Source organism: Lepidochelys olivacea (assembly GCF_965140295.1).
Source record: "Lepidochelys olivacea isolate rLepOli2 genome assembly, chromosome: 23".
Taxonomy (NCBI): domain Eukaryota; kingdom Metazoa; phylum Chordata; order Testudines; family Cheloniidae; genus Lepidochelys; species Lepidochelys olivacea.
Genome location: NC_140433.1, coordinates 6,378,390 through 6,448,206, shown reverse-complemented (window position 1 = coordinate 6,448,206; position 69,817 = coordinate 6,378,390). Strand labels below are relative to the sequence as shown.

Below are 69,817 nucleotides of genomic sequence, written 5' to 3'. Positions count from 1 at the left end.
CTGCACCCCCCCCCCTCTAGACTGGCTTAACCTGTTTTTTTTTCCTACTGTTCAAAGAATGGAGCTGAAGAGGCTTCATTAGGAGCCTCTTTTGTTATTTCAGTTGCTCAGTCAGAGCTGCAACGAGTTGTGGAAGGACTGTTTTTACTATGTCTGCTAAGAACTAAAATCACTGAGAACTAAAAGCATTTGAAATGGGGCAGTATTTCTGCCCAGCCTACTAAAGAGCTGAAAATCACGGAGACTGACGTGCCGAGGTTGCCGAGGTCACAGCAGAGAGGCAGAAGGTGATTGACCGTCAGCTGGTGAATGAGTGACCAGCAGGGCGGCGGCAGAGAGGCGTGATGAGCAGCTGGCAGTGGTGGGCCGTGACGAAGGAGCGCAACGAGAGAAGGGGGCTGGTGAGCGACCAATGGAGTGAGTAAGATGCCTCTTTATCCCCCACCCAGGGTGAGAGGTCAACTCTGCAGATGCACCTCTGAACTCTGGGTCTGCAGTGACCAAGGACAGCAAACGGAGGGGGGGTGCAGAGAAGGGTTGGGTATGTGAAAGGGACTTTTGGGTTGCCGGACTTAAGGACCTGAGGGGAAAAGGGCACTGCGCAACCTACTTGGGCGTGAGTCTTTTACTCATGGTTTATGTTTATGAACCTTGATTGCAGCGTTTTCCCAAATTAACTCCGAGTTACTTCCCTCCTTTTATTACTCTGTGCTTGCGAGTGGGGAAGTATTGCCTCTCAGAGGTGTGTAATTTTCCCAGGTTACTGGGTGGTGGCTCGAGCCGGTTCTGTGTTGGATCGATGGAAAGGAACCCCTAGATCTTGAACCTGGCCCCGGTTGATGCTGGCTTCACCTGGCAGAAGGTTACAGTCCAAAGGAGAGTGGGAAAATCCAGACGTATATCAACTACCAAACCCGAAATAGGCACATTGCAGTTAACCTGTACACCATGGCATGAGTACAAGAGGCCTTGGACTGTTTATTAGGGAGCCAGTGGTTCTCAGTGTTGGATCTTTGAAGTGGATACTACTAGATCCTTCAAGGTGCAGAGGATAAGGGGAAGACAGACTGTCCATTAGGTTTCTCTGAGTTTGAATGCATGTCCCAAGGGATTTCTGGACTGCCTGCCACGTTTCAACATATTATGGAGGAAGTTGTGGGAGACAAGAACTTACTGCAAGTCTTAGTTTGTTCGGATAACCTGATATGTTTGAAAGACCCTTGGAGAAAAGACTTCTAAAAGTGGCCTTCAGACTGGAAATAAGGTGTACATTTTTAACAATGAGAGTAATTAACCACTGGAACAATTTACCAAGAGTTGGGGGTATATTCTCCATCACTGACAATTTTTCAGACAAGGTTGGATGTTTTTCTAAGGCCATGTCTACACTGCCACATATGTCAGCAAAACTTATGTCGCTCAGGGTGTCATAATAATAGAATCATGGAATATCAGGGTTGGGAGGGACCTCAGGAGGTCATCTAGTCCAACCCCCTGCTCAAAGCAGGACCAACCCCAATTAAATTTGTCAAGCCAGGCCTTAAAAACCTCCACCACCTCCCTAGGTAACCCATTCCATTGCTTCACCAGCCTCCTAGTGAAATAATGTTTCCTAATATCCAACCTAAACCTCCCACACTGCAACTTGAGACCATTGCTCCTTGTTCTGTCACCTGTCACCACTGAGAACAGCCGAGCTCCATCCTCTTTGGAACCCCCCTTCAGGTAGTCGAAGGCTGCTATCAAATCCCCGCCTCATTCTTCTCTTCTGCAGACTAAATAAGCCCAGTTCCCTCAGCCTCTCCTCGTAAGTCATGTGCCCCAGCCCCCTAATCATTTTTATTGCCCTCCACTGGACTCTCCAATTTGTCCACATCCCTTCTGTAGTGGGGGGCCCAAAACTGGATGCAATACTCCAGGTGTGGCCTCACCAGTGCCGAATAGAGGGAAATAATCACTTCCCTCGATCTGCTGGCAATGCTCCTACTAATACAGCCCAATATGCCATTGGCCTTCTTGGCAACAAAGGCACACTGCTGCCTCATATCCAGCTTCTCGTCCACTGTAATCCCCAGGTCCTTTTCTGCAGAACTGCTGCTTAGCCAGTCAGTCCCCAGCCTGTACGGTGCATGGGATTCTTCCTTCCTAAGTGCAGGATTCTGCACTTGTCCTTGTTGAACCTCATCAGATTTCTTTTGGCCCAGTCCTCCAATTTGTCTAGGTCACTCTGGACTGTATCCCTACCCTCCAGCGTATCTACCTCTCCCCCCAGCTTAGTGTTATTTGTGAACTTGCTGAGGGTGCAATTAATCCCATCATCCAGATCATTGATAAAGATGTTGAACAAAACCGGCCTCAGGACCGACCCCTGGGGCACTCTGCTTGATACCAGCAGCCAACTAGACATTGAGCTGTTGATCACTACCTGTTGAGCCTGATAATCTAGCTTTCTATCCATCTTATAGTTCATTCATCCAATCCATACTTTTTTTAACTTGCTGGCAAGAAAACTGTGGGAGACCGTATCAAAAGCTTTACTAAAGTCAAGATATATCACATCCACTGCTTTCCCTTCATTCACAGAGCCAGTTATCTCATCATAGAAGGCAATCAAGTTGGTCAGGCATGACTTGCCCTTGGTGAATCCATTTTGACTGTTCCTGATCACCTTCCTCTCCTCCAAGTGTGTCAAAATGGATTCCTTAAGGACCTGCTCCATGATTTTGCAAGGGACTGAAGTGAGGCTGTAGTCTGTAGTTCCCCGGGTTCTCTTTCTTCCTTTTTTTAAAGATGGGCACTATATTTGTCTTTTTCCAATCGTCCGGGACCTCCCCTGATTGCCACGAATTTTCAAAGATAATGGCCAATGGCTCTGCACCAACTCCCTCAGCACCCTTAGATCTGCATTAGATCTGGCCCCATGGACTTGTGCACGTCCAGCTTTTCTAGTCCTTAACCTGTTCTTTCATCACTGAGGGCTGCTCACCTCCTCCCATACTGTGTTGCCCAGTGCAGCAGCCTGGGAGCTGACCTTGACTGTGACGACCGAGACAAAAAACAGCATTGAGTACTTCAGCTTTTTCCACTGACCTTCTTGTTGCGAACATACCTGTAGAAACCCTTCTTGTTACCCTTCACATCCCTTGCTAGCTGCAACTCCAATTGTGCTTTGGCCTTCCTGATTACACCCTTGCATGTTCTAGCAATATCTTTATACTCCTCCCTAGTCATCTGTCCAAATTTTCACTTCTTGTAAGCTCCTGTTTTGTGTTTAAGCTCACCGAAGATTTCACTGTTAAGCCAAGCTGGTCTCCTGCCATATTTGCTATTCTTTCTGCACTGCGGAATGGTTTGTTCCTGCACCCTCAATAAGGCTTCTTTAAAATACAGCCGGCTCTCCTGGACTCCTTTCCCCATCATATCAGCTTCCCAGGGGATCCAGCCAATCAGTTCCCTAAGGGAGTCTAAGTCTGCTTTTCTGAAGTCCAGGGTCCGTATTTTGTTACTCTTCTTTCTTACTTTTGTGAGGATCCTGAACTCAACCATCTCATGATCACTGCTGCCTAGGTTGCTACCCACTTTACTTCCCCTACCAATTCTTCCCTGATTGTAAGCAGTAGGCCAAGAGGAGCATGGCCCCTAGTTGGTTCCCCCAGCACTTGTACCAGGAAGTTATCCCCAACACTCTCCAAAAACTTTCTGGATTGTCTGTACAGTGCTGTATTGCTCTCCCAGTAGATGTCAGGGTGATTGAAGTCCCCCATTAGAACCAGGGCCTGTGATCTGGAAACTTCAGTTAGTTGTCTGAAGAAAGCCTCGTCTATCTCATCCTTGGATGTTGGAATTATCCCAGAAACCAAGCGCCCCAAACCCAGGGAACTCCGTTACAATTTTAAATGGAAAAGAAATACAAAGATGGACATACACAGTTAAGGCCTTCAAACCCTCTTAATTCTGCCCTGGAATGGCACCAGGAGGGAAAAAACAGAACATGTCTTTAAACCTCAGTGTCTAATCTGATATGGGACGAGGCAGCAGACATGGCTGGATGGTTATTGCAAACAGTGGGGGGTTCCTGCTACAAAGGGGATTTTTCCAATCTGACATCTACAGTGCCCCCGTGAGGAGCAGTGAATGGGGCGTAGGTGGGGTGAGAGGAGGGGGAAAGAGTTCTATTTACAGGTCCATGAGAATCACTGGTCATCAATCCTTGGGAAATTAATGCAGCGCTTAATCACCCCCAACCGCCTTTGAAAGCAAACATCTTTATTTAATAGAATGAATTTATAACTAGAGCTGGGCAACATTTCTGAGAGATCATTTTCACCAAAAAATGCAGTCTGGGGTTAACGAAAGTGTTTGTAAATTCGGGTTGAATTTGGTGACTAGTTTCAGCTGAAAGAGAAATTAAAATAAAGAGTCAGAACATGGAGCTAATTTTGAAACAATGTTTTGAAACGATGTTTCGTTCAGCCATTTAGCTGGATTTATTTTTTTTCAATGCCCCTTTTAAAAAAGGTATAAAAACCACAACCTGGAAAAAAACAAACAAACATTTCTGTTTCCGGTTGACTTGAGGCATTTTCCCTGGATTTTTCACTTGGCTCATTGCCTAGTCGATGTGTCGCTCAGCTCCCTTTCTAACAGATGCTGAGATTCGGCAGAGAGTTCAACCCCCCGGACTCTTGGAAGTTATCCAGAAAAGAGGAGGGACTGCGTGTGAAGAAGGAAGCCAGAGCATCTGCCACGGCAGGGGCATGCCCAGGGGCCGAGCGAGAGAATCCCTCTCTGGAGCTGTAGAGGGAAAACGTACAGGACTAGCGCAGAGGATGTGCAAAGAACAGCCCAGGCTAGCAAGGGACGGTGGAGCCCTGTTCTTGCCCTAAGAGAGTCTGACTGCGGGGGAAGGATTCAGATTTAATAAATAAAACTAAGTTTGGTTTAAACCTTCTTAGTCTTCACCTGCATTGCAGAGCAGAAAAGCAGCTGGCAGGAAACACGGCCTGACCATCCCGAGGAAAGGGCTGGATAACGTCTCGGGGCAGGACGTCCCCGTGGGCGACGGGAGCAGGTGCTGCCTCGTGGGCTGAGCGATGGGGATGAGTGGGGACCAAACTGCAGTCGAGAGCCTCCTCAAACCAGCATCCCCGTCCGAGCTCTGGGGAGCTGGTCCGGTCCCCTGGAGAGCCCCCAGATCAGACTCTCCCCGGTGTCGCTCCGCTGGGATGTGCTTGGTCCAGGTGCCCTGTGATCTCCCTTTGATGGGTGTCAGTGGCTGTCAGGCCAGGGGGCTCCCCTGGTCTGAACCCGGTGCTGTGCTGGGGCACATGACGGGAGGTGGAGCCATTGCAGAGGTTCTGCAGGTGAGCTGCTTTCGGCCCATTGCCCCACCTGCTGCCGGGGCTGTGGGCTGCCCCTGGAAAAGAGCCCGGAGGCGTCTGCGGGGCACCTGCAGTGCCACGCAGCCAAACCAGCCCGCGCCCTCCCCGGCGGCAGGGCCTTCCCGGCATGGGGTCCAGGCAGCGGCGCTGGGCTCCCAGTAGTACACGGTGTTCAGCCAACGGGCTGAGTCCTCACCGCCCACCACGTAGACCCTTCCCCGCCAGCAGACGGCCCCAGCAGACTCGATGGCTCGGGGGAGCGCCGGGATGGCCACCTCCTGCCTCACTTTGCCATCCTCACCCAGGAGGAAGCACGCCCGGGAGGGCTGGAAGTTTCCCAGGCAGGAAGCCCCCTCTCGCTCCTCCCCGGGGGCTTCGTCTCTGCAGCCCCCCACGACACAGATCCCGCCAGCCATGGCGGCAGCGCCCGCGTGGCACAGCCCCACACCCAGCGGCACCTGAGCCCAGCTGTCCGAGCGGACGTGGTAGACGAGCAGCCCCCGGTGGGTGGCCAGGGCCCCCGCCACGTGCTTCTTCCCACCTATCAGGTAGAGCTTGTTGCGGAGTGCGGCTGAGGCGAAGTAGCTGAGAGGAAAGGGCAGGCGGGAGGCGGGAGCCCATTGCTTCTGCTCCGGGTCAAAGGTCTCTGCCGAATCCAGCTTGCCTGCTGCCTCGGCGCAGCCCCCCACGGCGTAGAGCCGCCGGCTGCAGACCAGGAAGCCGTGGGGGTCCAGGGGCCAGGGCATGGAGGGGAGCTGTGCCCACTGCCCAGAGCAGGCGTCGTATTCGTGCAGGCTGGTTGAAAAGCAGCCGTCCGGGCCGCAGCCCCCGGCCACGTAGAGCTTGTGGCCCAGGGCGGCGAAACCGGGGAACTGCACCGGAACCGAGCCCAACGGCGCCCCCCACCTCTCCGTACGGGGGTCAAAACAGTCCAGGGGAGAATCCAAGTCCTCGCCCGCGGCACGGTCCCTCCGCACCCGCCGCCCCACGCACACGATCACCTCCTTGTACATGCCCCGCCGGAGGCCCCCACTCTCCCGCAGCCTCCCTTCCCCAGTCAGTTCCTTCAGCCCCAGCCCAGCAGCCCCAGAGAGCTCTGCGACGTCCGCCTGCACCTCGGCCAGCTCCTTGGGGGTCAGCAGGGCCAGGCGGACGTGCCCCAGCAGCTCCGGGAGCAGCGGCAGGCGCTCGGCGGGCTCAGCCCTCACCCAGCGCCCTACAGCCCTGTAGACGGCCAGTTCGGAAGCCACCGCGAGGCCGTCTGAGGCGATGATGCCGATCAAGGTGCCGGGGTCCAGGCGAAGGAAGGCGTCGTGCTCGCAGAGGGACCGGAAGTGCAGGCTGACGTAGCGCCCGGCTGCGCGAAGCAGAGCCGGGTGCTGGTGGGCGTGAGCCAGCGCGTACAGCCGGAGGCAGGTCTCCAGGGAAATGGTCTCCGCGAGGAACCTGGCCGGGAGAGCCAAGGGGACATAGGCGCTGACTCCATGGGCGGCCAGGGGCTGGACCACCCAGGGGAAAACCTAGTGGGTGCTCAGCACTCACCGGCCACCTGCCGAGCAGATGTTTGGCAGAGGGCAGGAGGAGGGGGCAGAGCAGGGGCAGGAAGAAGCAGGGCGAGAGAGGGCCCTTGGGGAAGGGGAGGAGTGGGGACGGGGCTTCGGGATGGAGCGGGGGTGGAGCACCACCCTGCTAGAAGAAAGTCGGTGTCTGGGCAAGGGGCCACCTGTCATGGGGAACCCCGGGCAGAGCCCAGCTCTCGCTTGAGTTAGTATTTTCCTTAACCTGGCCAGGCCGCTCAGCAGAGCTGCAATGCAGCGAGGGCCCTTCCGTCGGCCCGGGCTCTCAGAAGCCCGCCCCGGGGTCCATCTCTCCCTACGCCAGAAACAGAATGCTCCGGGTGCAAAGTCAAGCACTCCCAAGTTAGGAAATGCCAGAATTCGGGTGGCCTGTGAAACCTCAATTCCACCTCCTTGCGCCTGAACGTCAGGAGAGTCACTAATCGCTCCCCGGCGCAGGTGCAAACTGAAATTTGCAGTCTTAGAAGGTGCCCAAATGTGGGCAGATTTTCCCAAGGCTCAGCCCTGAGCCCAGGCGAGCTCCCTGTAAAACTGCAAGTCCCCGCTCCAGGCAGGCATTAGAGCTTCCCTGTGGAATGGTTTGAGAGCTTTAAACATATCTCATCCCAAGGCAGATGGCTGGCCTGGGACATCTCAGCCCAAAGGGTTAAAGCCCGGTAAAGTTATAAACAGCTGAAAACTAGGGGCTTATAATGGAAAGGGTTGGGGGACCAAAGCTCCAGGGGGTGCTCTCATCTCTGCCTGTAGAACCAGGGCACTCTGGGGCTGTTTGGACAAGACCCTGTGCTGCGAGTCTGTGCTAAACACAGGGGCACTCGTTCATTTTGACATTCCCTTTTTATCCACAGACCACAAGAGCGGCCAGACTGGGTCAGACCAATGGTCCATCTAGCTCAGTGTCCTGTCTCTGACAGTGGCCAGTGCCAGGTGCCCCAGAGGAAATGAACAGACCACGGCAATTATCGAGTGATCCATCCCCTGTCGTCCAGTCCCAGATTCTGTCAGTCAGAGGTTTAGGGACACCCAGAGCATGGGGTTGTGCCCTTGGCCATCTTGGCTAATAGCCATCAATGGCCCTATCTGTCTTGAACTTATCTCATGCTTTTTTGAGCCCAGTTATGCTTTTGGCCCTCACAACATCCCCTGGCAGTGAGTTCCACAGGATGACTGAGCGTTGGTTGCAGAATTACTTCCTTGTGTTTGTTTTAAACCTGCTGCATCTGCCCCGGCACTGCAGGATACCTCCCCCGCCCTGACTGCCTGAGCCCACTCCTAGCTGTAAGAGCAGGATGAGTCTCCATGGGGGAAGATTGTGGAATGTCCCCCACCCCTTTCCCCAGAGGCCAGCAAAGCGCTGCTGATGAGAAGGCTCCGCCAGGGGAGCTAGAAGTTGGTGGCTGGGGTTTCCCAGGTGACTGGGTCCCAGTCTGGAACCCGCGAAGGGCCTGATTCTCAGAGGGTGTGTTCCGAGCCAGGCCCCTTCGAGGTGTGTCAAGTGGGGCCCCAGAATCTTTGGGGAGTCTTGGCCCACGGTCCCGTTGGTCCCGTTTCCAGCTCCCCAAGGCCCCCAGCTGTGTGGCTGCAGAGACCCTTTGTGCTAATGTGGCAAGTTCATGGAACTGATTGCGGCCTGGCTCTGGTGTGTTTCATAGTAGCCAAGGAATACATCCAGCCCCTCGCCATAGATTCCCCCGACCCCACCCTCTGTCACCGTAGGTCCTGTGTCACCTGCCAACCGTCTCCAGGAGTGGGGGGATCTGGAGCCTGCTGGCTGTGACGAACAGCTCCTGGGCTCGCTCGGCCGTCAGCACCAGCTCCTCCGTGTACAGATAGTGCAGGATGCTCTGGAGGACGGAGGGCGACACATCCTGCAGCTGAACCTCCCCACCCCGGGACTCCGTGGAAGCCATCCGGTCCCGTAAGTAAGGGCTGACTGAGCCCAACACCAGCCTGCAGGGAGAGAGGCAAGGGCTACTCCACCAGTTCCTGGCATGGCACCATCCAGAGCCTCCGTGTGCTGGTCACCGCACATGCCGGCATGCATGGTGTCCCCCGGAGAGCCTGCAATCCCACTGGGGCAGCCGGGGTGTGGCTGCGGGACAGGGATAAAGGGCCAGCTAGTGCGTAGTGGGACGGGTTCAAATCATCTCACAAAAATACACCAATGTCCCCTTATCTCCCCAGTCGCAGCGCCTTGATCAGTGCCGTGATCCCGATGCACTCCTGGCCCAGGCAGCACCGGGAGGGCCCTATGGAGTCATTCTGGGAGTGGCATCCCATACAGCGGTCGGGACCAGTCTCAGCTAAAGTCACTGTTGGATGGGAGACGGTCAAAGGAAAGCCCGGGGGCTGTGGAGAGCGGGGCGGCTCTCCCCTCGCCGTCACTGCCCAGCGCTGTACTGCAAGGAACCAGGTTCTCTGGGGAGACGTCCAAAGCCCTGACTGGTTGTGGGCTCCACAGGCTCCAGCCAGCAGGAACCAGCTTCGCTCTCTGACCCCAGTGCAGTTTGTGGCACGGGCAGATGGGGGGAAACGCTCCATGTTTTCCCTTGTAAATGGGGCAGATCTCACCAGCAGAGAGCCAGAATTCCTGGGGCCCCACAGGGCCAGCACGGCAAGTACTTTTCAGAAGCAAAATTTTGCTTTAAAAGCTAAAGCCCCTTGTCTGCCTTGCACAGACATCACAGATCCCAGGGGTCAGAAGGAACATTTTGCCAAAGACAGAGTCAATCTGCTGTGGCAGCGCTGAGTGCTTGGCACCCATCAGCTGCTGCCCTCCACCCCAGAGATGGCTGCATTTCAGCTCCAGGTGAAACAATCCCTGCAGAACCCTTGGGCCCTCCCGTGCTGCTCTGGGCTCTCTGCACCAGGCCAGGCAGTGTCACCTTCCCAGGCAAAGAGTCCCTGCAGCCCCACAGCTGACATGGGGTGTCTGGTCCTTCTAGCAAGGGGGAGCACAGAGCAGAAACCTATCTGTGAGAGGGGAAGCGCTGTCCTGCAGCCACCAAGGCAACGTCGCAGAGCTGCTGGGCCTGGTACAGCTCCTGGAAACCTGCAGGGATGGGGAGACAGAGCCCAGGCTCCTGTTAGACCTGGGGGGCAGGAAGCAGGGAGACAGTGCCATCAATGGGGTGGGCTTTGTCTCAGGGAGAGGGATGGATGGTGCTGTCACCACCCCAGAGGAGCCAGGGGTGGTTGTTTCCGTCCAAAGGGCTATGTGTATGATGAGTTTGGGAGGCCAGGCCAGGAGAGGGTCACGTGGCTCATGCTGGTCCTCTCCACAGAGCCCTCCAGACTCCCGGGCCACCAGCCCAGCTCCGGCACCAGTTCCAGAGGAGAAACAACCCCTGGAAATGCCTTTTCCCTCCCAGCAGCTCCAGCCTCTCCCCTCCTACGAAGGAGCCCACGGGGTGCTCCTGCAATGCTCCAGAGCAGGGACCCATCCCCATTCCCATCGCCCTGGACAGCAGCCGACCTACCCTGCCGCATGCAGCTCCCCAGGGACACAGGTGTCGCTCTGGGGTCAGCCTCGGGCCCAGCCATCGGGAATCCAGGATCCCAGCCACGGAACCAGGCTTCAGAGTTTCCAGGAACGAGATCAGCCTCAGGGGGACCCTCCGAATTGGGGCCAATCCTACAGGAGAGTCCAGTCACCCTGCCTGGCCCCAGGACAGACAGCTCCTTTGACTCCCCCCTGAGGGCAGGGGAACATGGCAGCAGGTGCCCTCAATCTCTCCCCTCCTTCCTCGGTCCCATCAACATGCTCCCCGCGCCCGCCCAGGGGCTCAGCCCCCGCCTCTCCCCAGGGATCCTGCAGCGTAACGGGCAGCTCCTTTGATTCAGGACCGGACGTCAACTGCAGAGCAACCGGCCTGGGCCTGGGCCTTGCTCAGGTCAATCCCCGGCTACACAGCACTGTCGCCCAGTAGCCGTCCAGACCCCGCTCCCTCACTCAGGTGGCCGAGCAGAGTCAGGCGCTCTGGGTTTGGCCCTGGGGCACTGGCGTCTGTGCCCACATCGCCCCTGGGGGCCAATCGAGTGATTGATTCTGGAGGTTGGGGTGAATTTGCCGGGCACCCGCCGCCTGTTCCCTTTGCACCCACGCTTGCGCCATCCCTGCTCGCTGGCACGAGGGCGTTGGGACCCCGGGCTGAATTCGCTTTCCGACGCTCCTCCCCCATCCTGCGGCAGGGACATTCCCAAAGCTGGTGACCCTGCACCCTGTCTGGGCCCCTGCGTCAGGAATGGGGGTGACGGGTGCTAGGCCTGACACACCCCCTGACCCCAGCCCTCACCCAGCCCCTGCAGTCGCCTGTCTCTGCTGGGCCTCTGCACCGCCTCCCTCTAGTGCAGGAGGGGACGTAACTGCCCGTCGCAGGCAGGTTCCAACTGCCCCCAATGGAGCCCCCAGCCTCACGCTGCCTGGGTAGCTCTTAAAGCAACAGGGCCCCCCCCCCGACCCCCCACTGAGCTCACCAGGCACTGCCCGACCATCACAAGAGATGTCCCTGCACCATACAGCCTGGACAGACACGGCAGAGAGAAGCGGGGAGCATGGTCACCCCCTTTCCTCAGAGCCCTCAGTGAAAGGGATTGGGGGCCCTGAGGAGGGGATTGCTGCAGGGTGGGGTGGCCCCAGGGCTCAGGCCCCCACAACTCTATGCATCTGCTGCTCCCCCCAGGGGAGCTTTTAATTCATGTTATCCCCCAGACATGGGTCCGTGGCCACATGCCAGCCACTGGGTTGAAGCGGTCGTGGGGGGGCGGCCCAGCAGATGCCCTGCCCCCGAGGAGGAGGAGAGCAAGGAGGGTGTGGCAGAGGGGGAGAAAGAGGGGAGATGTCTCCCTTACTCTGCCCAGTGCAGGGGCGTGAGGGGAGCTGACCCCCCACCCATACCAGGCCCAGCTGGGGGATGGGGAGGAAGGGAGCTGACCCCCACCCATAGCAGGCCTAAATGATATCAAGTTAGTTTGACAGGCTCTATTTACCATAAACCCCTGCTGATTGGCATTGATTATATCACCCTCCTTTAGTTCTTGATTAACCAAGTCCTGCATCAGCTGCTCCATTATCTTGCTCGGGATCAATGCCAGGCTGTGTCAGGGTTCCCTCCCCATTCTGAACTCTGGGGTACAGATGTGGGGACCCGCATGAAAGACCCCCTAAGCTTAATTCTATCAGCTTAGGTTAAAAACTTCCCCAAGGCACAAATTCTTCCTTGTCCTTGGATGGTATCGCTGTCACCACCAAGTGAGTTAGACAAAAATTCAGGAAATCTTGGAATTCCTGTTTCCTCAAAATATCCTCCCAAGCTCCTTCACCCCCTTTCCTGGGGAGGCTTGAGAATAATATACCAACCAAATAGGTAAACAAGGTGAGCACCGACCAGACCCTTGGGTTTTTAGGATACTAAAAACTAATCAGATTCTTAAAAACAGAACTTTATTATAAAGAAAAAGTAAAAGAAGCACCTCTGTAAAATCAGGATGGAAAATAATTTTACAGGGTAATCAGATTTAAAACACAGAGGACTCCCCTCTAGGCAAAACTTTAAAGTTACAAAAAACAGGAATAAATCTCCCTCTTAGCATAGGAAAAATTCACACGCTGAAACAAAAGATAATCTAAGGCCTTTCCATGTTATTACTTACAATTTGTAATCTTAGATGCTTATTTCAGGTAGGATTTTAGGAGATGTGTTTTTCCTGCCCTGCTCTCTTTTTGTCCCTGAGAGAGCAACAAAAGACCACACAAACAAAGTCTCCCCCCACAGATTTGAAAGGATCTTCTTCCCTTATTGGTCCTTTTGGTCAGATGCCAGACAGGTTATTTGAACTTCTTAACCCCTTACAAGTAAAGGAGGGATTTTATGCTACCCGTAGCTATATGTTTATGACAGGCTGACAGGCCTATAACTACGCAGGTCACCCCATCTGCCCTTTCTAAATATTGGCACAAGATCCACTTTCTTCCAATCTCCTGGAACTTCCCAGTGCTCCAAGACTCACTGCAAATCCACATTACTGGTCCAGGGAGCTCCTCAGCCAGTTCTTTTAAACCTCTTGAATGTAAGTTATCTGGACCTTTTGATTTAAAAATGCCTAGTTCGAGTAGCTGCTGTTTAACACCCTCCAGAGATACGAGTGGAATGATGAGACTGTATCATCTGTTCCCCCCCAATACAGAACAGAAACATTGATTGAACATGGGGTCTGCCTTTCCGCATTATTATTGATATTTCTACCAGGTTCCCTCAGTATTCCCCACCTCTCTCCCCGGTCTCACCATCTCACTCACCACTCCCTGCTCCCCTCCCCCTGAGTGGCTCAGTCTAGGGGTTGCAGCCACCTGGGCTAAAAACTCACTTCGTTTTACTAAACAAGAGCCAAGAATCCCAAGCCTGCGTGCGCTGCAGGTACCACATAATTACAAAGCTGTTTGCTTCGTCAATATCTTGGTACAAAACTTCAAAGTGCAGTTCTGATTTTAGAAGTTTATTGGCAGGAGACACCTGTTGCACCATCTGTGTGGGAATTAAATATTATAAATAAAACCCTGCCTTCTAGGTTGGCTTTTTATAGGTCCACAGCATCACCAGAACCTTGAACAGCGCTGCATGATAATTATAGAACAAATATGGTTTCAACTCCATCCTTAATAGCATGTTTTAATGAGAAGGTTAAGAGGTGACTTAAGCACGTGGGGAGAAAAATTCTGACAGTCGAAGACTCTTTAATCTGCAAGACAAAGATATAATGAGATCCAATGGCTGGAAGCAAAAGCAAAACAATTCAGATTAGGAATAAAGGCCTTTTTTAAAGAGAGGGTAATTACAGAACAACTTCCCAAGGGGTGTAATTCTCCATCACTTGTAACGTTAAAGTCAGGGTTGGGCTCCATTTCAATCCGAAGTTAAAGACTTGGTGCAGGAATAAAGGTGAAATCCTACAGACTGCCCTGCAGTAGGTCAGATTAGATGGCCATATACTCCCTTCCGGTGTTCGAATCTACGAAAAATACTATGAAAATCAGCTGTTGCGAGACTCACAGGACCACAGGGGGTGGCAGTGTGACACCCCCAGCGGTCATGGGCAGGGCTGGGACTAGCCCCTTGCCCCAGAGGCAGATTGCTCCAAGAGAGTTGTGAAGCCAGGCACCAGCACTGGGTAGGGGGGTAGCAGCCAGGGGTTACTACTGTTCTTTGGCTGCAAAGGACTGAGGGGCCATGGGAGACCTCTGGGTCGGCCAGGCCCTGTCCGACTGGTCTCAGCCCCAGCCCCCCAGCTTTGAGTTCTGCGTTTTGAGGCAGTGACGGTTCATGAGGAGGCCTGGATGCGCTACCTTAACACCAGAGCTGCTGCTGCCGTGGCTCTGCGGGGACAGGCCTCTCCTGGACAAGGGCCAGTATCACCCAGTCGGGTTTGTAACAGTGGTTATTTGCACACGTCCCATTAACGCCAATGTCACAACTGCCCGCCCCCCGGCCAAGGGCTCAGCCTGGGAGCCGAGTCAGGCCTGTGGCATCGGTGGAGGCCTCTGCTGGGGCTATAATCAGGATTTACCTGGGATTGCTCCAACAAAAGTTGTGTCCAGCCAGCCAGCTCCTGTCCTCTGGAGTCAACCCAGCAGGGAAGGCCTGATCCCCCCACAGCCGGGGAGGGGCCTTATATAGCAGCGTTAGGAGGTGGAGTTGGGAGGAAAGGGAAGGAGTCACCTGAGGGGGCAGAGCTACAACAGGCTCATGATGGGACCTGGCTAGGGGGAAGCTTGGAGCCCAGAGGCAGCAGTGGGGGGAAGCCCAGCGTCAGGCCCTGCGGACTCATCACGTCACTCGCACTCGAGCCCCGTGCGCGAAGGTCTCTCCGCAGCCCCCGAGAGCGAGGAGCCTCTTTGCTTGTCACTGGAAGCAGAGATGCTGGAGCGTCTGAGCATGGGAGGCAGGGCACCGCGCAGGGCAGAGCCGGCCCCAGGCTACGTGCCCCATCCCTGCCGGAGGGCCGCTGTCACAGTGGTTACCTCACCAGCCCAGCCCGAACTGTGCCAGGAACGTCCCTGCCCCCTCAGGGACACACACGGACCCTCTGCTCACGCAACTGCAGCCTCTGAGCTCCCCCACCCAGACCCGCCCCCCCTTTCCTTCCAGCTCCACCTCTTCACTCTCCTTTATAAGCGCAGAGTGGGCCCCTTCCTCCCCTATTAGGGGAGTCTGTCTGTCCGTCCTGGTTGGGAAGGGCAAAGCCTGTATCCAAAGGAGACCGTCTCGCCGGTAGGAGTTGGCCTAGCGTGCCCCAGAGATTTCCCCTGGCCCTGCCGCAATGGCCTCTCTGTGGGATGGTCTGTGTCAATTATGTGATAGGTGTATTTGCATAGAGACATAAACCGCAGCTTCTGGTCAATACAATCTGGCCCCAAGCTGGGTGGTGGGGGGCAGGGTAGAACTGGTCTCTCCCCTTGCTGCTGCCTGCTCTGACCATCATGGCCAGGGAACCAGTGAGGTGGGAGCCGGGACCAGCGGCCCCCCTAGCTAACAGAATGCTGGGAAGGAACCAGGCGGAAAGGGGCAGCTAAGACAGTAAATATCATAATGCCGGGGTGGCAGGTTTGTATAATTTCTGGGGGTGCCCAGAACGGATCCAAGTCCTTCCTCCGCCATATCTGCCTAAGGCTCTGGGAAGGAGTTTGGGTGTGGGCTCTAGGAGGGAATTTGGGTGCTGGGTGCGGGCTCTAGACAGGGACAGGGGGTTGGGGTGCAGGAGGGGATTTGGGATGCTGGGTGCGGGAGGGAGTTTGGGTACTGGGTGCGGGCTCTGGGAGGGGGTTTGGGTGCTGGGTGCGGGCTCTGGGCTGGGACAGAGGGTTGGGGAGTGCAGGGGGGTGTGCGGAGCATGGGGCTGGGCCATGGATGAGGAGTTTGGGGTGCAGTAGGCAGGCTGCTCTGGGGCTGGGGTGGGGGGCCAGAGAGGAGGACTCCCCCCAGCCCTCTCCCTGCCAGCAGCAGAGAGCTCCGAGGGGGAAGGGGGCATTTCCCAGGTTACTGGGTGCGGGCTCGAGCCAGTTCTGTGTTGAATCAATGGAAAGGAACCCCTAGATACTGAACCTGGCCCTGGCTGCTGCTGGTTCCACCCTGCAGAAGGGTTACACGCGTGAGGAGAGATTAGAAAGACTGGGGCTGTTCAGTTTGGAAAAGAGACGACTAAGAGGGGATATGACGGAGGTCTATAAAATCATGCCTGGGGTGAAGAATGTGACTAGGGAAGTGTCATGTCCTCCTTCACATACCACGAGAACCGGGAAATTATTAGGCAGCGGGTTTAAAACAAAGAGAAGGAAGTACGTCTCCACCCAAAGCACAGTCAACCTGTGAAACTTGATGCCAGAGGATGGTCAAAAGTATAACTGGGTTCAAAAAGGCACAAGATAAGTTCCTAAGGACAGGTCCATCGATGGCTATTCGCCAAGATGCTCATGGATGCAACCCCATGCTCTGGGTGTCCCCAAACCTCTGACTGCCAGACACTGGGACTGGACAACAGGGGATGGATCACTCACTAATTGCCCTGTTTTGTTCATTCCCTCTGAAGTATCTGGCACTGGCTACTGTCAGAAGACCGGACACTGGGCTAGCTGGACCATTGGTCTGACCCAGTCTGGCCACTCTTATGTTCTTAAAAAGAAAAGGAGGACTTGTGGCACCTTAGAGACTAACCAATTTATTTGAGCATAAGGTTTCGTGAGTTACAGCTCACTTCATCGGAAGTAATTGTTGGCATTCCCATGGCCCTGCTGGATGCTTGAGCTCTTGGCTGGCCTGGGGGATCTGACAGTACTGCCAAGCACATGCACTTGGGGCTGCTGGATGCTTGGCGGCCCTGGGTCACGCCCAGTGGAATCCACTGTTTGGGATGGGTTGACTGGGTGCCTGGGATGGACCAGACTGAGAATGCCACACACAGGGCAGCTGTGTATCTTGGGCGAAGGTCCCGAATATGGAGCCATTCGCTCTGCCTATGGCTGACACAGGAGGGGTCGGGGTGGCTGCAGCTGGCGTTCTCCAGGATATCAGCTTTGATGTCTCTTTGAGACAGGATCCAGCCCCTGCGCCTGTAACAGCCAAGGATTTGAATCCAGGGAGCTGAGGCTGAGGATACCAGGTAGTGTCAGGCTGGCAAGAAGGGGACAATTTTCCCCCTGGCTGGTACCTAAAGGAAGAGCTGCTAAGCTGAAGCTCAAGACACCTGACACACCAGAGCCCCAGAGATATGGCCTGGTTAAGATCATACGCGGAAGGGAATCACCCCCTATTCTAACCTGGGGTGAGGATACCCCAGGCTGCGGCAGGACCATTAACACAGGGAGGGATGTGGGCTCACTGCCCTACCCACTCACTGGCAGACAAGAGAGAGGAGGCTGTGGCAGGACCCTATCCCAGTTTGAAAACCAAAGGTTTTGGGGTGGCAATAGGGCACGGGGCCTCATAAAAGCTCCCCATGTGCCCCCTGCGAGTGTCATCACTGGTGGACCAGACCTAAGGGAGGATGTGCAGCTGCTCTGAACTGTGTATGGTAAACTGGAATTGTAACTGCAAAGGTGCTGAGGAAATCTTGAAAGGGCCTGATATAACAATTGCCAAGGGAATGGGAAAGATGCTGTGGCAATCTATGGGTAACATTGGTGGGTTTGAACTTCTTCAGGTCACTGGCTAAAGTGACCCTGCTCAGTTCAGTCTCAAAGGGGGGAGAGCTGCGAGAAAGTGGGATATTTTCAGAATATTTTGTATGAATATTGTGTGTGCCTCAGTTTCCCCTATGTGTTGCATGATTAACTAGGGGTGTAGGAGGGAGGTGTTTTCTTTGCAGAAGAAACCAGAGGTCCAGTAGGGCCTGGGCCCAGACAATGGCCTGGGGATTTGTTACTTTGAAACTCTGCGAGAAGCCAACCAGTTTGAGCAGCTAGAGAACAAAAAGCAAGTCAGGAGGCGACCAGGTGACCCTGTTTGCCCAGGAAGAGGAAATAAAGGCTGAGCAAGAGCCAGGGGGTGGCGACGTATGGGCTATGGGCTGCTGGAGACGCACTTCTGGACTGGGGGAAAAAAGAGGGGTCTGAGTACATCTGGACTCTGGACCCACCAGATGGACTTTGCTGTAACTTTTCCGTTCTCTGTGCTAACCATTATCAGGCGCTACATGGAGGAACAGATCGGACCAGGACAACTTCTGCAGGGTGAGACCAGCAGAACAAGCCCAGAGCTGCTGATCCTGGAGCTGCTGCTGTGGCTGTTTGCTGGCAGGAACCAGGGGCGAAACCCGTAACAAATTCTCTGATTCCATTTACAGGGAGCCTGGAGCCTCCAGCTGGATGCAGTGCCAGGCAACCCTCCAATGGCCTGCCGGGACATATTCACAGGCATGCAACTGTACATTTTGCATGCAAAATAGCGTCCTCCGCACACCATGACCTCACATTCCCCATGCAGAGATGTCCCAAAGGGGTGCAATCCAGCGCAGCGAGGACTGTGTCACTGCCTGCCCAGCAACCCTGGGTGCCTTAAATTGCTCTAATGGTGCAGCGCCCTGTCCGGATGCTCCCAGTCAGCAGACAAGCATGCACCGAGTGTCTGGGTGATAAGTAAACTGGGCCCGGCAACTCTGATACCAGCAGCCTGCTTGCTGCACCCCAGCCACACTCTGGTATCCACCAGCTTTTTGGTTATACCTGGCAAGGTGACCCCAGCACCGCCTAGTCCCGAATGTTCCCCAAACCCTGTGCTCTACTGTCAAGGTTCCTCCCCCACTCTGAACTCTAGGGTACAAATGTGGGGACCTGCATGAAAAACCTCCTAAGCTTATCTTTACCAGCTTAGGTCAAAACTTCCCCAAGGTACAAAATATTCCACCCTTTGTCCTTGGACTGGCCGCTACCACCACCTAACTAATACTGGTTACTGGGGAAGAGCTGTTTGGACACGTCTTTCCCCCCAAAATACTTCCCAAAACCTTGCACCCCACTTCCTGGACAAGGTTTGGTAAAAAGCCTCACCAATTTGCATAGGTGACCACAGACCCAAACCCTTGGATCTGAGAACAATGAAAAAGCATTCAGTTTCTTACAAGAAGACTTTTAATAAAAATAGAAGTAAATAGAAATGAAGAAATCCCCCCTGTAAAATCAGGATGGTAGATATCTTACAGGGTAATTAGATTCAAAAACATAGAGAACCCCTCTAGGCAAAACCTTAAGTTACAAAAAAGATACACAGACAGAAATAGTTATTCTATTCAGCACAATTCTTTTCTCAGCCATTTAAAGAAATCATAATCTAACACGTACCTAGCTAGATTACTTACTAAAAGTTCTAAGACTCCATTCCTGGTCTATCCCCGGTAAAGACCAGCATATAGACAGACACACAGACCCTTTGTTTCTCTCCCTCCTCCCAGCTTTTGAAAGTATCTTGTCTCCTCATTGGTCATTTTGGTCAGGTGCCAGCGAGTTTACCTTTAGCTTCTTAACCCTTTACAGGTGAGAGGAGCTTTCCCCTGCCAGGAGGGATTTCAAAGGGGTTTACCCTTCCCTTTATATTTATGACATCTACAATGCCCAGCCCTCTCCTGGACTAATCAGAGGAATAATTCATTTTGTTTGCTCCTCTAAAGAGACAAAGGTGCACAGCTTAGCACTGGAACTGGAGTTCGCCATCATTCAGTTCAAACCCAGCACTGGGCTGCTTTAGATTAAAAATAAGACAGGGTGTGAAGCGAGTTCAGGTATGAAGGACAGAGTTAGAAATGGTCAGGAGCACCATAAAAGTAAAAAAACACTTTCTAGAGACTAAGACATAACAAAACCACAGTCCTGGAAAAAGGCTAATGTAGTGCCAATCTTTAAAAAAGGGAAGAAGGAAGATCCTGGGAACTACAGGCCAGTCAGCCTCACCTCAGTCCCTGGAAAAATCATGGAGCAGGTCCTCAAAGAATCAATCCTGAAGCACTTGCATGAGAGGAAAGTGATCAGGAACAGCCAGCATGGATTCACCAAGGGAAGGTCATGCCTGACTAATCTAATCGCCTTTTATGATGAGATTACTGGTTCTGTGGATGAAGGGAAAGCAGTGGATGTATTGTTTCTTGACTTTAGCAAAGCTTTTGACACGGTCCCCCATAGTATTCTTGTCACCAAGTTAAGGAAGTATGGGCTGGATGAATGCACTATAAGGTGGGTAGAAAGCTGGCTAGATTGTCAGGCTCAACGGGTAGTGATCAATGGCTCCATGTCTAGTTGGCAGCCGGTATCAAGTGGAGTGCCCCAAGGGTCGGTCCTGGGGCCGGTTTTATTCAATATCTTCATAAATGATCTGGAGGATGGTGTGGATTGCACTCTCAGCAAATTTGCGGATGATACTAAACTGGGAGGAGTGGTAGATACGCTGGAGGGGAGGGATAGGATACAGAAGGACCTAGACCAATTGGAAGATTGGGCCAAAAGGAATCTGATGAGGTTCAATAAGGATAAGTGCAGGGTCCTGCACTTAGGACGGAAGAACCCAATGCACAGCTACAGACTAGGGACCGAATGGCTAGGCAGCAGTTCTGCGGAAAAGGACCTAGGGGTGACAGTGGACGAGAAGCTGGATATGAGTCAGCAGTGTGCCCTTGTTGCTAAGAAGGCCAATGGCATTTTGGGATGTATAAGTAGGGGCATAGCGAGCAGATCGAGGGACGTGATCGTTCCCCTCTATTCGACATTGGTGAGGCCTCATCTGGAGTACTGTGTCCAGTTTTGGGCCCCACACTTCAAGAAGGATGTGGATAAATTGGAGAGAGTCCAGCGAAGGGCAACAAAAATGATTAGGGGACTGGAACACATGAGTTATGAGGAGAGGCTGAGGGAGCTGGGATTGTTTAGCCTGCAGAAGAGAAGAATGAGGGGGGATTTGATAGCTGCTTTCAACTACCTGAAAGGGGGTTCCAAAGAGGATGGCTCTAGACTGTTCTCAATGGTAGCAGATGACAGAACGAGGAGTAATGGTCTCAAGTTGCAGTGGGGGAGGTTTAGATTGGATATTAGGAAAAACTTTTTCACTAAGAGGGTAGTGAAACACTGGAATGCGTTACCTAGGGAGGTGGTAGAATCTCCTTCCTTAGAGGTTTTTAAGGTCAGGCTTGACAAAGCCCTGGCTGGGATTATTTAACTGGGAATTGGTCCTGCTTTGAGCAGGGGGTTGGACTAGATGACCTTCTGGGGTCCCTTCCAACCCTGATATTCTATGATTCTATGATTCTATGATTCCTGGTTCAAGGTAAGATTCTTACCACACCTCCAGCAAGATGGCTGATCACCCCCACAAAGTGCTCAGTTCCTTTGTCGTCTGAGGTGAAAGATAACTTGTGGGGGTTTGCCCCTCTCTTTTAGGGTCCAGGGAAGCTTTGGAGTGGATTCTTCGGAAGGTTACCCCTACACAAGAGTAAAGTTAATTGAAGCTGTGAGGAAGGAGACATAGTCTCCGGGTGAAGGAAGTTCCAGACTGGTTTCTTTCTCGCTGTTGTTTGCTAAAATGCAAAATGTTCCTGTAGTCTCCCACTGCTGCCATGAAATTGACTGGTGATCTCCTCCCCTTGTTAGCTTGATGGTTTTGTTTGCCTTTTATGTAAATGCATTCCCATTGCCTCTTACTGTATCTTAAAAGGTACCTTCAAAGGGGCAGAAGCAGAACCAAAAATTCTTTGTCTAGGGTGGGGTAACTTCAGCCCTGCCTAGTAGACTCACTTTAAGAACATAATTTCCACTATGTTTGTAATTTTGAATTGTGGTGCACACACCACACAAGAATAGTAATGATCAGTGTGATATTAGCTTGTTACCCGCACAAAATTCTCTGTCACTCACACACTCTAGGGGTACCTACCTTTACCCAGTTCCTAGGGCTCAAGGTGTAACCCTCTAAATTTAGGCACCCACCCTCCCCCTTCTGTGGGCTCAGGCATAACCTTACACTCTAGGGCACCCACCCTTACCCCGTTGCTAGGGCTCAGACGTAACCCTGTCAATTTAGGCACCCATTCCCTCCGGGCAAACACCCATTCCCTCCAGGCTCCAGGCTTAATCTTTTGCAGATTTACGGGGTCTTTTACCAGTGAAAGAGCCTTACACAGTAATATCCGTCTTAACCTCTATTTATTAACAATCACCAAAACAGAATGCACAGGCTACACATACAGTGCTCACCACTCCCAATAAGGCAGATGAACTTTTCTTCATGGCCAGTCAGGATCAGGTCCATCTGGGGGACTCCAGTTTCTGCACGGTGTCATTGGCAGTGTTGAGGTCTGGCAGCTCTGTTCTTGGGGCTGTGTCCTGGAGTTGGTTCCCCAAGAACTTCCTTTTGGACCCCAGTTTCTATAGTGAAACTTGGGTCCTGCTTAGCTCTACCTTAACCAATCGTTATACTAACCGATCCTAACATAGTGTAACAAAATTCTCTAACCAATCCTACCCCACCACCTTAATTCATTTACACCTAGCACAATTAATTGTGTAACAGACAGAAACAATCAAAGAACCAGACAGAGACCATACAGTCAAACAATAGGGAAGTGTGGACCATAAACACAAAACAATAAAGAAATGAGAATTTCACAATCACAACTATAAGTGATTGCTTGCCAGACAGGATGCTGTCAAACTAAGTTTTCTTTAACCATCTTAAGATCTGTTTCTTTACCTGGTGATAGTGGGGGCCATTAGGACGGGGTCTCCTTCTTAACAGCCTGATATTACATTGTTTTAATGCAATTTAGATGGAATGTGAGGGTGTGACTTCCTGCTTCTCAGCTAATGGCTGCTGCTCTTGTAAACTGGCTGCAGACAAAGGCCTTACAATATGGCTACAGGAAAAGGCCTTATCCTTCCAAGTTTTCTATTGATTTTCTTACGTGATACCTTTTAGATCAGGTTATGACATTAAGTTGGGGTACACTGAACTGGTCAGGCTAGTTGAAACTCACTAGCCAATAGCAGTGAGCCCAATGCCCTCTTGCATTAGGATCCTGCTAGGGTCACAAGAGGATGCCATTTTGTTCGTGCATTGAGGGGCCGGACAGAATCGTCCTGTGGGCATGACCAGTCCTGGAGCGTGCAATGCATGCCTTGCACATGACAGCATCCCTGTTGTAGTTGAGGGCTCCGACACAGCTGGGGCCACTGACAGGTTTGAGTGAGAGGCAGCGTGCAGAACCCAAAAGCACATCCCCGCCCCTCTCCAAAGGCTGCCTGTAGCTGTTGTGGCTCCCAACGTGGCAGAGAGCTTGCTGCGCTCCAGCAACACTCGCAGCCAGCACTGAAACGCCTTCCTGGAGATAATCCCTTCCTGTAGAAAATATCTGCCCTTCCTACCATGGGCCCTTCCCCTGGGAGCCAGAGGCTGCATTTGAAAGGGAGATACGGCCCATTGCATCAGCCAAGGATAAACCCATCCCCATATGTTTGGACAGTGGCTTTATCTCCTCTAAACCCATTAATTAAAGGATCCAGGTTTGGTCTCCCTCTTCCAACCTCCCTGTCTTTTTCCATTCTCCCTCCCCCCATTTGAAAGGACAAGGGTTACTGCATCAAATCCTCTCTGGTATAACGGCTGTGAATCACCAGAGGTGAACGTGGCCCAGTGTCCCCTGGGGCATAGCTTTGCTCCCCCATATCAATGTAATTCTATCTCTTGAAATGATTCCCGATCGAATCTGCCAGCTGCTCCCTGTTGGACCTTGTAGCTCTTGGGCCAAGGCAATGTCCGCTCCCATGTGCTGTTGGGGTTTCTGCTGCCCTGAGATACAAACGTCCTGCCTCATAATGGTCAGAAATAAGGGTCTGGCTGGAGCTGCTGCTGCTGCAAGGGTGCAGCTGAATAAAGAACATTATTGAACAAATCGAAAGGCGGTGTCTCTTTACTTAAATCACGGCACTTTGGGAACAGGAGTTGGAGCCCTGCAGGACCTGCTTCCCCTGTGTGGATGAACCACAAGGCCTGAACTGGTCACAGAGGCCAAAACCTCTTTCCCGGCCTCTGCTGCATGCCCTGCGCATGGGAATAGGGGATCCACCAAGCAACAGCACACCCCACATTGGGACAAGGGGGACGGCCCGTGGTTGTAGGGCCACGCCAACAGAGGCCCTGGGAAGAGTCCTGGCCTGCGCTGCCTACTGGGGGCTGGCCTGCAGCTTCGTGGAGCACAGGGTCTGGGACGGGGGTAGGAGAGTTGGGTGCATGGGGGGAAGTTGGGGTGTATAGGAGAGTTGGGGGTGGGTGCAGGGTAGTGGAACTGGCAGAGGTGTAGAGGGGAGGGTGTGTGTGGTCTTGGGGCTGTTGGGGGAAGGGTCTTTTTGGGATGCTGGGGAGGAGGGGTGCTGGGGGTCTCGGGTGCTGTGGGAGAAGGGCAATGTGGGGGACAGGTGTTGGGGTCTCCGGGGTGTATGGGGGAGGGGCAATGTGGGGGATGGGTGTTGGGGTCTCCAGCGTGCTGTGGGGGAGGGGCAATGTGGGGGACGGGTGTTGGGGTCTCCGGGGTGTATGGGGGAGGGGCAATGTGGGGGATGGGTGTTGGGGGTCTCTGGGTGCTGTGGGGGAGGGGCAATGTGCTGGAGGGGTGTTGGGGTCTCTGGGGTGCTGTGGGGGAGGGGCAATGGAGGAGGAGGGACTTGGCGGAGGTCTCGGATGCTCGGGGGAGGGGCAGGGGGTTCATGGTCCCACCGAAACCCCCAGAGCCTGACAGACCCACTCCGCGGCGGGGAGGGCGTCGGCCCCTTTACGAGCCGGCGCAGAGGCCGGGCTAAGCCCCGCCCCGGCTGAGCCTGACGGGCAGCGGGTCGCTCCAATCGGGAGCTGGGAGCCGAGCAACGCGTGGCCGTTGGGGCCGAGCCCCCCCCCCCCCCCCGCCCCCCAGTATGGAGCCGGCCGCCCGCGCGGGCCCTCGCGCAGGTGAGAGAGCGGCCGGGGGCTGCGGCGCGCGGCAGCGTGACGTCGCGCCCAGCGATGGAGTGACGTGGGCAGGGGCAGGCCCAGGGAGAGGGGCAGGGAGGGTAGAGACAGGTAGCGGCCCAGGGGCAGGTGGGGATAGGGGCTGGCGGGGAGCAGGGCCAGGGCCGGGGGGGGATAGGGGCTGGCGGGGAGCAGGGCCAGGGCCGGGGGGGGATAGGGGCTGGCAGGGGGCAGGGAGCAGGGGCAGGTGGGGATAGGGGCTGGCAGGGGCGGGGGCAGGGCCAGGGCCAGGGCCAGGGGGGGATAGGGGCTGGCAGGGAGCAGGGGCAGGTGGGGATAGGGGCAGGGGCAGGGGTTAGGGCCTGGCAGGGAGTAGGGGCAGGTGGCGATAGGGGCTGGCAGGGGGTCGGCCCAGGTGCAGGGGGGGATAGGGGCTGGCAGGGAGCGGGGGCAGGGACAGGTGGGGTTGGGGCAGGCAGGGGCATGTGGGGATAGGGTATAGGCACTGGCAGGGGCCCAGGAGTAGGAGCAGGTGGGGATAGGGGCAGGCAGGAGATGGGGTTGGGGTAGGGACATGTGGAGATAAAGGCTGGCAGGGGCTCTGGGGTAGGAGCAGGTATGGATAGGGGCAGGTGGTGGCATGTGGGGATAGGGACTGGCAGGGGGCAGGGGCATGTGGGGATAGGGTACAGGGGCTGGTAGGGGCTATGGGGTAGGAGTAGGTGGGGATAGGGGCAGGCAGGGCCCAGGAATAGGGACAGGTGGGGATAGTGGCAGGCAGGGGTTGGGGTAGGGGCTGGTAGGGGCATGTGGGGATAGGGTATAGGGGCTGGCAGGGGCTCGGGGATAGGAGCAGGCAGGAGATGGGGTTAGGGGTAGGGACATGTAGGAATTAAGGCTGGCAGGGGCTCGGGGTAGGAGCAATAGGGGTGGGTAGGGGCAGGCAGGAGATGGGGTTGGGGCAGATGGTGGCATGTGGGGATAGGGGTTAGTAGGGGCTCAAGGGTAGGAGCAGGTGCAGATAGGGACTGGCAGAGAGTTGGGGCAGGGGGGTGGGATTAGGGAAAGGTAGGGGCATGTGGGGTTAGGGTGTAGGGGCTGGTAGGGACTATAGGGTAGGAGCAGGTGGGGATAGGGGCAGGCAGGGCCCAGGAATAGGGACAGGTGGGGATAGTGGCAGGCAGGGGGTGGGGTTGGGGCAGGTAGGTGCACGTGGGGATAGGGGTTGGCAGGGGCTCCAGGGTAGGAGCAGGTGGGGATAGGGCCAGGCAGGGGCAGAGGCAGAAGGGATAGGGACTGGAAAGGGCCCGGCCGAGGGGTAGGCGGGCAGGGCCCAGGGGGACACTGGCGGTCTCTGTGGTGGCTGTGCAGTGACCGAGGGGCGGCACAGGGCTCCCTGCCAAGGACCCCAGGGATGGTGCTGCTCCCTGGGCAGAGTCTGCTCCCCTTGGAACACCAGCTCAGCACCGGTCTGAGTGTGGAGCCCCCCCAATGCAAGCTCAGAATCTCTTGGACAGCAGCATCTGTAGGGGTTGCACATGCACTGTGCACTTGTGAGATCATAAAGGGTAAAGTGGCTACAATCGTTCCTCAGTTTCCTCTTCCCATCTGTGGCAGCGAGAAAGCTGTTGAGTTCGCCTGCTACCCTGTAACCGTTTTTCTCTGAGCTCTCTTTGGATCAAGACCTATCCTGTATTTTGTCTTATGTTAACAATTTTGAATTTCTGATAATTTTAAAAACAAAACAAAAAATCCATTTTTGTTTTGTGCCCTGTCCACATGTAATGGCAGACTTGCAGGCTTTGGGCTACAAGGCCTGTCCATCCTGTGATGGATTCATCCTGTTAGCTATCAGCCACAGCTGGTCTTTTTTGCCTCAGGGAAATATATGTACCTGGCCGGTGCTCAGTGTGAACACGAAAATCCCATGATACCTGCCTCAAGTTTTACCTGCTGGAGAAATCCATGTGGATCATCTCCGTTCCAGAAGAGAGAGGATCTTCCTCTAGATTGGACCAGGCTCCCATGAAGTCATCCTCTGATAGTGCCCATACTTGCTGGCGCACCACTCCTATAACCACTGTGGACAAGAAATTGATACCAGAGAGAGACTCCGCACTAGTGACGTCTGCGTTTGTAACCCTGGTTTCAAATCCAGCACCAAGAGACGAAGGAAGTCGGAGCACAGAGGCAGACATGGATCCAGGAACCACTCAGTGTCCTTCCATAAGGAGAGGTGGAGACAAGGATCAGCCCTCCAGGGTCATGACTACTAAGCTCTCTACAATTGCAAAGGCTAGTGAACGTCTCTCAGTCATAAGCTTGGCTCTGGAGAAACATGTCCCAGTACCGATCTTAACACCATCCATAGGACTGGTACTGACATCAGCAACACAGTTGTGAATGGAACCTGCGGACTCCTTATTAGAGGAACCAGTACTGACGATGTCCCAGGTACCACTGCCTCAGTTGGCACCAATGCATGCTCCCATCACGGCACTGAAATCGCTGTACAAGTTGGCACCAATCATTGAGGACATTTCTTCATCATCCCTATCTCCAGGGCACTCATGCTTGCTGATCTCATAGAGAACCCTTCCCTCTGAAAACCAGGGAAGGCTCTATAGAATGGTCTAGAGGCTTGTCCCTCCAACCCCTCTATGGGTGGCACTAGACTGGCCAACCACAAGCAAGCTAACCATATCGATATAACATACCACCATGGACATGCTGGGGACTCCCATGCCATGCCTCCGGGAGCGGTTCTTCCCAACCTAGAAAGAGGAGATTAAGGTCTGCCTGTGCACCCATAGTCAGGTTGCTATCATCTTTCTTGGGAGAACAGAAGCAGGGAGTTGAGGTGAGTGCATCTGAATGGGGGCACCCTCTCTTCGTGTCCAGATGTAGCTGTCATCTCTGCCAACATCAGCTCTGTACAGCTTCTGGGCTTTCCAGGAGCTGCTTTCCAGAATTGCAGAGACCCTGGATATAGAAACCTCTTTAGAGGTTTGACAACCTGTGCTCAGCTATACCAAGCAGAGTCACCCTTCCGATTAACAAGAGTATCCTAATAGTCACAAAGTCACTGCGGCAAACGCCTACCACCGTACCCCGCCCACAGCCAAACAAGCAGAAAGGCACTGTGTGGTGCCACAAGAGGGTTTTGAACAGTACTTTATGCACCCAGTGCAGTGACCCAGGCCTCAGCTAGTCTGTGCCTACTGTGAGGTGAGCAGAGGCAAACCAACACACTGGGAGGGTTACCTTAAATTTTAAACTGTCCAACTGAAAAATCCCAGAAATTTGGCAGGAACAGTAATAGAATATAAATAATAGAATATAATATAAATAATGTAAAGTAGCATCAAATACTTGCTCAGGAAAATAATAAACTTTAAATTACCATCACAATAAGTTTTTTTTACAACATGCTGTGTCACCCCAAGAGGGAATTGACGACTCCTCTCCCTGGCTGCAAAGTCCAGCTTCACCCCAGCTGTCCCTACTTTTCCTCTCTCTGGCTTTTGATGCTCCATTACTTCAGTGCTACAATGACAGCAGCTCTTTCCAACAGATGCACCCGCGAACAACAGCTCCTCAGCTGGAGGGCCATACAGCTTCCCAGGCACCCAAACTGTATTCCTCTGTCAGCGTCTCAATGGTTACCTCACTGGCCATACGCTCTGTGCCCCTTGTGGCCAGGCTACTTGTACACTGCCTTTCATGGTCCAACTTCCTCTCCCCAGCTTCCTCAGCAAATCCCCTGTTTGCCTCAGTGCAGTTTCTTTTTACCTCCTTCTTCTTGAACTGCCTTCCCATTGCCAATTCTGCGGCAGATTCCAAGCCCCTTCTCCAGCTTGAGCAGCCCTCTTGTCGACTGTCTCTTCCCCCTAGGACAGCACTCTATGCTGCTTCGTGACATATGCAGGCCCTAACATTGCCCTGTTGGTCAAAACTGCAGCAGGTGCACCAAAACTGCACCAGGATTATTACATCCAGCACTAGGCTCATTGGTAGTATCTGCTGTTTGTGAAAAATCAAAACAAACAAAAAGTAGCCCCCAAGATGAGGATCCAAAACAGCTGGACCTTTTTGGGAGGAAGGAGCATAGCTCTGCCTCACTCCAACTTCATATTTCAAACTGCCACTCCACACTTGGTACCAGGCAACAGGTTTGAAACGAGAGTTGAATGCCACATTCACACCAGTGGAGAGTTGACCCTTCCTTTGGATGTCACTTTTCCCCATTCCATTGAATATGGGCTGTCATAGCAACAGACAGATGGATGCCAGACATAGTTGCCTGTGGCCACTCTGTCCAATTCCAACCTCTGCCCCTTTTCCTGTCCTTCAGGGACCCGTCTCATAAGGATACTGGGGGTGAGGGGGGAACCCAACGTTGCCTCCTGCTTTGTCTAGAAGCCATAGATGAAGTACCTCGGGAGTACAGGGGAAGAAGCTGCTATTCCTTGTATTTTCTTATCCTGAAGAAGAAAGGGGAGGTCTGTGTCCTATCCTAGACCAGAGAAGATTGGGGATGGTAACACTTGCCTTCCTTGGCCCATCCCTTCAGGCTCAAGATTGGTTTGTGGCTCTATTACAGTGTGGTCTTGGTCCATGACTAGGGCATCTAGATGCTACCATAAAACAAATTATAATAATACTTACAAAGACACCATAATAGAGGCTCAACTTAAATGTATGCCTAAAATTAAAAAAACACAGTAAAAGAACTAAAAAAGAGCCACCATGGCTTAACAACCATGTAAAAGAAGCAGTGAGAGATAAAAAGGCATTTTTTAAAAAATGGAAGTCAAATCCTAGTGAGGTAAATAGAAAGGAGCATAAACACTGCCAAATTAAATGTAAAAAATGTAATAAGAAAAGCCAAAAAGGAGTTTGAAGAACAGCTAGCCAAAAACTCAAAAGGTAATAACAAAATGTTTTTTAAGTACATCAGAAGCAGGAAGCCTGCTAAACAACCAGTGGGGCCCCTGGACGATGGAGATACAAAAGGAGCACTTAGACGATAAAGTCATAGCAAAGAAACTAAATGAATTCTTTGTTTCAGTCTTCATGGCTGAGGATGTTAGGGAGATTCCCAAACCTGAGCCGTCTTTTGGAGGTGACAAACCTGAGGAATTGTCACAGATTGACATGTCAGTAGAGGAGGTTTTGGAATTAACTGAGAAACTTAACAGTAACAAGTCACCGGGACCAGATGGCATTCACCCAAGAGTTCTGAAAGAACTCAAATGTGAAATTGCAGAACTATTAACTATGGTTTGTAACCTGTCCTTTAAATCAGCTACTGTACCCAGTGACTGGAAGATAGCTAATGTAACGCCAATATTTAAGAAGGGCTCGAGAGGTGATCCTGGCAATTAGTGACCGGTCAGTCTAACGTCAGTACTGGGCAAATCAGTTGAGACAATAGTAAAGAATAAAATTGTCAGACACATAGAAGAACATAAATTGTTGTGCAAAAGTCAACATGGTTTCTGTAAAGGGAGATCGTGTCTTACTAGTTTATTAAAGTTCTTTGTGGGGGTCAACAAATGTGGACAAGGGGGATCCAGTGGACACAGTGTACTTAGATTTCCAGAACACCTTTGACAAGGTCCCTCACCAAAGGCTCTTATGTAAATTAAGTTGTCATGGGATAAGAGGGAAGATCCTTTCATGGATTGAGAACTTGTTAAAAGACAGGGAACAAAGGGTAGGAATAAATGGTAAATTTTCAGAATGGGGAGGGGTAACTAGTGGTGTTCCCCAAGGTTCAGGCCTAGGACCAATCCTATTCAACTTATTCATAAATGATCTGGAGAAAGGGGTAAACAGTGAGGTGGCAAAGTTTGCAGATGATACTAAACTGCTCAAGATAGTTAAGACCAAAGCAGACTGTGAAGAACTTCAAAAAGATCTCCCAAAACTAAGTGATTGGGCAACAAAATGGCAAATGAAATTTAATGTGGATAAATGTAAAGTAATGCACAATGGAAAAAATAACCCCAACTATATATACAATATGATGGGGGCTAATTTAGCTACAACTAATCAGGAGAAAGATCTTGGAGTCATGGTGAATAGTTCTTTGAAGACGTGCACGCAGTGTGCAGCAGCAGTCAAAAAAGCAAAGGGGATGTTAGGAATCATTAAAAAAGGGATAGAGAATAAGACAGAGAATATCTTATTGCCCTTATATAAATCCATGGTGCGCCCACATCTTGAATACTGCATGCAGGTGTGGTCTCCTCATCTCAAAAAAGATATACTGGCATTAGAAAAGGTTCAGAAAAAGACAACTAAAATGATTAGGGGTCCCATATGAGGAGAGATTAAAGAGGCTAGGACTTTTCGGCTTGGCAAAGAGGAGACTAAGGGGGAATATGATAGAGGTCTATAAAATCATGAGTGGTGGAGAGAAAGTGAATAAGGAAAAGTTATTTACTTGTTCCCATAATATAAGAACTAGGGGCCACCAAATGAAATTAATGGGTAGCAGGTTTAAAACAAATAAAAGGAAGTTCTTCTTCACTCAGTGCACAGTCAACCTGTGGAACTCCTTGCCTGAGGAGGTTGTGAAGGCTAGGACTATAGCAGGGTTTAAAAGAGAACTGGATAAATTCATGGAGGCTAAGTCCATTAATGGCTATTAGCCAGGATGGGTAAGGAATGGTGTCTCTAGCCTCTGTTTGTCAGAGGGTGCAGATGGATGGCAGGAGAGAGATCACTTGATCATTACCTGTTAGGTTCACTCCCTCTGGGGCACCTGGCATTGGCCACTGTCCATAGATAGGATACTGGGCTGCATGGACCTTTGGTCTGACCCAGTCTGGCCTTTCTTATGTTCTTATGCTACCATCCACCTGGATCACAGGAAGTACCTAGGGAGCCCAGTCATTACATGTGAAAGGGGCCAATTGTATGGCTTTGCCGAAGTGGCAGGTAGATGTTAAAGCTGAAACCTAACAAATTAGATTTGCCAATTTGATAAATATTATAGCCAATATTTTAATGGAATCTAATAATGATAACCCCTTTTCATTGAGTCTGGGGTTTACTAATTTTAACATTGGATTTTTCTCAGGTCTGTATTTACCTTGTACAGTACTTTTCAAGTCAGGACACTTAGTTATTCTTAACCAATCAACAAGTTCATTAATTCATCAACAACCACATAGATATGCAATCAGTAGTTTTATAGATTAAGTTCAGATATCAGAGGTTCTAGGCATGTACTGAATAAAACAGACTCTCCTGCAAATATTTTATATAAACAGCATTGAGGCCATGCAGTTATAGTAGAGAACAACACAAATCACTAAGATTTCTTATTACATTTATTTATCAGCAATCAGTTCTTTAGTATCTCTAATATGTTTATCACACTTTAAGTAGTTCTCCAAGGAGTAAGGATGCACTTAGGGCACGCTTATGGTGAGGTCCTTGCTATTTCTAGTGTTTGGTTTGGACTAGTATAAAACATCAAAAGCAATTACTTAAAGTTAATTTCTGATGTCTAAACCATCCTATCCAGCCTCTTTTTGAAAACCTCCAGTGAAGGAACTTCCACGACTTTCCGAGGCAGTCAGTTCTGTTGTCCTACTGTTCCTACAGTTAGAGCTGGAGCCGTGAAATTGCCAAGAATGACAGCCAACAACCCATGTAAGTAACGCAGTGTCTACACCGACACTGCATCGCCCTAACTACGCTGATAGAAGCCCTACGGCTCTCGTGGAAGTGAAGTTATGAAGTCAGTGGAGTAGGGCACTTACATCAGCAGGAGCAGGCTGTAGTGTGGGCACTGATATAATTAGGTCAATGTAAACTGCCTTACGTCAGCCTAACTCCATAGTGTAGACCCAGTCTAAGTCTTAAACTGCTGTGCTGTAGTTTGAACCCATTGACTTGTCCTGCCCTCTAGCAAGAGAGAATAATTTTTCTGCATCTTTTTTATTGCAGCCTTTCAGATACTTGAAGGCTGCTATCATGTCCCCTCTTAATCTCCTCTTTTCCAGACTAAACATACCCAGTTCCTTCAGCCTTTGCTCATATGCCTTGAATTCCATCCCTTTGATCATCTTTGTCGCTCGCTTTTGGAGCCTTTCCAGTTTCTCTGCATCCTTTCTATGCATTGGTGACCAAAACTGGATACAGTACTTCAGCTGAGGCCTAACCAGCACCTAGTAGAAAGATTATATCACCTCCCGTGACTTGCATGCTATGCCTCTGTTAATGCAACCCAAAATTGCATTTGCTTTTTTTGCAACAGCACAGCTCCACCACAACTCCTAGATTCTTCTCAGCAGTGCTGCTGCCAAGCCAGTTATCCCCTATTCTGTATTTGTGCATTTGGTTTTTCTTCCCTGAGCGTAGCACCTTACAATTCTCTTTGTTGAATTTCACTGTGTTGTCTATAGCCCAGTTTGCCAATTTATCAGGATCCCTTTGAATTTTAGCTCTATCCTCCAAAGTGTTCGCAGCTCCCCTTAGCTTTGTGTCATCTGCAGATTTGATGAGTATGCTCTTTAGCTCTACATCCAGGTCATTAATAAACATGTTAAACAACATCAGACCCAGAACAGATTCCTGTGGAACCCCGCTTGAGACCTCCTTCCAGTCTGATATCACTCCTTTATAGTTACTCTTTGTTTGTGATTGTTTAACCAATTATGTATCCACTTAATGGTAGTTCCACCGAGCCCGCATTTCTCCAGTTTACTTATCAGAATGTCATGTGGGATTGTGTCAAAAGCGTTGCTAAAGTCCATTAATAATATATCCACTGCATTCCCCCTGTCCTCCAAACCAGTTACACTGTCAAAGAAGGAAATTAAGCTGGTTTGGCATGATTTGTTCTTAGTAAATCCATGCTGGCTGCTAGTCATCACCCCTTCATCCTCCAGGTATTTGCCATTGGAATGTTTTAACATTGCTCTAGTAGATCCCAGATATTGTGGTCAGGCTGACTGGTCTGTAGTTCCCTGGCTCCTCCTTTCCCCCCTTTTTAAAGATGGGCACCACTTTAGCCCTTCTCCTGTTTTCAGGACCTCTGCTGTCATCCATGAGTTTACAAATATTATTGCCAGTGGCTCCGAGATTTCTTCAGCTCTTTCCTTCAGCACCCTCAGGTGAATAGCCTCAGGCCCTGCTGCCTTGAGTTCATTCAGATGAGTCAGAAGATCTCTTCCGTGTTCTTATCCCAATCTGCATCCCTTTCCCTTTATTGTCTGTGATAACTTCACTAGTCATCCGTTCACATTATCCTATCATCCTATCCCTTCCTATCATCTTCCATTACCAGCTCACCTTCTCCATTGAGGAGTGGGCCCACACCATCCCTGATCTTTCTTTTTGTCTGACATATTTGTAGAATCCCTTCTTGTTGTCTCTAATATTCCTTGCCAGCTGTAACTCATTCTTTGCCTTGGCTTTCCTGATTTTGTCCTTATATGCTCATGCTATTCCCATATATGCTTCCTTGGTAACATGCCCCTCCCTTTCCTGTAAGCATCCATTTTGGATTTTAGATCGCTAAAAATCTCCTTGTGCAGCCACATTTGTCTCCTGTGGCTCTTCTTATCTTTCCTTTGCATTGGAATAGCTTGCTGTTGAGCCTTCAGTATTACATCTTTTAGGAACTGCCAACCCCCGTTTGACTCCTTTTCTTCCTAATTGATCTTTCCTATTTCTCTCAGTTAGTTGAAATCTGCCTTTCTGCAGTCCAGTATCCTTGTTTTGCTGTTTTCATGTCTTCCTTTCCTTAGGATCTTGAATTCTATCAGATCATGGTCACTTCCTCCCAAGTTCCCAACCACCTTCGTGTCCACAACTAATTCATCAATGTTGGTCAAAACCAGATCCAAAATGGATGACTCCCTAGTTGTTTCCTCAACTTTCTGAAGGAGAAAGTTGTCCCCTTTCTTTCTCTGCTAGATTGAAGAGCCCATTAGCAAATACTCATTCCCTGCTAGTTCTCTCGTACTTTTGTTCCAGGGACTCAGTGGTTTTTACTGCTCAATATGAGATCAACATAGATTAGTTATGTTGCTGTCATATTATCACATAATATAATTGAAATAGTCTTGTTTATTTTAATTTTATTTTTTTCAATTGTTACGGGCAACTCCTACTTATTACTGCCTGAAATGTTGTATCTTTTTTAAATCAAAAGGCTTCCTGTTTGTGTTATAATGAAATAGTTTTATACTTAGACACAAATCCAACACAATTGCAATAGATCTTCTACAAAGTATGCCTTGTAAGGTATCAATGGGAATGTTATAGTCTGCTAAATATTATTACCCTGCTTATATGAGTGTATTATCATTGTATATGAAGTTATGAATCTTTGCTGTGTGTTTGTGTCTCAAACATGTTGTGTTCTTGGGTAACCCGCAAGGCAGATTTACATCAAGACCAGCCAGCCATGGTTCATGGGCCATCAAGGAGAATCAATTCTTCCAATGGGCTCCTCCTGAAGATGTCTCAGAGAGGACATAGACAATGGAGGCCCAGTGTCTCAGCAGGGCACATAGGACGTGTGATCCATGACTCCATGTTGGAGAGAGTAACTTTCCATGCGCATGTGCTGAAGGTATAAATGGAGATTTTTTCCTGCTCCACGTCTCTGGACTATGGTTTCTAACAAAGGGCAGCTTTGAACAATGGGCTGAGAACCCCCAGTCTTTTGGGTGATCTAGAGAGACTTACTGTAAGCTAGCAGATTTAACATCACTGCTGTTATCCTGATCTACAAACTCTGAAATCAACTGTAATGTATATGATGCATTTGAATCTTTTAATAACTCTCTTCTTTTATTATATGAATAAATGTTTAGTTTTTAATTTACTAAAGGATTGGCTATCAGCGTGGTTTTTGGGTAAGATCTGAAATATATTGTGACCGGGGGTGAGTGTCTGGTTTTTTGGAACTGGAAGAATCTAATACATGTGATTTCTGGTTTTAATCATCATTTATCACAGAAGTCTGGTCTATCTGGTAGTGCATGAGGGCTAGAGGGCCTGAAGGGGACTGTCTGTGGCTCCATAATAACTAGTACAGTATTTGGAAGCACACATTTGTTACTGCCTTGGTGACATCTTACAATAGAGTATCCACCAGTCTGGGGTCTGTGCCCTGGATTCCAGCAGTCTGACCTGAGATAGGCACTCTTAGCTGTGTCCCATGCCAGGCAGCATGACAATGGGTTTGTGTCAAAGAGTAAAACTATTGAATTACAACACAAAGAGGAGACATGTTGATTATGCACTACTTCTGTAGGGGAAATAATGTAAACATTAAAAAAAATGAAATTTCCCCAAACAAATTTTCAGAAACGAAAAAAAAATTGTATTGAAATTCTTTCCCTTGGGACGTTGAGTTGAAATTGACATGCTTTAGCATAAATAAAATTGTTGAAATAACTTTTTCTGGCAAAAAACTGACAAATGTTGAGCCAGCTCTTGTCTTCTGTGCCGTACGAGCGAACAGTCCTGACTAATAAACAGATGTGTCACTCCGGCCCTGTAACGTTGTGTGTCTTACAATGCTTTGCTGAAGTAGCCCCTACCTGGGCCGCTCTCAAACAGCCTTCCAGCTTGCAAGCCACATCCCTGGTTCTCACCAGCTTTGGTTATACTGTAGGGTGACCCCAACACACCCCCAGTCTTAAATTTCCCCCCAGAAATATATGTCTTGTACTGCCCTGCCTTCTCCTGGACAATACAAATTATATTAAGTCTGCTATTTCTTTAATAGAAATAATATGCGCATAACTTGCCACCCCAAATGCAGGCTCCCAGACACTTCAATTTAAACACACTGGATTAGATACAATGATAAAGCAAGTTTATTAACTACAAAGAATATAAATAATGAGGCATAAAAGTCAGAAATGGTTATAAGAAAAATAAAGATAAAACGTTTACTAATATCTAATTTAATGAACTATCAAATTCAAGCAGTTTCTCACCATAGGCTGTCAGCAAGCTTACTGACCAAATTCTGCAGGTTAGAACCCCTCCCCCAGATTCCAACAAAGGCTTCCTTTGTTGTTACAGGTGCATTGAATGTGATGGGAAGGGAGAGAGAAAGGGGGGTGCCTTGGGGTATTTGTCCCTCCCTTTTATAGTTGCAGTCATTTCTAGCTGGGCACCAGGAGCAGTGTTCCCTCAAAGCTGCGCAGCCGCCCAAGAATCAATCAAGTGCCGCACACTGATTAGCAGAGCCGCGCACATCCGGCACGTGTGTTCAGATGCCCCTCCCCCCGCTGCTCTGCAGCTGCGCTGCTCCTGCCCTCTGCCTTGGAGCCATCTGATCCACCAGCTGATTCCAGGACCCTGCTGCTGGCTGTGCAGAGCGGGGGGGAGGGAGGCGCTGACGTCAGGGTTTTCCCCTCCCCTCACTTCCCTCTGCCTGTGTACCCCATCTCTGCACAGCGGGGGAGGAGGGACAGGGCTCAGGAGCAGGACGGAGCTGCTGTGGTCTGAACGAGGCTTCTGGTGAGTGCCTCTGTGCTTAAAGACAGCGCACGGTCTCTCATACACTTCCCCAGCAGCCAGCACACACTCACACTGTCTCTGTCACACACACACAGTCTCTGTGTCTATGTCTCTCTCTCTCTCACACACACACTGTCTCTGTCTCACACTCACACAGTCTGTCTCTCACACACACACAGACACTGTCACACTCACTCTCACGCATACACACACACACTCTGTCTCTTTCACACTCACCTCCCAACACATACTTGTGTTGTTGTTACTTCTTGGTACTTCCTTCAATGCACATATATTCTGTGTAATTTTATTCTTTCAAGGTGCTGATGTTTTAGTTTTTCGATTGGTCATAATTTTATTTCTCTCTAATGCTTAAATTTAATTATTTTGAGTAGTGAATTCTAAAATGCCTACCTTGTCTTGGCTGCAGTAATTTTCCCTATTAGTAACTTTTTTGAAAATATATATTATATCTAGGTTTTCTGTTTCTACTGGTGGCACACATCCGCACATTACCATTGGTGCACATAACCAAATTAATTCTGCACATGGATGGAAAAAAATAGAGGGAATATTGACCAGGAGCGAAAGAATCTATGTGGAAGGATGTTCCCTGCTGCATTTTTTCTCCTATTTGAGCTTTCTTTGTTTCCCTTCCTGCTTGATGGCTCTATTTACTGCTTAAATGCAAATTAAGCAGAGCACATGTTCCTGTGTTTGAGACAGACCTGTTTCACAACCTCAGTTTGGGCAGGGCTGTGGGTTTGGAACATGTGTTGTTAACACCACACAGTGGAATCTAGTAACTTCACATACAAATATTGCCATACACTTTTTATCAAGGTGATACTGACCAGCAAATTACAAGTTTTCAAATGATACCCTACCAGGCATACTTTGTACCAAGTTTATTACAATAGTATGTAGGGTATGAATACAGGGGTACGTTCTGTCACACCTTTACATTGGCTAGAAGCATCAGTGAACCTCATGGCTTACCCTCCTCATGCAGCCTGTCACAAGGAGCCGGTGAAGCCGAGGCCTCATCTGAAGTTTATCCCCAATGTAGTCTCAAAATTTCATCTGAACTAGCCTGTTGGCTTATGTGTGTCCTCTCCCGAGCCCACTCTCTGGATACTTCAGGGGACTTATAGCACTGTGCTGACAGAACAAAACCGTCCATCTCCTTGTCTCTTCATAGCCATCTCTGGTGCTTTGAGAGGGCAGGCTCTTTTGCCCCAGAGGCTAGCCGCATAGATCATGCAGTGCATCTTGATGTATTGCCAGATGGCTGATGGGCCTCTCCCTCAGGCCATTGAGGCCCACTCTGCTGCAGCACAATCCACATCATCTGCTTGTATCTGAAATCTTCAAAGCACTGTGCTCTTGACCTAGCTGCAGGTCAGATGCCAAGGACTGGAGAACAATGCTACAATTTCAGTTCAGCTAGATCAGCTGCCTTCCAGATGGAACATTGCTTGCCAGCCTCTTACAGCAGGATCCACACTGATGTGTATTTGAAGCAGTGAGAACGGTCACTTACCCTATGGTAACTGGTTCTCTGGGATGTTATCAGTGTGGATCACATGATCTACTCTCCATCCCTGCTTGTTTGGAGCCCTCCACCTACAGGATTCTGAATTAGGGAACTAAGGGATGGTTGCTGCCTTTCCATGCTTTATGGAGTGCAAGGAAGTGCATGGTGCATGGATGGCCCTGATGGACACGGCTGTTCAAGTCTTTTCTCCTGCACACCTGCAGTAGAACCCACATTGACAACAGCATCTCAAAGATCCGCAGTTATGGTAAGGTAAGGAATGGTCCTTTGCATGGAGGGGGCCATTAGAGAATATTTTTTTTTAAAGCGTTCAAATGAGGACGCAGAGAGTAGGAGCCTCTATCCAGGCCTCTTCCTAGTGTTGTTTTCTGTCTTTGTACTATCCCCTCCCTGTACTCTCTTTCATCCAAGGAAGGATTGAGAGATTCACTGCTTTGGTTTAAACTCTTATGATTAGTGATTTATTGGTTACAAACCTTTCCCAAATGTGTGTGTCTCCAAAGCCCAGGGAATGACTTGTGTCTGGATTCTGTTTTTCTTGCAGATAAGAATGGGATGGGGGCTGACAATGAGGAGGCCGGGATAGCTCAGAACGCTCCTAAGACAGTGGATTCTCTCATGGCATTAACAGAAAGGTTCAGAGAGTGTGATTCCCAGGGTCCTGGCAAAGAGGATTCCTCTGGGAGTCCGAGCGGGACACAGTGGCAGCAGCAGGGGGACACTGTAGGGAAGAGACAGAGTAAATCTGACTGGGGCCAGCCAAAGAGCCAACCAAGAGAGAAGCCCCATCAGTGTCCTCAGTGTGGGAAAAGATTTGGACACAGTTCACACCTTATTACCCACTGGAGAGTCCATACAGGAGAGACGCCCCATCAATGTGCTGAATGTGGGAAGAGGTTCAAGCACCGATCCTCCCTCAATACACACCAGAGAGTGCACACAGGAGAGCGGCCCCACCATTGTCTTGAGTGTGGGAAGAGCTTCCGGCACAGCTCCCACCTGATCACGCACCGGAGAGTCCACACAGGAGAGAAGCCCCATCAATGTGCTGAGTGTGGAAGGAGATTCCGACACAGCTCTTCCCTTAACACGCACCGGAGAGTGCACATGGGAGAGAAACCCCATCAGTGTGCTGAGTGCGGGAGGCGATTCCGGCAGAGCTCGCACCTGATCACCCACCAGCGGGTCCACACTGGAGAGAGACCCTACCAGTGCGCTGAATGTGGGAAAACCTTTGCTGGCCACTCCGCGTTTGCCACCCACCAGTGGATCCACACTGGAGAGAAGTCCCACGCGTGCGCCGAGTGTGGGAAGAGGTTCCGGCACAGCTCCTCCCTCCATGCCCATCGCAGAGTGCACACTGGAGAGAAACCCCATCAATGCACTGAGTGCGGGAGGCGATTCCGGCAGAACTCACACCTGATCGCGCACCGGAGGGTCCACGTAGGAGAGAGCCCCTTCCGCTGCCCTGGGTGTGGGAAAAGGTTCAGCCACGGCACAGACCTCATTCGACACTGCAGGAAGGTGAGTCCCCAAGCTGCCAGGGCAGGGGCGGGATACAGGGACACGCTGTGACGTTACCCAGGGTACAATCTGGACTGATGAACAGCTGTGTCATTTCAGTGCTCCAACCTGGGGAGCCTTTTACACTCTTTGACAGCTAGCACTCCTGGTCCGCTCACACAGAGCCTGCAGCATGTAAGTTACTCCCACTTATAGTGTCTGAGTGCTGCAGCTAGCCACTTTTGATTTACACTGCAGAGCAACACCAGCAAACTCCCAGACCTGGACATCCCCAGAAATGTATGCCTTGGACTCCCCAGCCCACTCCTGCACAATACAAGCTCATACAAAGCCCTCATTTTATTAATAGAAAATGATAGGCACAAATCCTGTTATCCCAAATGGAGTTTCCCCAGCACCTCAGTTCAAACACACTGTTTTAGATAAAACAATGAACAAGTTTATTAACTGCAAAAAGATTTTAAGTGAATATAAGTCATGAGGCATGAAGGTCAGAATTGGTTACAAGAAAATAAAAGCTTATGCTCAAATACATTTGTTAGTCTCTAAGGTGCCACAAGTACTCCTTTTCTTTTAAGAAAATAAAAGTAAAACACAACTAATGCCTAATTAAACAAGTGAATTTAAAGCAGTCTTTCTCACCACGTTACAGCGGTCTTACTCACTGAATTTCTTCCCGTCAGGGTCCGTCCTCCAGTCCAAAGCTGTTTCCTTTGTTCTTCAGATGTTGTGGATGCCATGGGTAGAGAGAAAGGGAGGAATAATTTGGGACATCCACTCTCCCTTCTTATAGTTTCTTTTTCTTCTTTGAGAATCATCTCCAGCTGAGGTTCAGAACAGAAAGTCTGTGTGGATGGAACCCCTAGCTGTTTCTTTATCAAGAGGTAGATTTTCCCCCCACACCCTCTTTCGTGCCAAAGAATGGTGACTTTACCAGGTGATGGTCTATATGATTTTTTTGACACCTGGCTGAAGCGTTGGCTAGCCTTTTCTCTCTGGGGAACTGGTTTGTGACTGCTCCGCAGACTTCAAACATGTCTTAGTAACATCTTATAACTTTATATGCACACACATTTTACTAGGACAATAATTATCAGCAAATTATGAGTTTTCAAATGATATCTCACAAGGCATACTTTGTACAAAATTTATCATAGCCCTGTAAAAGGGGTGAACGTAGTGGTACGGACTGTCACACGCTGTCCTCCCCCAAGTGGTACAACCTGTTCCTGGGCCTTAGGGCTTGTCTACACATAAATGTTAATCCATAATACAGTAGGGTGTGAATGTAAATGGATTAACTATCTCAGATTAACTTGACGTGTGGATACGCTTATTCTGGGATAAATGTGCTTTATTCCAAATTAGCTTAATCCAAAAGTGAATTAAACTAATTTGGAATAAGGCATGCTTATTCTGGAATAAGAGCCGGAATAGTCTAAGCCCTTAGAAAGGCAGCTTTCTCTCTTGTAATAGAATGGTTTCTCTGCCTGTCTTGTCCACTTACTGTAATAAATATTTAAAACGAAACCTGGGTTTGGACAGGGCCAGAATCATCCTGTGTCAGGGCATGAACTACCCGCTAACTATTGGGGGAGAGGAGAAATTTCCCTGGGGGCAGGGCTCCCATATCTGCCTTCTGCAGGGTTTGGGGCACCTTCTTCCAGGCTGTCATCAGAGACTGGATACCAGGCACCAGGCTAGAAGGAGCCCCAGGTGCCTTGAATCCAAGGCCAGAGCCACACAGGCATCACTGCCTCTTGCCTTTTTCCTCTCAACAGAAAGCAAAGCTGCACAGAACACGCAGTGCAAGCCCCTGCTGCTCCGTGCGTGGATGAGCAGTGGGACAGGCCCGGGAGAGGCAGGCACTGAGGAGGAGGCGTTTGTTGTTCCAGGTACCACTGACGTTTGCGGATGTAGCTGTGCATTTCACAGCGGCAGAGTGGGCCCTTCTGGGTGAGAGGCAGCGGGAGCTCTACCGAGACACGATGATGGAGAACTATGGGAACGTGGCCTCTCTGGGTAAGGGATTTGCTTCTCCACATGTATTAGAGTCCAGGCCTTGGCTCAGGGTTTCTCGTCATCCCTTAGCATTCCTAGGGCTCAGCTTCTGTAGTTCCCAGAATCTGGGTGAGAAGCTGTCATCCTCCACTCCCAGAGCCACACCAGCAGGAGATGGGACAGACCAGCTTTCCTAGGTTCATAGCGTTTAAGCACAGATGGGTTCATTAGATCATCCAGTCTGACTTTCTGCATGTCACAGGCCCTGACATGTCACCCCAATACCCCTATTTTGAACCCTGTGACTTCAGTTAAACTAAAGTCCTTGAGACACTCCACCATTGTGAATCACAGGCAGAGAGCAGGAGAGATCCAGGCATCACTAGCACCTGAGGCCCCTGCAATGGCAGGGAATTGGTTAGTGGTGATCCGAGCAGGCGACCCTCGTCCTATGCTGCAGTGAAAGGTGAAAACCCCCTGTGGTCCCTGCCAATCTGACCAAGGGAAGATTCCTTCCCAACCCCAAATCCAGCATCAGTATGACCCCAGACATGTGAGTGAAGGACCAGCCGGGCATCTAGAGAGAGGATTCTCTGCACCATGTCAAACCAGCCCACCCCAACCAAGATCCTGTCTCTAGCTATGGCCAGAACGCTGATGCTTCAGAGAAAGATGGAAAAATTCCCTAGATTACAGTTGAACATCAGTGGGGGGAAAATCCTTCCTGACCCCTTCAGGTGCCTGTCTGAAGCCACGCATCTTGAGGGTGGATTATAGTCATTAGGATCTCCAGTACGTGTCCCCAGAGCACAGCACTGTGCTTGGAAGAGGAGGCTTCTGGGTGTCTTGCCTACTGCCCGTATTGAGAAAGTCTCTAGCTGTGTTTTCGGGTGGGGTGGGGAGCTAGGGGATAAACACTTGCTCTGTGCCAGAATCATAAAGCCTCTCGGGGTAGAGTGGGGATACCCTGGCCCTCAAACAGGGGCCAGTCACAAAGAAAAGTGCCTTGTAGCCTGGGACCGGGATTTCTCAACATCCCGGTGGGCAGTGGCTGCCATGGAAACCCAAGGAGAATGTTTCGGGTTGCAGTGTAAAGCTGTGAGTTGGAGGGGAAGCGCTCACTCTGGGTTGGATGGATGGATGGATGGTTGGATAGGGGAATTCTGGTTAATTCCTGCAGAAAACGGCCCTTAGCACCTGGGGCCTGTTTAACTCTGAGATCCTCTTTTCTCCGGTCTCACTTGCCTCTGGTTTCAGCCTCCAGTCTAGCAATGGGGCGACCCTGAACTCCTGGCCTGTGTCTCTTTAAACTGACTGAATGAGTCTCCCTGCTACAGGGAGGCAGTATACACACTGCAGTGCTAATCGCTTTGGGTTAACCCCGTTGTGTTTGGTTGCCATGCAGCCAGGTTGGCTCTCGATTCCAAGGGCCTCCCAGAGATGATGCGTGGGGAGAGGACATGGGGAGGTCAAGTGCCCCCCCAGGTTGGTCTGCCATGAGCGAGGAGGGAGAGGGGCTCTACCTTCACTCCCTGATCTTTTCCCCCTGTACCTTTGGCTGAATTGGCTGCGCTCCCTGGCAGCCGGGCAGGGAGCAGGACAGAGCCACATCTTCCTGAGACAGCCTGGCTGGGAGGTAGGGCAGCCCACTCCCTGCCTGGGCTTGGCTGCGGTGCAGAGGGATCCCCTCACCGCAGGTAACATGGGGCAGGGAGAACGTGGCAGCCCCAGACTCTGCCAGGGGCTTGTCACTCGACAGGGGAGACACGTGTGTTGGTCACATGTCCTCCCCTTTAGCTTGTGCCCCCTCAGTCATAACTTGCCCCGAGAGGGGGAGGGATTGGATTTAGCCCTCTGAGTTTGAGATAGAGGGTCCATTGGCATTTAGCAGAGGCGCTGGTGTCTTAACAGGGGCACATCAACTCCCCTCGCAGACACTTCGCCTCCGCAGAAGGCTTCTGTGATGTTTCCCCAGCTGTGCGGATCCCGCCTCCTTGTGAGCATGGGAAGGCTGGCTGGGGTTAAAATAATGGAACAATAAATGCTGAGACGTTTGGCTTGCTGGGACCTTACGTTTGGATTTTCCCATGAGCAGGGATTCCCGTTCACAAGCCTGACATCATCTCCTGCCTGGAGCGGGGGGAGGAGCCCTTTGTCCCAGCTGCCCAGGGCCTTGAGGAACCAGAGATCCTGAGAGGCATCTACGCAGGTGAGGGATGGGATAAAGCACCTCCGAACCCATGGACGAGTGAAATGAAATGTTGGGACCCTGGCAAAGCGGCGTGAGCGCCCCCCAGCTCTGCCTCCTCCGGTGAGCTCTGCGGAGGCAGGTCTTGGGCGGAGATGTGCAGTGTTTGTCGTGGCTCTGAGCAGCCTCTTTCTGCCTGGGGGGATTTGCCCCCCGAGTACCAGAGAGTTCTGGAGCCGTACTACAAAATGTAAACATAGAGTCCTGAGGCCAGAAGGGACCATTAGCCCCATCCAGTCTGGTGTCCTCAATCACCCAGGCCAGAGAACCTCCCTTGGAGAATCCTGCATCCAGCCCCTGGCGAGTGACTGAGCCAGAAAGGATCCTAGGGATCCAAAGAGAGAGACCCCTGCAGCCCCCCTGCTCTGTCGCCTTCCCTTCACTATTCCCTTTCCTAGCTGTCCTCGCGCATCTCCTCCCCTCGGCAGATGGATGTTGTGCATTCAGCTCTGGGGTTCCTGCCCTGGGAGTAGTGGTTATCGGTGACACACCTGGGTGCGGTTCCTATTCACAAGGTTCCCTGTCTCCCACCCTCAGGGGACGGCTCATACCCAGATGGCCTCTTTATCCCAGATAATGACAGGATTGTGTCTCCGACTCGAGAGTCCTCACCTGGGAATCCCGACTGGGGAGCGAGCGAAGCAGTGGGCACCCTTTGGAGCTGCACAGAGACAAACCCGCTCCATGCACTGACTGTGGGGGGTGTCACAGCTCGTGTTGCATCAGAGACACCCCGCCGGATAGAAACCAGCAGGGCTGCGTCCCCTGGGCCCAGGGGGCCCCGTCCCACCAGACACATTCTGCATCACACACCATTCGAGGCTTGTGGGGTCAGCCGTGAGTTGTGGTCTCAGGGGAAGGGAGCATATTCCTGGGGTGATTAATTGCTTGGGAATCACATAATGGGGGGGCATTGGGGTAGAAACCAGAGGGAAAGGATTCCTGGCTGTATCACTGGCCTGCTGGGTGACCTTGGGCAAGTCACTGCCCTGCTCTCTGCCTCCGTTTCCCTATCAGTAAAATGGGGATAATGTTACTGACCTTTGTCAAACACTTTGGCGTCTAGTGAAAAAAAAACACTAGACAAGAGCTGGGTTTTATTATTTTATTTTATTTTATTTTATTATTAAGGAGCATCTTGGGCTTATTGATCATTGCTTAGGTGCCAGTGATCATGACTTGATTACATTTGTCATGTGCAAACAGAACAATGTCCAAACCAGTATAATTATATCTACACTTGTACTTTAAAAGGGCCAGTTTCACAAAGCTGAAAAAAGTGACGAGTCAAATGAGCTGGGAGAAAGCATTTAATCAGAAAATTGTGAATGCTGTTTTGGAGTTGTATAAGAACATTGTACTAGATGCCTAAAAAACCCAAATTCCCCAAGAAAGAAATAAAGGCTATTCATGTGGAAAAAAACCAACAACCTGGCTTAGAGACGTGAAAGCAGCTATAAAAAAATACAATATGTAACATCTGGGGGAAAATGTAGAAAATTGCTAAGGGAAGCGAAAGGACACAAGGAGATTATCCCAGCCAGGGCTTTGTCAAGCCGGGCCTTAAAAACCTCTAAGAATGGAGATTCCCCCACCTCCTCCCTAGGTAACCCATTCCAGTGCTTCACCACCCTCCTAGTGAAATAGTGTTTCCTAATATCCAACCTAGACCTCCCCCACTGCAACTTGAGACAACTGCTTCTTGTTCTGCCTCTGCTTAAACCAAATCTGCATCAGAAGAAAGACTTACAAAAAGCAATGAAAAGGCAGTGTGAGACGCACCTAAACCTCTCTGGAACAAGGATGACAGGATTCAGGAAGCTCCCCGAGCCTTATTTGCATGGACGATGGGACAAGGAGGCATCTCTATTAGCATACAGAATGGAGAACAGAGATTTCAAGGCAAGAACTGCACAGAACTCTGGGACCAGGGAAGCACTGAATGATGGGGGATCTCTGCTCCAGATGTTAATGAACCCATGCCCGCACACACCGAGCTCAGTAGTTATCAGACCAATTCTATTAATAAATCCTTTATTGGGATCCAAAATAGTGAAGCTCTCTAAGTGCATTGTGAGCTCCCACCAAGGAACACCGCCCATAGCCAGGAATGATCAGCTCCCCTGTCTAGCCTGAACAAAACAACTTTGGTAGTGTCCCTTGTTTACACATAAACAAATCTAGTCTTCTCCCTTGAACCATTGTTGTTTCTCTACAAAAAAATCCTGCTCATGCTCAAGGAAGTGTTCTGATGCCTGGATCCAAAATCTGCATCCGTTCCATTGGGACTTTATGTTCTCCTGACTGATCATGCTGTGGGCTCTGCCTGTCCCCAGCACTACGGACCCTCACCTACCCACCACCACCTGGGACCCCGGATCGATTCACGCTTCATGGAGTGGTGAGAACTCAGTGTGGTCTCTCTCCCCCTACCTCGTGGGTGTTTTTTGGTTTCCTCATTTGCTCTGCAGCAGCGCTCCTCGTACCTAAGCTAAAAGATCCCTGCAGCACCCAAAAATCCTGAGGAGTTTGCTCATCAAGTGGGTCACTACCAGAACAATTGTAACGTGAAAGTGGGGGTAGAGACATGCTGAACCAGAGACATATGAGGGTGACAGCTTGGAGGTGCTGTTTGACCCACTCTGCTGAGTCCAGGGACATATAAAGTGTCAGCTGGGGAGTGCTGATTAACCCGGTGCTCTCAGATGCGCTCTATTAGTGTGTGCGTGTTCGTCTGATTCTGGGGCTGGAGGAACCCAGCCCCAGGGAACCTGAGTCCTGCCGGATAGCTCCACTGGGAGGGAACTTGCAGCAGGAAGAAGTAGAGCTCTGTATGAGAACAAGTGATACAAGCAGGACATTGATAGAAGTACAGAACCCCGCCCCCCGCTCCGAAGAGTTACCCTAATAAATGAGCATACCCCAAAGCTGGTAACACAGGGGACATTCTGCTCCAGCACGTGACGGGGGGAGAGCTTTCCCTAGACTCTCAGGCTGAGTGGCTGCAAATGGCTCTGAGGACAAACTGCCCGGCCCTGAGGGGGCAGCAAGATGGCATCACACCGTAGCACCAGGCCTGTGCTGGGGTCAAGCCAGAGCCCACGCCACGGCCTGTACTGCGTGGACCACACCTGCCTCCGCCGGCCAAGTCCTGTCCTGTCCTTCGACAACACAAGTAGCGTGTGCTGAGCCAGTAATGGTCGGTACATTTGGGGGGGTGCGCATATGCATGTCCCTCCATCTGCGTCCCTTTGTGTGGATCACGTGAGCGTGTTCCTCCCTGTCCACATCCGTTCCTCCTCCGTGTCCCTCTGCATGTATTTATCTCTGTGTGTCTCTCTCTCTGTGTGTATCCACTTGGGCGTCCTGCTCCATCTGTCCCCCTCCCTGTGGCCTGGTCTACACTGAAAAATGAGACTGACCTAAATCACTCTGGCCTGTGAAAAACGTCGTGCCCTGAGCACCATCGTTAGGGCGATGAACCTCCCGTGTAGCCGTGGCTAAGCACAGGAAAGGAGTCTTCTAGCGACGCACAAACCCCTTCCGTCAGGGTCGGCACTTCAATGCTACCGCGGCAGCCTGGCTGCGGTGCTGTGCAGGCAGCCGCAGCGTGGTGTGCATGTCTGTCCCTCCGGCCGTCCAGGCCTCGGCTGCACCATCCCAGGCGCCGCCCGAACGAGCTGCGCACTCCGGCCTGCACCGCCCTGGGCACCCTTTCAGCTGGGTCAAAATGCCCCAGTCATCCCCCTGCCCCCGGAGGCCAGTGTGGTGGGGCAGGGCCACGATCCGCCCCCGCCACTGCTCGGGGGGGGAACGTTCTGCAGCTTGCTTTGGCACAGCACGGCGCAACCCCAGCAGCTCCACCTGGAACAAAGCAGGCAGAGGGGGGACAGGATCCTTCCCCCACCCCCTGCATCCTCCCCCCTTCCCCCCAGAGTGGGTGCAATGGGCCGGTGCTGGGACCAGATCAGCTGTCTGCGCTGCCCCGTCTGTCTGCGTGGGCCAGGCTCAGAGGCTGGCAGGCTGAGCCTGCTGGTTCTCAGGGCACAGGAGCTGGGTTGGGGGAGACCAGGAAGGGATTGAACCCCAAAGCTGAGGCCATGCTGTGCACCCTGCAGGGCCCCCCACCAGCACTGAGCCCATCACGCTACGGGAAGGTGACACGGATGACTGTACAGATGGGGGCAGGGCGGTCCCGTGCCATGAGGGGCGTTTAATAAATGCCCTTGGGGTGTGAAACCAGGGAACCCACGTCTGTGCCAACACAGCCTAGCAGCCCAACCCGGAGTCCCCAACAGCCTCCACCTTCCCCCACATGACAGAGCAACTACCTCTTCCTCCCCTCGCCCAGCCTGCTGCCAGGGGCCGTGGGTCACACCACCCACCCACAGGGCCCCTGGCATCGTGTCACAGGTGTGCTCGTTCTGGGGGTCTCTGGGCTACCCCCCCAGCCCATCATGCACTGGTGGGGCTGGGGCATCAATCAGGCGAGGAGACACTCACGACAGGGCAGGGAGGAGATGGGGTTTATTGTGGGTTCAGTATCTGTGCACGGGTTATACACGAGCTCTCTGCAGCCTAAGAACGGGGGAGGCCAGGCCGGGCGTCGCAGTCCCCCAGATTTCACCAGCTCAGGAGCTGAGCAGACGTGGCCCAGGAACGCGCTGCCCAGAGCATCTCGCTACGGGCGGCTCCTGTGCCCATGTGGGGGGACCTGGCTCCTATCTGGGGGAGGCTCCTGAAGCTGGGGTGGGGGAAGGGGGCTGGCTCCTGGGCTCCCATTGCTGGAAAGGGGGACCAAACCCCCATCTACCCACCATCCGCTCCTGGCCCTGGGGCACCTGGCCTGAAGCTCCCTTTGCCAGAAGTTCAGGTCCTCAATTCCCCATCCTGCCTACCCCCCAACGTCAACCTGGGAGCCCCTGGCCACCCTGGGCAGAACTCCCTGAAACAGCAGCCTCTTGAGAGCGAGTCCCCTCCCGCCACTGCCCTAGAGGCATCACCCCTTGGCCCTCTCATGTGGGGGTCACCAGCCTCCCAGCCTGGGCGCTGCATGTGGGCTCGTTCACTGGGTGCTGGAGGTGGTCCCAGCTCCAGTCTGCATTGAGGGCTGCACCCTGTACCCCCACCTGGGCGCAGGACCGGTTCCTTCACCCCGGGCCTCGGCCTCAGCTCCTTGGCTCCCTCTGCAGTGGGGGCTGCCACCTGTGGGGGAAACACACACAATGGCCTCATACAGCAGACCCGGACCAGTGGGAAGAGGGGAGGGTGGAGCGTGACTAGGACAAGGCCTCCCTGGGGTCCATCACCCCCACCACCTGCCCCTGCCCTGTGCCCACCCCCCACTGAAGAAACGGCCCCCCTCTCTCCTGATCCGCTCACCCCGATTCCCGAGCCGGCTGGGACTCACCTGGAGAAGCTGAGAGCCCCAGAGTGCAGGGCCTGGGGAGAGAATCTGGGCGCCGTGGCTCGTGTCCGCCCACGCTGGCCAGACTCCGTGGGAGGGAGGGAGAGTGGGCCAGGGCCATGGGGGCTGGAGGCCAACCCCCCTGAGACCACAGCAGTCTCTTCCCCTCCCCCCAACTCCCAGCAGCCTCTGCATTCCAAGGTGCCCCCACCTGCCCACACCATCGCCCCCCACACCAGCCCCTCTGCCCCCCATGCCCTGGTGTGTACATACAGAGGGGTGGGGAGGGGCATAGGGCCCGGCTCCCGAGGTCTCCTCCTGGGCCCTCTCTTGCTGTCTCTGGAAGAGGTGGGGGGGAGTTACTTTGCATGCCAGGCCCCCTGCCCCGCTCTGAGGGCTCCCTTCCCTCACCCCACATCCTGCAGCTCTGCCATGCCCCCCCTCCCCCAGATTTGGGGCACCAGCCCAGGGAACTTAGGGCCCAGAGGGGGGATGGCACCCTGCACCCCAAACCTACAGATCACTGCACCCACTGGGCACCAGCCAGAGCCCTGAGGTCCCAGACATGGCCCCAGCCCTGCACCAGAGACCCCAGCCATGCTAAAGCAGAGGGTGGGGGGAGGGGGATCCCCCTCCCCGCTATTTCCTGACTTGTGCTCACCCCCCCCTCACCGTGTCTGTCCATCTCTCCCCTCCCCCCACTGTGGTTGGGGGTCTCTCCCCCAATTCATCAAATTTTCTAGGGACTCTCCCCATCACCAGAGAGCCCAGTCCCCCCTGCTTCCCTCCCCAGCCCCCCAAGGAACCTGCTGAACCCCCCCTGCTTCCCTACTCAGCCCCCCAATGAACCCCGTGCACCACAGGGAGCCCCCCATTTCCCTTCCCAACCCTCCCAAGGAACCCCCAGCACCCCAGGGACACCCCCCCCCCGGGCTCTTCCACCCCAAGCCAGCACCTACCTCTCACTTTTCAATCGTTTCCTCCGAGGCCTGAAAGCAGAGACACGCTGATAAGGGGGGTGCGGGGGTTGAGTCCAGCCAGGGACATGTCTCCCTGTGGGGGATGGTGTGCAGGGTATGGAACCCCCACCCCCAGGGTCCTGGGGCTGGGACCCCGACTGATCTCTGGTGGGGCTCAGGGCCAGTCTGGGAACCAACAGCGAGTCCCTGAGGGGGGGCTGAATGAACAGGGCAGCTGCCCTCTACACCCACAGGCCACCTTCCCCCCCCACTGGCCACAACCCACCCCCAGCACATGCATCGGCCCCCTCTCCCTCACACAGGCACTGGCCCCCACTGGCCACACTATCCCCCCCGACAGAGAATCATAGAAGATCTGGATTGGAAGGGGCCTCAGGAGGTCACCTAGTCCAACCCCCTGCTCAAAGCAGGCACCAGCCACGTGCCTCTACCCCCCACAAGCTGCACCCCCCCCACACCATCAATCTGTGTTTCACCTGTGCTTGTACCCGGCCACAGGGCCCCCCTCACCTGCACACGCCGGCCATGCACCCCCACGACCTGCACGCGCCGGCCGCACCCTCCCTCACCTCCATGCGCCGGCCGCGCACCCCCCCACACCTGCACGCACCGGCCGCGCACCCCCCCCCACCTCCATGCGCCGGCCGCGCCCCCCCCACCTGCATGCGCCGGCCGCGCACCCCCCCTCACCTGCACGCGCCGGCCGCGCACCCCCCCTCACCTCCATGCGCCGGCCGCGCCCCCCCCTCACCTGCACGCGCTAGCCATACCCCCCCCACCTGCACGCGCCGGCCGTGCCCCCCCCCACCTGCACGCACCGGCCATACCCCCCCACCTGCATGCACCCGCCACGCCCCCCCACCTGCACGCGCCGGCCGTGCCCCCCTCACCTGCACGCGCCGGCTGCGCCCCCCCCCACCTGCACGCACCGGCCGCGCCCCCCCTCACCTGCACGCGCCGGCCGCGCCCCCCCACCTGCACGCGCCGGCCGCGCCCCCCTCACCTGCATGCGCAGCGGCTGTGCTCTGTGAACCTCATCTCCTCCTGCTGACTCTTCCCCTGGATCGGGCTGAGGCGGACGACCTGGCAGGAGGATGCAGCTCACTGGTACCCTGTCGCCCAGCCTGCCCCGGGCCCAAGTACTGGCCAGGCTGGGGGGCTACCAGGGACAGGGAGCTGGGGGGGGGGCAGTGCCCCAAGGAGTCTGCCCGCGGCCCCTAGGCCCTACCATCATACAGAGAATACATACAGTAACTCCGCACTTAAAGTCCTCCAGGTTAATGTTGTTTCCTTACTGATCAGTTAGGGAACAGGCTCCTTTACAGTTGTGCAATGGTCACTTGGCAGCCGCCTGCTTTGGCCACTGCTTGCAGAAAGAGCAGCCCCTTGGAGCGAGCTGGTGGGGGCTTGGAACCAGGGTGGGCCGGCAGCCCCCCCATCAGCTCCCCGCTCCCCTAAGTTCCCTGTGCGCAATTGCTGGGCAGTTCAGCTGTCCCTCCCCCCACTGCCGTGTGCTGCTCCTGCCCTCGGCCTGGGAGCCGCTCCGGGAGCCTCCGGCTTGCTGTGCAGAGGTGGGGGGAAGAGGGGTACTAATGTCAGGGTCCCCCCCTCCTGTATCCATCTCCATAGAGCAGCGGGGGGGGGGAACGGGGGGGACATAGTCACAACAGGGCTCAGGAGGGAGGGAGCTTGCCGGCAGCAGCGGCTGTCTCAACTTGCTGATCTACTTAAAAGGGCAATGTACTTAGAGTGCGGCCAGCCTCCTTAAAGGGGCAATGCCATCTCTCTCTCTCACGCAGGGTATCTGTCTCTCTCTGCCATGCCGTCTCCCGCCCCTCCATTTGTGCCCCCTTGTAGCATATGAGGCTCCATTAACAACAATGTGTTAACCCTGGAGGGCTCAGCCGAGTTAGTGGTAAGCTAACAGTTAGTGGTAAGCTAAATGCCCAAATAAATGTGTGTTAGTCTCGAAGGTGCCTCAAGGACGCCTCATTGTTTTTATTTAGCAGGAAGGCATTCCTGGGAACTATCCCACCCTCTGACTTCAGCACTGCACCCAAGCTTCACAGTCATCCTTGCTGTGTACAGGATTAGATTGTTTGTTTAAAACTTATACTGTGTATATGTGTGTGTATATATATAGAGAGAGAAAGTGTCTTTTTTTCTAGCAAAAAAATTTCCCTGGTACCCAACCCCCCCCATTTACATTAATCCTTATGGGGAAATTGGATTTGCTTAACATCATTTTGCTTAAAGTAGCATTTTTCAGGAGGATAACTACAGCGTTAAGCGAGGAGTTACTGTCCCATGCTAGGGCACCAGCAGCCTGTAGAACTTACTGCCACAAGGTCTCAGCCAGGCCAAGAGCCGAGCAGGAGCCTGAGCTGGCCAGACGTGCCTCTGGTCCAGGGAACAGCCGGTTACACTCCACAGGGCGAGCCGCCCCCATCCCCGCCCTTCATCCCTGGCCAGATTATTCCAGAGTTAACCACCAGGGGGCTCTGTGCACCTTCCCCCAAGGCAGCTGGGACTAGTCACTGCAGGAGGCCGGATACCGGGCTAGATGGGCCTGGCAGAGCCAAGGTCTTCTGTCCTGTCAGCACTGGGTGCCAGCACTTCCCCTGTGGCTGGGAGAGCCATGGCAGGAGTACAGGGGGCCATTTGCCAGCCGCAGCCCTACACAGGACAGGGCCGGAGCCCGGGGGTCCGAGTGCCCCCCACCCCCAGGCCCACCTGCATGGCCACGGGGCGGGTCTCCACAGCGACGCACTCCAGGTCCTCGTCGCCGCAGCAGCCCACGCAGCGCCGCAGCGGGACACAGGATGGCTTGAACACGTGCTCAGCCTCTTGCGGGAACTCGCCCAGCACGTCCACCAGGGTCTCCAGGGCACGGCAGTAACTGCGGCTCCACACCTCCTCGAAGGGGACCACTGCGGGGAGCGGGGGGTTACCAGCACTGGGCTGCAACTCGGCCTTCCCCCACTGAGCCACAGGACCCCACTCCCACCTCCTACTCGCCCTCAGCCCCTCCTCAACCCTCCCCCACTGCCCTGTCCTTCCCCTGCCCCTCCTCAAAACCCCCCACCGCTGCCCTGTCCTCCCCCAGCCCCTCCTCAAAACCCCACAGCACTGACCTGTCCTCCTCCAGCCCCCCCCTCGACCCTGAGTCCCCTGCCGCTCCGAAAAGCCTTGCACAGCTCTTTCTCCACCATCCCCTCTGCTGCCCCAGCCTTGCTGCCCCCCCAGGGCACTCTGAGTGCGGGGGCAGCAGAGCTGGGACCAGGCAGGGAGCCAAGAGCTGCAGCCGAGGGGCTGGGACACTCACCTGCTGCCGTCTGGCCCAGTGAGGGCGCCACCTGCAACACAGAGACCGGTTAGAAACCAGCACCCCAAAGCAGCCCTATTCCTGCCCCTCCCCCAGCCACCCCCAGCTCCTGCCCCCAGTCCCTGCCCCTAGCTCCGCCTCACCACAGTGACTCCCAGTCCCTGCCCCTCCCTCCCCCCAGTCCCTAGCTCCCCCTCACCACAGCCACCCCCAGCTCGGGCCCCCCAGTCCCTGCACCTAGCTCACCGCTTACCACAGCCCCCAGCTCTAGCCGAGTGGCTCCCAAACTTTAACAACCTGTGAACCCCTTTCACTAAAAGGTCAAGTCTCACGAACCCCCTCCTAAAAATGCATATCTCCAGGGATCTTCTCCTTTATCATTTATAAATGATAAAAGCCGTGACCTTGGAAATATAAAATGTGTTTTTATGACATGCTTATTACACACTATTTATTACTAATTCTTATTTAGCATGACAGTGTGTTTATTACATTATGAAAACGGCAACACTCTTCCAAGATCTCACGTTCGTAGCTTGTATCACTTTGAGTAAGCCTGTTATAAGCCAAGACTCCTACGTGTCATCAGGGAGCATCAGATGTGAAACAGCAGGAAGGGATTTAAGAAGCCAACTCAAAGGCAACACAACACAAGCATTCAGGTCCTGAGCAGTCCAGGCAAACAACGCACATTACAACAAAGCTCAGACTTGTTCTTCATAATAATTTTTAAAACAGCAAAAAAATATCCACCTCCCTTTCCATTTCTTATAAGGAGTCTTGAAGTTTAAATCTGCTCCGAGTGATAGAGATGCTTGCTTTAGACAGATATGATCTGATAGAGATGCTCTGCTTAGCTCCTGGAAGTCCAGGGGCTCCGGGCTGCTGGCTCCAGGCTGCCCAGGGTCCCTAGGGACAGCTCTGTCTGCTATTAGGGAATTTTTTCCCGAGAACCCACTGTAACATTTTGCGAACCCCAGTTTGGAAACCACTGCTCTGGCCCCTGCCCTTGCCCCACCTTCACCCCCTAGTTATCCCACCTTCCGGCTCTGGAGGGGGGCAAGCAGAGGTCTGCCCCTCTCCATCACTAGATGTTGCCCCAGGGGTCAGAGTTAAGGCTGCTGGTCCCTTAGGTCCCTGTGTCCTGGCTCCTGCCATGGGATGTGGGGAGGAAGGGGCATGTATGGCTTCTGCCCCACCCCTCCCGGCTGCAGCCCCAGGCTCTGTCACTAGCAGAGCAAGCTGCAGCTACAGAGAAGCCCTGGGAGAGGGGACAGGCCAAGGGAGCAGCACCCAGAGGGGTCATGGTGAAAACTTGGGGGCCTGCTGTTCCCAGTCAGCCACCAGAGGGCGCCCCAGCTCCATGAGAGCAGGTGGGTGCCCAGCCTGCGGCCTTGGGGGTCACCAAGAGCAGCGGGCAGACCCTGAAGCTCCTGACTTGGGGCTCTGGGTTCTAACCCCAGACCAGGCGGCCCCAGTTGCCTCTTCCCAGAGGGCCTGATTCCTAAAAACAGGGCTTCCAGGCCTATCCCGCTGTGCCAAAGAGCAGCCGTCTCTGGGGTGGGGGAGGCGAAGGAGGTGGCAGCAACAGATTAGGACAAGAAATGAGGAAGAATCTGGGGCTTGGAGATTAGCAGAGTGGGAATGGGGCAGATGACTGGGGCTACACCCCACCCTCTCCATCACAAGCACCTCACCCACTCCCCCTCCCCTCACAAACACCCCACCCTCCCCCACACACCATCCACTCCCCCTCCCCTCACACCACACAACCCTCCCTATCACAAACACTCCACCCTCCCACACACACAATCCATTCCCCCCCCAACACCACACCACCCTCCCCCTCCCAAACACCCCACCCGCCCTCCCACACATACAACCTCTTCCCCCTGCCCCCATATCATCCCCCACTCCCCATCCCATCATCCCAGCCACACCACCCACTCCCCCTCCCCAATACCACCCCTCGCCCCCCACTCATCTCTGCCCCTCACACACCCCGCATCCCACCACCCATTCCCCCCGCCCCCACACACCTTCCCTCGCTCCAAGGGCCAGGGGAGCTTTAATGATCTCAATGTACTAATCTCATCCCGCCTGGGGGGGTCACGACTGGCCGCGCTATAACCCAGACCAGTGGCTGGAGGGGGCGAGGTCTTTTGAGTCTCCGAAGCATCCCGGTGGCTCGCCGGGGGGAAGGGGACGCGGGTCTAAGGGCAGACGGGCTGCGGTCGGGGGGAGGGGGGCATCTGAGCATCTGCCCCAGAGCCCGGACTTATGGGGGAGGGGGGAGCCGCTCGACTGAACCCGCGGGGCACCGGGCTTCTGGGGGGGGGCGGGGTACCACACGCGTCCCGCACCTCCGGGAGTGGGGGCTCAGGGCCAGCGCCGGGAGCGCAGGGAAGGGGGGACACGGGGGTGCCGTCCGGGCCGGTGTAGCTGGAGCTGGAAGCCCCGGGGGAGGGACGCGCCACAAGCAGGGCGGCTGGAGCAGGCTGCTGGGGGGGGGGGGGGGTGCTGGATCCTGGGCTCTAGAGCTGGCTGTGGTGAGGGGGGCTGGATGCGGGGGGTCTGGAGCAGGCTGCGGGGAGGGACTGGATGGGGGCGGCTGGAGCAGGCTGTGGGAACGGGGCTGGATCGGGGCGGGGGGGCTGCAGCAGGCTTTTGGGAGGGGGCTGGAGCAGGCTGCGGGGAGGGGGCTGGATCCTGGGGGTCTGGTGCAGGCTGTGGGGAGGGGGCTGGATCCTGGGGGTCTGGTGCAGGCTGTGGGGAGGGGGCTGGATGCGGGAGGTCTGGAGCAGGCTGTGGGGAGGGGGCTGGATCGGGTGTGGGGGGGGGGCTGCAGCAGGCTTTCGGGAGGGGGCTGGATCCGGAGGGTCTGGAGCAGGCTGCGGGGAGGGGGCTGGATCCTGGGGGTCTGGTGCAGGCTGTGGGGAGGGGGCTGGATGCGGGGGGTCTGAAGCAGGCTGCGGGGAGGGCTCCTCTGCCTGCGGGACCGTGTCCCACGGAGCCGGGCTGGGCGCGACCCCCGAGCAAGGCCTGGCTCAGCAGCGCGGCGGGATAATGGCCTCAGGGGCGACCCCAAGCGGAGGGGCCTTGGCTCCATGTACCCGGGAAACCGCGGCTACTTCAAACCAGGTCCGCCCAGTCTCCAGCGGGCTCAGCCCGGCCCGGCTCCGAGCCGGGACCTCGGGGGCTGGGCACCGGCCGCGCCCCCCGCCGCGGGGCAGCCGGTGCCCGGTGAGCAGAGCGCAGCTGGCCAGGCTGGGAAAGGCCGGGGCCGCCCGCTCCCCTCCGACCCAGCCGCTGGCAGGAAGCAGGGGGGAGCCGAGCCGGGCACAAACCGGCCCGGGGCAGGGCGCTGCACCCCAGCTCCGCTATCCAGCCCTCCGGGCGCGGTGCCTGGCCCGGAGCGCTGGGCACAGGGCTGCGCCGCTCCCGGCGGGCGCCCCGTCCACCCAGGGCAGCAGGCGGGCCGAGCCCACCCCGCAGCCCTTACCTGGCAGCGGGCTCCCCAACACAGCAGGGCGGCCGCCAGCAGCCACCGGCTTCCCGGCCCCATCCCGGGGGCGGCTGCGGGGGAGCAGGGCAGAGCGCTGTGGCCCGGCCCGGCCCGGCCCGGAGTTTCTGCCCCCGGGCGCGCCGCGAGCTCCGCCTGCAGCCCGGACCGGAGCCCGGCAGCGTCTGACGCTGGGACTGGGCTGAGCCGCGGGCTCCGGGCTGGGGTGGGGAGAGCGATGGGCAGAGACAGGAACCAAGGAGGTTCCAGTGGGAGGATCCAGCCCCAGAACCGGACCTGCGCTTCCGCCCCCGCCGCCAGCAAGGGGGAACCGGGGAGGGGTTATTTCCAATATAACCCCCTCATTTTCCCCCCAGCGCCCCATGCATCGCCCCCAGCCCCCCTCCCCTTGCACCACCCCATCCCCCATGCATCACCCCAGCGCTCCCACCCCCTGCATCACCCAGCCCCCATGTATAACGCCCAGCGCCCCTTCCTCCTCCATCACCCCAGCCCGCCATGTACCCCCAGCGCCCCCTCTCCCTGCATCACCCAGCCCCCCCATGTACAACTCCCAGCGCCCCCCTCCTTGCAACACCCCCAGCCCCGCCTGCACCACCCCGCCCCCTGCATCACCCAGCCCCCATGTATAACCCCCAGCCCCCCCTTCACTAGGAAGCCCCCTTCTGGAGCCCCTGGAGTAGATCCCCAGCTCTCTCTCCATCCCGCCCCATGCTCCTCCTGCCTGCAGGCCACTCCGGGCCCCCCGCACACAGCCCCGGACCCCCCACCTCCCGATTCCCGGGGAACCTCGTAAAGGGGCAACTGGTGGGGGAGAGAAAGAGCAAAGTTGGTGGCGAGCGAGCGCTGGAAAGTGGGTCCCGCAGGCTGCCCATGGCCCGGGCCAGGGGGTCCCCTGCTGGGGACAGCAGGCCAGGGGCGCTCCCGACCTCTTAAAGTGGCATCTGCTCCCAAGGTGGAGGCAGGGGGTTGAGTGGGGAGAGGTGCAGGGTTTGCCCTCTGCCTCCCCCTCGCCACGCCCAGGTGGGAGCTGGAGGGTCCGTGACTCAGTCAGGGGCTAACAGGGGGTGGGGACGCTTCAGCGAGGCAAGGCAGGGAGCATGTGGGGGGGCTCAGCAGGGTGCAGTCACTGCTTACACCAATGCCCCTGTGCAGGGATAGGGGGGCGCTGGAGCAGGGAGGGGCAGGGGCTCAGCAGGGGGCAGTCAGGGCTGACCCAAGGCCCCAGCACGGCACTAGGGGAGGTGCTGCCATTCAGCTGTGGTCTAGCCCCTGGGGGTCGGTACGGATCCAGTGGCCCTGAGGTGACCCACCTCCAGCCAAACCGATGACAGGCTGAGTTTCAGTTGGATACGGGCCGGGCCTTTGCTTCCTTTCCCACGCTGTGGCCAGGCTGGGGGGTGTCACAGCCATTGTGTTCCACCTCAGAGGTGGCTGCATTTCCGTGGCAAACGATTGGCTCCCCAGCGCTTCGGTGTCCTGGCTCTGCGGTGGTGACTCAGGGCTGGTCTACACTGGCAATGTACAGTGCTGCAACTTTCTGGCTCAGGGGTGTGAAAAAACACCCCCCCCAGCTCAGCAAGTGTAAACAGTGCCCCTGCGCTCCCAGCTACACCCCAGCGGTTATTTTATTATCCCGCCACTGTGTTACTGCCCTGCCTGGGGTCTGCCTGGGGGCCTTCGGGATGTCTAACGCCCTCAGCCCAGCCCCTGGGAGCGAACAGCTCTTGCTGAGCAGCCGCTGGGCTCCTTTTCACGCCTTGGTCGGATGGACGCGGGTGGGATCGTCCCCGCTGCGGCTGATAAACATGGCGGAGCTCCAGCAGAAGTGTGCGTGGGGCCTGCCTCTACGGCGATTAGTTTATATCCTCACTCGGGCCCGTCTACACACAAGAGCTAGTCCCGATCAAGGGGTGAATGTAAAGTGGCAGCAGCCCATGGGGACTCACAAACTCTACGGATCGCTGCTGGGAGTTCACCGGCCGCCCCCTTTTCCGGGGCAAGGCAGAGTCGGGAATCGAACCCAGACCTCCGGAGAGCCAGCCCCAACGCCGAACTGCCCTTTCCCCCATGACTGTAGTGAGACGCTTCCTGCCTCGCCTCTCTTGGAAGCTGTGGCTGGTTCCCGGGGTGATGAATCCTGGCCCTGGGGCTGGGGGAGGGTCTGGGAAGGACGGGAAGGCTGGGGTGTTCGGGGTGGAAACGGGGAGGGGAGGGGTTGCACCTGCAGGGGTGGACTATGGGCCTGGAGAGTGGCTGGTTGCCTGGGGGCAGGGAGAGGGGGGTGGAGAGCGACTGAGGGGTTGGGATGGAGGAAGAGTCTGGCTGGGGAGGTGGGGTGGGGTGTGGAGGGGGGCTGCAGTGGGATATGGGGCTGGCAGTGAATGGTTGCCAGACGGGGAGCTGAGGAGGTGGGGAGGAGGTGGGGCAGTAGGGCGCTGGGGTGGGGGCTGCGGCGGGCTATGGGGCTGGGAGTGGATGGTTCCCTGAGGCCAGCGGGGGGGCTGAGGGGCATTGTGGGGGCTGGGACCTGGGACCTGCAGTCTCTGGCTCACTCAGCGCCCAGCCCAGGCTGCAGCTTCTGGGCCGGATCCTGCCCGGCTGCTCCCCAGGACAGAGGCCACCGAACAGGAGGAAGAGCCGAGCCGCAGGCAGCCTGCAGGTGGCCGGGCATGCAGCGTTGCCCCGTTAAGGGCACGATTGCATCAGCAAGCTCAATTCCTGGATGCAGCTGCTGTGACGCTTGGCAAGGAAACGGCCGAGCTCCTGGGTCATCGCCTGCTGTGTGCAGTGCAGAGAGCCCCAGCGTGAAGATCAACTGCATGTCAGCTCCTGGGATCCCAAAGCACCACAGGCCAATGGACAGGCCATGTTCTACGCAGAGCCCCCTCTCCTGGAGCTGAGATGCAGCCACCTCTGGGGTGGGGCGCAGGGGCTGCTCATACATGGACCCCTGGCCCAATGCTGAGATCATAGAATACCAGGGTTGGAAGGGACTTCAGTCCAACCCCCTGCTCAAAGCAGGACCAATCCCCAACTTTTGCCCCAGATCTATAAATGGCCCCCTCAAGGATTGAACTCACAACCCTGGGTTTAACAACGCTCAAACCACTGAGCTATCCCCACCCCCTATGCAGGTGCCTCCTTAGATTCCTGGAGTGTAAGGCCAGAAGGGCCCATTAGATCATAGGCTGCCATCCTGTGTAATAATGCAGGGCAACACCGCTCACCCGGCCCCTCTGTCTGTCAGAGCCCAGTCAGTGTGTTTGGCTGAAGCCTCTTCCCCAAAGGGAGCCTTGTCCCACCAGTTAATCCCCCTCCCTGGTGAAGGTTTAGGCCTTATTCCCAGCTGGAAAGTGTCCAGCTACAGCTCCCGTCCCTGGGCTCGCTTCCTGCCTGTCTCCGGGAGATTGAAGAGCCCGGTATCACCTGGATGTTCTCCCCTGGAAGGGGGGTAGACACTGGGATTGTCACCCCCAACCTGCAGGCTGAGCTCGGCCTGCCCCAGCCTGGCAGCCATTTCTCCAGCCTTTGAATCAGTTTTGCGGCTCTTTTCTGCCCCCTCGACCATTTTTCAACATCCTTTTAACACGTGGCCCCCCAGAGCTGGGTGCAGGATCCGGCATCGGCCTCAGCACTGCCAGGGACAGAGGGGAAAATCCTCTCCCAGCTCTAGCCCCCGGCTCCCCTGTTTATCCAGCCCAGGATCCCGTTAGCCTGTCGGAACCCAGTGTCACCCTGGGAGCTCGGGTGTGGCTTGTCCACACTGACCCCTCGATCCTGTCCAGAGCCCGGCTCTCTGGGGTCCTTCCCTGGCTGGAGGTGGGGCCTGCTCAGTTTGGACGGGCCCAGCTCCCCTCACGCCCCAGCTCGCGCTGATGGACAATCCGGCCATCAAATGGTAGCCACAGCGATTTCATCTTTACTGCCAGATCATGGGTGAGAACGTCGAAGGGCGTCGCGCCCAGAACCAAGCCCAGCAGCACGTCCTAGAGCTGCCCGTTCCGGGACGATTCCCCACGGTCACTTACCCAGCCCTTAATCCCCGCGCTGGTGTTGGCGAGGGCGAAGTGTTCAATCAGGCTGCCGGGCGGCTCTAAGCCAAACGTTGGGCAAAAGTCTAAGTCTGTTATCACGCCTACAGTTACCTTTATCAGCCAGACACCATCTCCTCAAAGACTGAAATCAGCTTCGTCTGACGAGACCCATGTTCCAGCAAGCTAACTTTGGGTGGGAAGCACGGGCTGCGTATAAAGGGATCTCTCACCTGGCGCTGAGATGCAGCCACCTCTGGGGTGAGACGTGGGAGCTGTTTGTACAGGGATTCCCACACCCGGCGCTGAGATGCAGCCACCTTTGGGGTGGGGCAGAGGGATGTTTAACAGCTGCACAATTGCATTGCACAACAGGCTAGGAAGGGAAGGGGAATCCTGTACCCAAATGACATGCAGTGGGGAGTTGACGGGGGAGTGTGCCATGCTGGAATAGGACCAGGGCCTGAGGGGCTCAGTGCTGTCCTTCCACTGGGCTCAGTTTGACTCTGTGTAGGGGCCCTTTGCAGTGAGAGGCCCTTAGCTCTTGCTGGGAGGGTGGCACGACCCAGTCATGTGGCTCACGTCCCAGGATGCCCTTGCTTGATACCATCACAGCTGGCATGCAGGGCACAAGTCCCCTGTGTCCATCACCATTCGCTGCCCTGGCCTTTCAGAACTGCACCTGCTCTGCCTACTGGCATCGCCAGAGCAAGAAGGCGAGACAGTTACTGAGGGGATACATCCCCCCCACACAGTCCAAAATCTCGGGCACCAGGTGCTTGTGCCAGTCACTGCCCAGGCCAAGGGCGATGCTAGTTACCAGGCAGTGCGGCCAGAGCTCCCAGGGCTTCAGGGCCCAGCCCCATTTGATGAGATCTGGAGGGGTTTGTGGACTAGGCAAGGCAGCCCTGGTCCACCCAGGACACCTGGGTTCTCAAGGTTCTGGCACTGCCATGGGCCAAGGTTTACCAAAATGGCCACTGGTTTGGGGAGCTCCATTGACCCCCTCCTCACCTCACCCCACCCCAAGACCTGCCTGCCAGAGCCACGAGCATCTGCAGCTCCCACATTGGGCCCCAGGAACAGGCACCTGAAATCAACAGCCATTGGCCTGGGGTGTGACCAGGGATGGTGGGTGTAGGCCTCCTGTCTTGGTGCCTCAGTTTCCCCATGAGGGGGGTGCTGTAGGCGCTCAGATAACAGTGCTTAATGTGTGCTGTGGTGGGCAGACATGGCAGGGTGCTGGCAGAGCTGTAGGGGAGTGGCGAGTGTACCCCCTTCCCCCCCTCCCCAATACTCTGGAGGGGACTGCAGGCTGTTCTGGGTGAATCCCAGGCCAGTCCATGCTCTGTGAGATTGAGACACCAGGGAAGAGGGGGGGCTGGGCTCAGGGCTGGATGCACCCAGGACAGGGAGGCTGGGGCTGGCAGCAAAAGGCAGCCCAGCCGGGGGGGGGGGCGGGGGGGGGACACGGGACGACACGACAGCAGGGCAGCACAGGGGCGCCCTCGAAAGACCCCAGACTATGGAACTGAGCTCTGCCATGAGGCCATTCACCCTGGCACAGAGGCTGGCGGGGGGGGAAGGGCAGAGGGGCACCAGGGCTGAGGTGCTCCAGGGGAGCAGTTCCCCTGTGCGCCTCTAGTGGGCACCCCCTGGGGCTGAGTTCAGAGCGGCCTTGCTTGGAGGACACACCCCGGAGAGATCCCTGCCACGCTGACATCCTGTGGGAGCGTCTGGTGGGTGCCAGGCCCAGAGTCTGCAGACCCCAGGGACTCTGCAGGGCTGGCCTCCATGTGGGTGGTGCCCAGCGCAGGGATTGAGGGGTCTCACCAGCCCCACCTGATGGCTGGGGTTGCCCCTGCCATTGTGAGCAGCCCTGCCAGGGCTTGGTCCTGGTTCTCTGGTGCCACCTGCCCATTCCCTGCCGCCCACCCGCAGGGGCTGGTGATCTGGGGTGGGTCCCTGAGGCTCACACCATCCTTGTCCGGCCAGAGACAGGAGCTGAACCCAGGTGTGCAGAGGTGGGTGGGCGGGTGCTGCTGGGAGCTGGCCTGGCCTGCGCTGGGCACAGCCCCTGCGGGAGACGGCTGGGGCAATGCAGCACCCTGTGTCCTTTGCACACAACGCGCGATGCCTTGTGTCGCTGGCCAGCCGGAGGATCCGCTCCTGCAGCCTCAGGCCTCGCTGGCCGGGACACGTGCTGCGGCAAGGGCAATCAGTCCCGGGTCCTCGCTGCATGGATCTGCTAGCCCCGGGCATGTGCCCTGCATCCCTCTCTGGTCCCAATGTCGCTGCTACGCAGGGCCTGCAGAGCGCCCCAGGGAACGGCTCCTTTCCCAGCTGGCTCCAGGACGGCCTGTTGTCCCTGAGGCACACGGGTGGAGCAAACTCGGGTCAGGAGACGGGGACATGCCCGGCAGGGACAACCTGGGGCTTCTGCAGCCTCTGCTCTGCCACTGGCCACTCATCCAGCCCAGCTGGGTCCAGTGCCAGGCCTGACATCCCCGCCCCTGATCTCAGCCTCCAGCTGCATCTGTCCCACAGCCCAGCCCAACGGTGAGGGGTGGGATGAGTGGCATACCCCCAGTTGGGCTGGGGGGAGAATCACCCATGCGCTGGGGGAAGCTGATGGGGGAGCGTCGAAGGCTCGGTTGCTGGGAAAGGAGGGATGGACTGAGGCCCCTGGGATCCTTTGAGGACACCCTCCACAGAGTGAATCCGCCCCACAAGCTTGGCCTCTGGGGGGCACCCCTTGCAGGAGATGGTGCTGTGGCTCATTTACAGAGGGCCGCTCCCCTCCCGTCCTGCAGGCTGGCCCCTGTGGAGCGGGGCCGGCGTGGGAATGGCTGGGGAGAGCAGGGCTATTCCCCTGGGGGGCCGCACGGCTCTGAGAAATGCCAGAGGCAAAGGCTGATCTGACGTTAATGCGAAGGGTTGGGGTCACACGCAGTGTAAACACGGCGCAGGGTTATTCCTGGATGTCCTGATCCCTCCCTGGGCCTGGGAGTCCAGCCCAGCCCTCCCCCAGTCCAGGCCCCAGGGAGCCCAGGGGGCCGTGCTGGGACCGAGGAGCCAACGATGGCAAGGGGCCCCGAGTACGAGGCCAGCAGCCGGGCCATGCAGCAAGTGCAGAGCCAGGGGGTCCCCCAGCTTTGGTCAGGGTCACGCAGAGTCGGCCTTGTGACGGGTTGGGTCACAGAAACCCCCTTGGGAGCTGCCACCTGATGTGCTGAGTCTACCTCTGAGCCCGTTTTCCCTGCCAGCTTGGGCCTCCAGAACCCTGCCTGGTTGAGCCAGACATGCTTTCCTGCTGCAAACACAGATCCAGGTCTGAACCAAACCCCCCAAAGCTGCAGGCTTAACTGAAAACCACTTAGCAGGTACTCCTGTCTCCAGCACCCAGTTCCCAATGGGATCCAACCCCAAATAAATCCCTTTTACTCTGTATAAAGCTTATACAGGGTAAACTCATAAATTATCCACATCTATAACACTGATAGAGAGATATGCACAGCTGCTTGCTCCCCCAGGTGTTAATTATTTACTCTGGGTCAATTAATAAGCAAAAGTGATTTTATTAAGTATAAAAAGTAGGATTTAAGTGGTTCCAAGTAATAACAGACAGAACAAAGTAAGTTGCCAAGCAAAATAAAACAAAAACACACAAGTCTAAGCTTAATACATTAAGAAACTGATTACAGATGAAATCTCACCCTCAGAGATGTTCCAATAAGCTTCTTTCACAGACTAGACACCTTCCTAGTCTGGGCACAATCCTTTCCCTGGTACAGCCCTTGTTCCAGCTTAGGTGGTAGCTAGGAGATTTCTCATGACTGCAGCCCCCTTTTTTCTGGTCCATCCCCTTATATAGCTTTGACACAAGGCGGGAATCTTTTGTTTCTCTGGGACCCCACCCCTCCTTCTAAATGGAAAAGCACCAGGTTTAAGATGGATTCCAGTACCAGGTGACATGGTCACATGTCCTGGGAGACCCCCAACCCTCCATTCTTCCTGACATGGCTCATAGAAGGCTTGAAAGTAAACAGAGCCATATACAACCAATTGTCCTAGTTGATGGGAGCCATCAGGATTCCAAACCACCATTAATGGCCCACACTTTGCATACCTACAATAGGACTTCAGGTTTCAGAGTAGCAGCCGTGTTAGTCTGTATCCGCAAAAAGAACAGGAGGACTTGTGGCACCTTAGAGACTAACACATTTATTAGAGCATAAGCTTTCGTGGGCTACAGTCCACTTCATCAGATGCATAGAATGGAACATATAGTAAGAAGATATATATATATATATATATATATACATACAGAGAAGTTGGAAGTTTCCATACAAACTGTAAGAGGCTAATTAGTTAAGATGAGCTATTATCAGCAGGAGAAAAGAACTTTTGTAGTGATAATCAAGATGGCCCATTTAGGCAATTGACAAGAAGGTGTGAGGATACTTAACTTAGTGAATAGATTCAATAGCTCCTGCTGATAGCTCATCTTAACTAATTAGCCTCTTACAGTTTGTATTGAAACTTCCACCTTCTCTGTACGTGTATATATCTCTATCTTCTTAGTAAAAAGAAAAGGAGGACTTGTGGCACCTTAGAGACTAACCAATTTATTTGAGCATGAGCTTTCGTGAGCTACAGCTCGCTTCATCGGATGCATACCGTGGAAACTGCAGCAGACTTTATATACACACAGAGAATATGAAACAATACCCCCTCCCACCCCACTGTCCTGCTGGAAATGGCCCAACTTGATGATCACTTTAGATAAGCTATTACCAGCAGGACAGTGGGGTGGGAGGAGGTATTGTTTCATATTCTCTGTGTGTATATAAAGTCTGCTGCAGTTTCCACAGTATGCATCCGATGAAGCGAGCTGTAGCCCACGAAAGCTTATGCTCAAATAAATTGGTTAGTCTCTAAGGTGCCGCAAGTCCTCCTGTTCTTAATAGGCCCTCAGAGTTATATTTCATATTTCTAGTTTCAGATACAAGAGTGATACATTTATACAAACAGGATGACCACACTCAGTAGATTATAAGCTTTGTAATGATACCTTACAAGGGACCTTTTGCATGAAGCATATTCCAGTTACATTATAATCAAACTCATTAGCATATTTTCATAGAATCATATGGAGCGCAATGTCACAGGCCTCAGCAGCGCCTCCCCCTGGGGCGGCTGGGGCTGGGCTGAGCAGCTGGCCTGCCCCTGTGTGAATGGATGGGAGCCAACACCCAACCCCGGGCTGATCTAAATGGCAGGCTGGGGAGTGGATGGGGCGGGATGGGATTGGCCCTTCACCCCCACGCCCCCAGCCCCTCGCCCTGGCAACTGGCTGCTTTGCCCAGAGGGGAAGCAGCTTCTCTCCTCAAAGTGGCCTCCTCATGGGGGGTGGGAGGGGGGCATTTCCCCTGGCCTGACCCCACACCAGGCTCACCCCTGCCCGGGGAGCGGAAGGGCAGCCAGAGACCTGGGCCCCCCTCGCTTCCTCTCTGGCCTCAGTCCAGCTGTTTACAGGGGAAGTGGTTCCCTCCAGGGAGGCTGCGGTTTGCTCCAGGGCTACGCAGAGGGTAGTGGCAGGGGAGAGGGGGGGAAGAGAGAGAGAGAGAGAGGAGAAGGAGGTGTATGGGGATAGATAGATAGATGTGTACAGGGATGGATGGATGGAGGGACAGATGGATGGAGGGATGGATGGAGGGGTGTGTGGCGGGATGGATGGAGGGGTGTGTGGCAGGATGGATGGAGGGGTGTGTATGGGGAAGGATGAATGGATAGAGTGATACGGGTATGGAAGGAAGGAGGGGTTTGTACAGGGATGGAGGGGTGTGTACAGGGATGGATGGGTGGATGGAGGGGTGTGTATGGGGATGGAGGGATCGATAGAGGGATGTCTACAGGGATGGAGGGAGGGAGGGAGGGGCATGGGTGGGGATGGATGGATGGACGGATAGGTAGAGGGGTGTATACAGGGATGGATGGGTGGATGGAGGGGTGTGTATGGGGACGGGAGTTTGGGGATGGGGTGGGGCCCTAGGAATCGCTGAGCTAGTGTGGATCTGGGGTGGGGAAGGGGGCCCCCGGCGCAGTCCAAGCCCCCTGATAGTGATACCCGGGCACCTGGGGACTGGAGCTCTGCACCCCGGCTCCGTGCCAATGGCTCGGTGTGGGCAGCTTTGCTAGTCCACACCCCACCCCCGTGACAGCCAGCTTTGACAGCCCCAGATGGGTTCCTGGGCTGGGGGTGGCAGCACCCCCTGCTTCCCGGGGAGCCGAGCCCTGAGCCGCCCCCACAGCCCTGCTGTGTCTGTGTCTCCCTGCCCATTGTGGGCACTGTGCCCGCTGCCTGGGACACAGGAAAGCGCCCACACCACAGGCTCCAGCCTGGCTTCCTTCTGGGTAAACAACCCGCTGGGAGCCAGGGCAGCCTGGAGCCTGCAAGGCCCCCTGAGGCAGGCCTGGGACTGGGTGTGTGTGTCGGGGGGCACCCCGGACACCTGGGTCCCCCTGGGACAGGCTTCCCATGCTGGGACTGCAGGGGAACACCCTGGACACCTGGGTCCCCATGGAGCAGGCCTCGCACACTGGGACGGGGCGGGGGACACCCCGGACACCTGGGTCCCCCTGGGACAGGACAGAAGCCCTGCGACTGGGAGGTGGGGAAACAGAACCACCACCCAGCAGACCCCCTGCTCACCCAAGGCTGTTTCAGGTGCTTTTCGCCCAGTTAAGCTCTAAGGGTGTTAACCCTTCACTTGCCAGGTTCCATCCCAGCCCGCAGCCCCTCCCCCATGGGCTCCTGAAGGCCTGGCTCTGTGCCCCTCAGAGGCTGGGTGCTGGGCCTGGCACAGGGGTGGGTGGGGGGACCCAGCACGTTCATGTCACACGCACCCCCCCCATGCCACTCACAATGATCCCCTCGCCCCCAGCCAGGCCTCTGCCACTGGAGCTGCAGGAGGGACTCCACCCAGCAGGAGCAGTAGTAGGCTCTTATCCTCCCCGTGCACCAGGCATTAGTGTCAGGCCTGGCTAGCATGTGCTGGGTGCATGACAGGAGCAAAGGGAGTGGGGGCAGGGCAGGGCAGGAGTGGGGCAGGCAGAGAAGCAGGAGCCAGCGGCAGTCGGCTTCTCAGGACTGAAAGTTCCTGGTCCAAGGCCAGGCCACCTGCAGAGAGCACCTGGCACAGCAGCAGAGGGTGCTTATGGGTTGTTCACTCTGAACCCTAACAATGACAGACTGTCCTCAGTGTTCCTCCAGGGCCAGGTGTTGAGGATGGGGCTTGTAGCTGTGGCCAGAGCTAGAGTAAAGTACCACCCTTTCATCCGGACCCTGTGTCACTGCGAGCCAGTGACTGTGTGAAGGGGCCGCACACTGAGTCTAGCCCTGCCCCTTTCCCCTGTCGGGGCCAGGGCACGTGCTGGGAGCCTGACACCACCAAAGGCAGCAGGAGCTCTGGCAAGGGTGCTAGCATGGAGCCAAGGGCTCTTCACCCCGAGCCAGTGAATGGGAGCATGTCAAGGGCTCCTGTCCACAGCCTCCTGTCGGCTTCACTGGGCACGAGCTGCAGCGGTGGGGCCCTGGCACTGGCCCAGCCCAGCATGGGCTGGAGCAGCAGGCCAGCTCCTGCCACAGGAGTAGTGGGGGGGGCTGTTTTCTGTCCTTGTCTGCCCCCGCCCCTTGCTGAGGCGGCTCAGAAATGGGGGGAGCCCAGCTGCTCTCCCCCCAGCTGCAGAACAGCATGTGTGTGTGGGGGAGACCTTCATTAGC

General features: G+C 54.4%; 2 protein-coding genes across 3 annotated transcripts; one reads left to right on the top strand and one right to left on the bottom strand.

The window, feature by feature from the left end:
* Positions 1-24,837: 24,837 nt before the first annotated feature.
* On the top strand, positions 24,838-48,590 carry LOC311511476 (uncharacterized protein). 2 transcript variants are annotated; one of them, XM_084612117.1, is made up of 5 exons: positions 24,838-24,924; positions 39,534-40,513; positions 42,409-42,535; positions 44,610-44,723; positions 45,336-48,590. In XM_084612117.1, the coding sequence occupies exons 1-5, from the start codon at positions 24,891-24,893 to the stop codon at positions 45,644-45,646; spliced, it is 1,566 nt and encodes a 521-aa protein (XP_084468243.1). In that variant the 5' UTR covers positions 24,838-24,890; the 3' UTR covers positions 45,647-48,590. The 2 variants fall into 2 exon arrangements, with proteins under 2 accessions (XP_084468243.1, XP_084468242.1); XM_084612116.1 differs by having other exon boundaries at positions 45,300-48,588.
* Positions 48,591-49,265: 675 nt separating this feature from the next.
* Positions 49,266-58,188, bottom strand: LOC311512026 (snake venom vascular endothelial growth factor toxin ICPP-like). Its single transcript, XM_084613011.1, has 7 exons — positions 57,977-58,188; positions 54,475-54,505; positions 53,883-54,079; positions 52,153-52,232; positions 51,129-51,158; positions 50,443-50,508; positions 49,266-49,967 (listed from the first exon to the last, which is right to left on the bottom strand). The coding sequence occupies exons 1-7, from the start codon at positions 58,037-58,039 to the stop codon at positions 49,931-49,933; spliced, it is 504 nt and encodes a 167-aa protein (XP_084469137.1). The 5' UTR covers positions 58,040-58,188; the 3' UTR covers positions 49,266-49,930.
* Positions 58,189-69,817: the final 11,629 nt, after the last annotated feature.

Bases quoted from the DNA above. Each gene is read 5' to 3' on its own strand.
- LOC311511476 (XM_084612116.1), top strand. From the start codon at position 24,891: ATGGAGCCGGCCGCCCGCGCGGGCCCTCGCGCAG. The intron at 24,925-39,533 runs GTGAGAGAGCGG...TTTTTCTTGCAG, and splicing joins CCGCGCGGGCCCTCGCGCAG to ATAAGAATGGGATGGGGGCT. The intron at 42,536-44,609 runs GTAAGGGATTTG...TCCCATGAGCAG, and splicing joins TGGGAACGTGGCCTCTCTGG to GGATTCCCGTTCACAAGCCT.
- LOC311512026 (XM_084613011.1), bottom strand. From the start codon at position 58,039: ATGGGGCCGGGAAGCCGGTGGCTGCTGGCGGCCGCCCTGCTGTGTTGG. The intron at 52,233-53,882 runs GTGGGCCTGGGG...TCCTCCTGCCAG, and splicing joins CCCGCCCCGTGGCCATGCAG to GTCGTCCGCCTCAGCCCGAT. The intron at 49,968-50,442 runs GTATGTACACAC...TTTCCCCCACAG, and splicing joins ATGCCCCTCCCCACCCCTCT to GTGGCAGCCCCCACTGCAGA.